The sequence below is a fragment of the Pogoniulus pusillus genome, chromosome Z (assembly GCF_015220805.1).
Source record: "Pogoniulus pusillus isolate bPogPus1 chromosome Z, bPogPus1.pri, whole genome shotgun sequence".
Taxonomy (NCBI): domain Eukaryota; kingdom Metazoa; phylum Chordata; class Aves; order Piciformes; family Lybiidae; genus Pogoniulus; species Pogoniulus pusillus.
The window spans coordinates 86,684,208-86,745,155 of NC_087309.1; the positions used below are offsets into that span (position 1 = coordinate 86,684,208).

At 42.6% G+C, this 60,948-nt stretch overlaps 1 protein-coding gene across 1 annotated transcript; it reads right to left on the reverse strand.

Moving 5' to 3' along the window:
• Nucleotides 1-12,747: 12,747 nt before the first annotated feature.
• On the reverse strand, nt 12,748-60,633 carry RAD23B (RAD23 homolog B, nucleotide excision repair protein). Its single transcript, XM_064176807.1, has 10 exons — nt 60,305-60,633; nt 36,808-36,889; nt 30,966-31,045; nt 28,195-28,451; nt 24,692-24,747; nt 20,875-21,002; nt 19,809-19,932; nt 17,880-18,007; nt 17,305-17,481; nt 12,748-15,548 (listed from the first exon to the last, which is right to left on the reverse strand). Exons 1-10 carry the CDS (start codon nt 60,368-60,370, stop codon nt 15,435-15,437), a joined length of 1,212 nt encoding a protein of 403 aa, XP_064032877.1. The 5' UTR covers nt 60,371-60,633; the 3' UTR covers nt 12,748-15,434.
• Nucleotides 60,634-60,948: the final 315 nt, after the last annotated feature.

The window sequence follows — 60,948 nt, forward strand, 5'->3', positions numbered from 1 at the left end:
GAACATGTGTTATTATGAACAAATCTAACATTATAAGGAGAGGATTCTTTGTTTGGAAAGGGAGCTATAAAGGTCAGAGGCGGACTACAAGGGGCTGACTGATTTAATCGTGTTGCAGATCAGGGAATCTAGTGTGAATGTTAGAAGCACAAAGCACACAATTGGGCAGTCTTCTGGCAGACAGTCATACGCTGCCTGGTGCTCAGTCCCCTAAGCCTTCTTTTATTGAGCTCCCAGAGCCGCAATCCCACGAGGGGGATTTTGTGGGTATAAATGGAAATTGGGCAGTTTTACCGTGGGCTGTAGATTTAGAGCTGTTAAGAATACAGGACGAGCTGACTCTGTCAATTGCTATGGGCTGGGGCTTTGCGCCCGCTTGCAGCCTGCCAGCCACGGGTTCTGCTGAGTTGAGCCGGCACGCTTCATGCAGCCACTCACCAGCCGCTTTACCGGGTTTTCTGTCTACTTGGACCCCGGCAGCTGCAGTTTTTGCCGAACAGAACACCTCCGTCACAGAACCGCACCCTGCGCTGCCTGGCTAGTGGCTGCAGCCACACCCTGAGTGCGCAGGGTGTGGCTTTTGTCACATTTTTAGCCAACACTCAGCTGCATGGCCACTCACATGCCGGGTCGTAACACCCGCCTGGACTGGCCAGCTAGCCCCTGGCCACAGCCAAGCTCCCCCATGCTTCCCAACTCCCCGGCATGGTAGGAGCCGCACCCTGTGGTGCAACCTATCACATTTTCAGCATCAATCTCCATTTTCAGTTTCAACCCTTCAGGGCCAGTCATGACGCATTTGGCTTTGCCACTCGCGCAGCCACCAGTAATGCTGCAAGCACAGGTTGTTCCACTGGCCCTACCCTAATAAGCCTATTCACGAAGTCCCTATGCGCAGCAGGACTTTGCTTCAACACTGAGTGCAGCCACGTGCATTTTGCTGCCAACTGCATATTCAGACTCAGCCACACAGACTGTGCAAGCCCCGGCTGATCCAGATATGGCACCACAAGATGCCAGCCTGACCAGACAGCACCACCGCAGGTAAGTTCCAAGCCTGAGATCAGCAAAGCCTCTTCCTCTGTTCAATACAGACAGCAGTGGTGATGAAGACTTCCTCCCACAGAGAACTGTCCATCCTGTGGAGCAACAGGAGACCACTACCAGTAGTTGTGGCCAAAGGACTAGAGTAACAAAGATTTGCCCTTACACAGAGAGGCTTCCAGGAAACCTTTTCCCTCAAATTGGGCAAATGCTTCATGGACTTTGTATTTAGAGTATCAGCCTGTGGGGTTGATCGTGTCTTCCTCAGTGCTGAGGAAGCTGGTGCATACTGAGGCCCCAATGTGTTCTTAGATTCCAGCTCTGATGGGAACTACTCCTTGACTGCAAGGATAGCTTACTGGTGTTAAAATTGAGCCACCAAGAACTTACAGATAAGTTTAAAGAGTTTTATTTTGGCAAGCAAGAAGCAGTGCTGGGCGCAGGGGAGTTTAGCTCCACAGCTGCGCAATATACACATGCAGCTGCTGGATTTTTATTTCCTGCTCACATATATATTCATAAAGCAGTTCAATGCATATTCTAACATTTCCTGAAGTGGTTGGAGTTTTTCCTGGAACTGTTGCGCATGCGTGCTAATCCTCCTGGGGGTCTCCCTGGTGGTTGTGAGGCTGAAGTAATGAGTCTTCCTCAGGTGTCATTGTGACTCAGCTATTTGCACCTTCAAAGTCAGGTGCTTCACGGTTTCTTATCTGCCACACTCATAGAACTTTCTATTATCGCCTGTCCCTAGCCTTGCTTAGTTATCTCTGGCACATCCCTGTTTTATTCAGGTCCCACACTGACAGGGGGCTATTTCTCACAGCGCTTCCTGTTATCACTCATAGGTTCCAACGTCTCCACCTAGTTAGCTTTGACGTACCCTGCTCTGCCATTCTCATATTGACATATTCTCATTTTCTCGTATTCTTATATTCTGCTCTGCCATTCTCTTATTGACACGGGTACCATTTTTCACACTGGGCTGGACAGAAAGAAACAGCTGAGAGAGGGGAACCCACCATAGTCTGGGTGAAGGACTCTGATGAACTCTCTACAGCAGTCAGACAGCTGGCTTGTGTCCAAGCCATCCATAAAAACAGATTTTTTGCTTGTCCTATGGATGTCCAAATTAAGCCAAAGAGGCTGAAACCCCTTGTTTGAGACCTTCAGTAGTCTTCAAGGAATGCATGCTTTCCTTAATGACTGAGATTCAACAGGGGATCAAGCAAAATCAGATCTTGGATAATTCCTATGAACATGTCATGACCTGGAAAGAACTGGGCAGGAACTTATCAAGCTATGGACAGCTGATTGGGTTTGGAAATGAATGACTTTCCAAGGGAAAGCAACATGCTGACACTTCCATGGTCAGCCACAACAAGAAATGGGAGTGCGCCAAGCACAGGCATTTCCACAAGCAAGCATGCACAGTAGTCCACAGAAGAGCCCACGCAGCAGTCCATGGAAGAGCCCATGTCAGACCAGACATCACACCAGGAGGACCCAGGAACACAACCCAAGACGGAAGCAAGCTTCACCACCTAAGAACTGGTTCCAGGAAACCCTATTATTTGGCATGCCAGAGCACCTATTAAAGTGTATGGGAAAATGGCAAATTAAATCCCTGGTGCTCAAGGCCCTGCATAACAGTGCAGAATGGAAAAGAAGCCATAGTGGCAGTAGGGAGGGGAGTAAAAGTCCTCCTGCCACAGCCCCACCTGCTGTTGCACATAATCCATTCACCCCTTATCATCAGGGATCTAAAGATCTTGCAAAAAACTAGACAAGGTGATGATAAACTCAGACCACTCTCATCTCTTTGTGTATGCTTTGCAATGGTCTGATAACCTAAAGCCTATTGTCTTTATTCCTACAGGACCAACCCAAGCTGCTGTCAAATTCCTCACTGATACTGGTGCTCAAATCAGCATGATAAATGTGCAGCAGGCAAAGGATTTGGAGATCAAGCCATCCCACAAGAGGATTAAAATTAGTGGTATCACAGGTATACCCAGTGTTTGCCATCTGGCTAAGGCAAAGCTATGGCTCCCAGGTGATAAGCGTAGCACCATTGTGGAGCTTGCCTTGAGCCCATACCCAGGAAACATCTTAGGATTTGATGTCCTGGCTGGCAAAAGATGGTACCTTCCCGATGGCACCCTATGGTCTTTGGGGTTCTACAGGGTGGGGGCAAAGGGAGCAAAAGGGCAAGCAATGTTTGTATTAATGCTTTGCATATTGCTCTAGCTCTACCCCAGTCTAGCCTCACCTGCATTAACCAGTATCCCCTGCTAACAGCAGCCAGACAATGCATTTCCAAAGTAATTGCAGATCTGGAGCAGAGGCAGATCATCAGCAGGATGCACTCACCATACAACCCTCTAGTTTGGCCAATGTGGAAATCAGATGGTCAGCGGTGCCTAACAGTCGATTACAGGTGGTTAAATAACAATACAGGTCCTCTTGCAGCAGCACTCCCAAGCCTAACATCCGTGGTGACAGCCATTCAAGCTGCATCACTCACATGGATGGCTGTGATGGTCCTTAAAGATATGTTCTTCATGGTCCCACTGCAAGAGGACAAAGCCCAGTTTGCCTTTACCTGGCAAAGTGTTCAGTTCACATTTAATGGCTTTCCACAGGGGTAGAAACATTCACCTACAATCACACACAATGCCCTTGTCCTGGAGTCCTGTACCCCTAAATTCCTCTCCTGCCCGGACTTCGGGGGGGGGGGAAGGGGAAAAGCCGCCTGGTTTCCCCCCCCCTCGCCTGCCCTGCAGCCGTAAAGGGGGCGGGGACTGCCCCGTGAGTTCCCGCGCTGGAGCCAGGCTGGGATTGGCCGTGCGCTTTCGCGCCTAAGGTGTGGTAACTCTGCCCTTTGTCTAGCCAAGGTTATAAATATTGGGGGTCTTCCCGCCTTTGGGGTTCCCGTTTTGGATTTTGCCTGTGCTTGGACGCATGTCTCTGCCTGAGTTCGTTCACTCCCTTGTGCCTGGACTGCAGAGAGACTAAGGACTTGCTTTGCTGTTAGGCACACCTTTGTCTGCCTAACGACCCTTAACGACCCTTAACGACTCCTGCAGCCGCTGGAGAGGAAGACAGACCGCAGGAGTCAGCCTGAGTGAGTTATTTGGCTTAGCTTAATTTAGTAAGAAACCGCTATTAATTAATAGCTGAGTCCTTTTCCAAAAACTGACTTCCAAATATATATAGTCAGATTATTAATGGTATCCTTGTAGAATTCTCATGCAACTCAACCTGTTTATCAAACGAAATTAATCTTTGTATATATAGTTGTGGGGGCGGGTTTCTGTAAAAATAAAAAATATCTATTTTTGATAAATTTTCGACTCGGCCACGAATTAATCCTGCTCTCCGCAACAGCCCTAGCAGCTTAGCTTGATACTGTTACACTCTCCCAGGGTGTTGTCATTTACCAACACATCAACAACATTCTGGTTGGAGGAAGTGACAAAGAACAGGTGGGATCAGTACCTGCAACCATCTGGGAGTTGCAAACCAACAAGAGGTTACAGATCCCACTAGGTAAGTGTCAAGGCCCAAGACAGGAGGTCAAATTTCTAGGATCCTGGTGGGTAGCAGGTGCAGTAGCAGTGCCAGAGGATACTCTGGAATCAATTGCAAAGGGCCACATTCCTAGTAACAAGAAGGAATTACAGACGCTACTTGGCATCTTGAGCTATTGGAGCAAGCACATTCCAGGCTTCTCTGTGGTAGTACGTCCCTTGTTTGACTTGCTGAAAAAGTATAAAGTCTGGGACTGGACACCAAGGCACACTGAAAACCTGACCATGCTAAAGGATGAGCTCAAAGCTTTCCAGAAGCTGGGCCCTATGCACCCACAAGATGCCTTTAGGGCTGAATGTTTTTTTTTCTCAACATGCCTCATATTGTGGATTATTCCAAAAGGGACTCAAAGGCTCGAACAGAGCCCTTCTGCTCTCCTCTGCGGCATTTAAGGAAGCTGAGCAGAGGTACTCAGAATGGGAGAAGGAATTACTACTGCCATCTTTCTTTTTTTCCTGTTTACACTAGTCCTAAGTCTTGGGACTGGCTGACAGGTCTCAACTGACTGCACACGAGTGTTGATCTAAATCCTTATTCATCTGGTCCTCTGTTACAGGGGCTTCATACCTGTTGCATGTGGGCAATTGAGAAGGTTGAGGGGACTGGGAAGGCACTCACCTACCTCTTCCGCCTGGTCAGAAAGGGACTTATTGTCATTCCCCCCTTTCTCTTATATCTCTTTCTCTGTCTGGATAACAAGAGGGTGTGGAATCACCTGCTTCTTGTGCCACTAACACCCTCTACCTCCTGCTCATGGACGGGTGCCCCTGACTCTTCATCAGGGCAGGCAGAGCCTGGCTCCCTCAGTCATAGAATCATAGTATCAATCAGGGTTGGAAGGGACCACAGGGCTCATCTAGTTCAAACCCCCTTGCCATGGGCAGGGACACCACCCTACCCTAAATTAGACTGGCCACAGCCTCATCCAGCCTGGCCCTAAACACCTCCATGGGTGTGGCCTCAACCACCTCCCCGGGCAAACCATTCCAGCCTCTCACCACTCTCACACTGAAGAACTTCCCCCTCATGTTCGGTCTGAATCTACCCATCTCCAGCTTTGCTCTATTCCCCCTAGTCCAGTCACTACCTGATAGCCTAAAAACTCCTTCCCCAGCTTCTTTGTAGGCCTCCTTCAGATACTGGAAGGCCACAATACGGTCACCTCGAAGCCTTCACTTCTCCAGACCAAACCACGCCAACTCTTTCAGTCTGTCCTCATAGGAAAGGTGCTCCTTAGCCAATCTCCTCTTCAGCCTCCCTGATATTCCTAAGTCTCTCAACCTCATCTTGCAGTTTTCCGGCCTCCCTTTTCCCTCCCCGCGGGCGCGGCTGGTGGGACGCAGTGGTGGGACGCAGTGGTGGGACGCAGTGGTGGGACGCAGTGGCGGGGCGCAGCGGCGGCACGCGGCGCCCGCAGCTGCTCTCCTCCCGGCACTGAGCCTCACGCAGCTCCGGCTCCGCCTGGAAACCGGCCGCGCGCCGGCACCGCCCCTGCTGCGTCACTGCCTCGAGCGTGCACGCACTGCACGTGCCCTGCGGCGCCTGCCGCTACCCTGCCCCCTGCCGGGGCGCTGCGGCCCGGAGGGCTCGCTCGAGGAAAGCGTTACGAAGAGCAGCCGCGGAAGGGCGCCGGTCCAGGAGCAGCCCTCGGTACTGCTCTCTTCCCTGAAGTGCCTTTCCACAACTCGGAAGCAAAGCAGATCCTGAACTGAATCCAGACCATTGCTGGCAGCGGGTGGCAAAGCCACCGTAAAATGCAATTTACATTTCTGCCCTACAGAGAGTTATGCTAAAGAGCTGTGCTCACAGCAGCAGTTCTCCATCCTGCTATCCTGCGTGTGAACAAAATCATCGCTTCTGTTCATGGCAAACCAAGGGTCAGTGTTTCAGAAATTTCAATTTTCCACTGATTTTGAGCAGCAACTTTGTGCATCTTTTTAAACCACATGCAGAAAATGGCCTGTTGTGTATTTTACCTCCTTAATGTTTATGTGCCAGTAAGAAAGTTACATCAAATTTCTGAGAAATGTGAAAAATTATATAGCTATGTACTCATTGGGCCACAATTTCTTACTGCAGTTGAAAAAACAAAGGCTCTGTTGTTTCATAATGGCCTGTACTCAGCACTGGTCAGGCCACACCTTGAGTACTGTGTCCAGTTCTGGGCCGCTCAATTCAAGAGAGATGTTGAGGTGCTGGAACGTGTCCAAAGAAGGATGACAAAGCTGGTGAAAGGCCTGGAACACAAACCCTGTGAGGAAAGGCTGACGGAGCTGGGGTTGTTTAGCCTGGAGAAGAGGAGGCTCAGGGTGGACCTCATTGCTGCCTACAGCTACCTGAAGGGAGGTTGTAGCCAGGTGGGGGTTGGTCTTTTCTGCCAGGCCACCAGCAACAGAACAAAGGGACACAGTCTCAAGTTGTGCCAGGGGAAGTATAGACTGGATGTTAAGAGAAAGTTCTTCCCAGAGAGAGTGATTGGCATTGGAATGGGCTGCCCAGGGAGGTGGTGGAGTCACCATCCCTAGAGGTGTGGAAGAAAAGCCTGGATGTGCCATGGTCTAGTTGACTGGATAGGGCTGGGTGCTAGGTTGGACTGAATGATCATGGAGGTCTCTTTCAACCTGGTTGATTCTATGATTCTATGATTTCTCATATTCTGATAATGTATCATCTCAGCAATGCTACTTCTCCAAAACTGAGCATTTCTACTATTTCATAGAACAGTAGAATGGTCTGGGCTGGAAGGGATCACCAAAGCTCACCCAAGTCCAACCTCCCTGCAGTCAGCAGAGACATCCTTAACTAGGTCAGTCCACCCGGAACCCTGTTCAGTCTCACCTTGAATATCTCCAGGGATGGAGTCCCAACCACCTCCCTGAGCAATCTGTTCCAGTGTTCCACCACCATTGCAGTAAAGAATCTGTTCCTAACATCCAATCTTAATCTGCTCTTCTCTAGTTTGCAGCCATTGCCCCTCATCTTGTCACTGCAGGCCTTTATAAGCAGTGTCTCCAGCCTTCTTGTAGGTTTCTTTCAGGTATTAGAAGGCTGCTATTAGGTCTCCCTGGAGCCTTCCCTTTTCCAGGCTGAGCTCCCTCAGCCTGTCTTTATAGCCAAGGTGCTCCAACCCCCTTACCATTTTTGTGGCCCTCCTCTGGAGCTGCTTGTGGCAGCTTACCACAAGTCACAATTTAAGGCATGTGCATATGGGTCATGAATTGCAGAGTCACGTTCTAGAGGCATAATCCTATCAAAAACAGTTATCCAAATGAAACAGCACTGGTCCACTGGTACGCTCCAGAACCCTGCCCTTTGCCAAAGGGCAATTTGACATTATACATTGAGGTAAATCTGTTTGCTTGGTTTGTATTACTATAAAACACAGAGTTTAGGTGGATCTCTCATTCTCTCACTTCAAACAACAAAGGCTCCTGAAAAGACTCAAAGAGCAGGAGCTCTATACCAAAGTACAAAGTGGTCTGTTTCATTTTATGCTCTGTTTCGTAACCTCTTTGTCAGCTCTTGGTTAGACCCTCTTTGTCACCTCTTGGTTAGACCTGAGTTTAGAAGCAAAGTGCTAAACAAAAAGCTACTGGCTGAAAAGGAAGTTGCCATTTCTTTGTTTTGGAAGTCTTGAATGTAAACGTTAATCCTGTTCCAGACTTCTTTATCAGTCTAACTTAAGCTTATCTATACATGCAGAGTTCCTCCAAAAAACTTGCTCACCAGCCCAGTTTCTGTTTGGTCCTGCCACACTACTATGTTCCTCTCAATCTACAACACTATGTAACTCTTTCAGGCATGCTCTTTAACAGACAATTCCAGGCGCAGAACTTCCACACCATCTCCCTGCAGAGGAAATCTCTATGCCAGGGACATTGTTTCGTTTCATATCCCCACCAGACAATTGGGCATTTCCTTATTCAACACCTCAGCTCCTGCCTCTGACATATTATTCCCACCCCCCACCCCCATTCTCTAATAGAAGCCAGTAGGATTCCTTTTACAGCTTGCATACTTCCATCAGTGAAGAGAAAAAAATGGAAAAAGAAAAAAAAAAAAAAGGAGATTTAGGGTAAAGATAAGGTAGTGGTAGAGGGAAGCACCACCCTTAATTCAAATGCATAATTGGAAAAAAAAAAGTACCAGAAGAATTCGTCAAATTCTACAGGTAGAGCTGCACTTGGGAGACATTGCCCTGTTTTATCATCTTTGGTTGCTGCACATTTAGCGTCAAATGCTTCACTTTACAAGCACAGCAATGAATCCTTCGCCTGGATGACAAACAGATCTCCCTCTTGGACTATCTGTTTACTCCTAGCCTATCATATCTAAAATCCCTGTCTCAGGCCACAAAAATTTAAAGGAAGCTTCTCCTTGTCTTCTACAGCACACAGTATCCACATTTTGTTGAGCCCTGTCAAAATAGAAAGAAGTCCATTTCAAAAGCAAAAGAAACGTTGTGTCCTGTATCTCTAAACACAGCTGCATAGGTGTACACAATACAAAACCTTTGCTGAAGTACTACTTTTAGATTCTCACCAAACAAAAATATATAGCAGATACTGTTTGGTGAGAGGAATATTAGAACTCATTTTGTCATGAAGTGGCAGTTAGTATCTTAAGTGTCTGTTACTGAAGAGTATGCATGTGTCTTTATCAGTATCATTGCAGTATGGACAGGAAGTGCCTCTGATGCTCATGTTTTCCTAAAATGGGCTTTGATTAGGACTGGAGTTAAATCACACAGCACATATAAGACAACCAGGCCATCAGGCCCAGTCAGCATGGGTTTATGAAAGGCAGGTCCTGTCTAATTAATCTCATCTCTTTCTACAGTAAGATGAACCTCCGACTGGATGAGAGAAGGACCACAGATGCTGTCTGCCTGGACTTTAGTAAAGCCTTCGACACTGTCTCCCACAGCATTCTCCTTCAGAAACTCATGGCACAAATCTGGATAAACACACTCTGCACTGGACCCAAAGCTGGATGACCAGGCCCAAAGCTTGGTGGTGAACGGAGTTAAATCTGGCTGTGCCCAGTCACAGTGGTGTCCCCCACAGATCAGTGCTGGAGCCTGTCCTCTTTTAATATCTCTATCAATGATCTGGATGAGGTGACTGAGTGCACCCTCAGTAAGTCTGTAGATGGCACCAAGCTGGGTGGCTGTGTCAATCTGTTAGAGGGTAGAGAAATTCTGCAATGGGATCTGGATAGGTCAGACCAATGGGCCAAGGCTAATTGTATGAAATTCAACAAGGCCAAGTGCCAAGTCCTGCTCTTGAGTCACAACAACCTCCTGGTAAGCTACAGACCCGGTGATGTATGGTTGGAAAGCTGCCACTAGAAGAGGGACCTGGGGGTTCTGCTTGACAGTGATTAAATGAGTCAGTAGCATACCCAGGTGTCCAAGAACAGCATCCTGACCTGTATTAGAAAGACTGTGGCTACATTCCTCTGTGCTCAGCACTGATTGAGGACACACATCAAGTAATGTGTTCACTTCTGGGTTCCTCACTACAGGAAATACAGTGAGGTGCTGGAGAGTGGCTAAAGGTAATGAGACCAGTCAAAGAAGTGGAGCACATGGCCTAGGGAGGAGCATTCAACGAGTTGGTTTTGTATTTCCTGTTGTCATTCACAGAATCAAAGAAGGTTAGGGAATGGAAGTGACCTGGAAAGATCACCCAGTCCAACCCCCTGCCAGAGCAGGATCACTATACCAGATCACATAGGAAAGCATCCAGGTGAGTCTCGATTATCTCCAGAGAGAGACTCCACAACTGCCTTGGGCAGCCTGTTCCAGTGTTTCATAATCCTGACAGCAAATAAATCTCTTCCTCCTGTTTCCATGGAGTTTTCTATGCCTCAATTTCCACTCATTGCCCCTTGTCCTGTCAGTGAGCATCACTGAGAAGAGCCTGGCTCCATCTTCTTGGTACTCACCCTTTATATATTTATAAACATTAACAAAGTAACCTCTCAATCTTCTCATCTCAAGATAACGAGCCCCAGCTCCCTCGTAAGATGTTCCACTCCCTTAATCATCCTTGTGGCTCTATGCTGGACTCTCTCAAGCAGTTCCCTGAGGTCCTTCTTGAACTGAGGGGCCCAGAACTGAACACAGTATTCCAAATGCAGCCTCTCCAGGGCAGAGTAGAGGGGTAGGAGACCCTCTCTCGACCTACTAACCACACCTCCTCCAATACCTCCCAGGATGGCACTGGTCCTCTTGGCCACAAGGGCACACTGCAGGCTTATGGTCAACCTTCCTTTCACTAGGACTCACAGGGCCTTTTCCCCTTCACTGATCTCCAACAGGTCAAACCCCAACCTGTACAGATACCTGGGGTTGTTCTTTCCCAGGTGCAAGACACTACACTTGTTCTTGCTGAATTCCATTAAATTTCACATGCCCAACTCTCCAGTCTGTCCAAGTTTCAGTGAACAGCAGCACAGACTTCTGGTGTGTCAGCCACTCCACCCAGTTTAGTGTCACCAGCAAACTTGCTGACAGTGCACCTGTGCCTTCACTCAGGTCATTGGTGAATATATTGAACAGAACTGGTCCCAGTATTGACCTCATTTGGCAAAGGGCCTACACTGCTTCCAGTGTTAACTTTTCCTGCAATGTATTTGAAGAAGCCTTTTCTGTTGTCCTTGACCTCCCTTGCAAGGTTTAACTCCAAGGAGACCTAAGCCTTCTTAGTTGCCTGCCTCCCTGCATCCTCTGACAAACAGTCTCAGACTCCTCCCAAGTGCCCAGCCCCTCCCTCCATGATCTGTAAACCGTCTTCCTTCATTTGACTTTGGTCAGCAGTTCCCTACATAACCATGTGGGTCTCCTCCTGTTCTTAATTTCCTACTTGCTGGAATGCTCCGATTTTGAGGATAGAAGAAGTGGTCCTTGAATATTAACTAATTGTCATGGGCCCCTTTGCAATCCAGTACCCCATCCCATGAGATTTCCCCTAGCAATTGCCTGAAATGGCCAAAGTTGGTCCAGGGTTCTGATGCTGCTTGGTATTCTGTTCTTACCACACAAGACCCTCAACTCCACCATCTCATGATCACTATGGCCTAGGCTGCCCTCAACCTTCACCACTCCACCCAGACCCTCCATGATAGTATCAGGTCCACCAGTGCTCCTCTCCTAATTGTCTCATCCACTATTTCCATGAAGAAGTTTTCACCAATGCACTGGAGGAACCTCCTGGACTGTGGTTGCCTGAGCAGGCCTTCCAGCAAATATCTGGGTAGTTAAAATCCCCCATGAAAACCAGGGCCTGTGATTGTGAGGCTGCTGTCCACTGCCTGTAGAAGGCCTCATCAACTTCCTCATCCTGATTAGGTGGTCTGTAATAAACACCCACAAAAGCATCACCTATGCTGGCCTGCCCCTTAATTCACACTCACAAGCTCTCAATGTGCCTCTCATCCACCCCTGGACAGAACTCAATACATTCTAGTTGCTCCCTCATGTCAAAAGCAGTTCCACCACCTCACCTTGTTGACCTATCTTTTCTAAAAAGAATACAGCTATCCACAGCTGTGAGCTGCCCCAACATGCCTCTGTAATTGCTAACCATTGCTCTTGACAACACTTGGGATTTCTGACTCCTCCTGTTTGCTCCTCATGCTGCATGCGTTGGTGTACAGCATTTCAGGAAGCGAGCTGAGCACGACAATTCTGCCCTGTCAGCGTGGGAGGCCTTCTGGTCTTTGTTAACATGAGAACACTGCCTTACCAGTGCAAACCCAGAAACAAGCCCATGACCCTTCATTCATGTCTATCCCCTCAAGGTTAATTCTGACAGATTAGTCAGTATCAGAGCCAGTTCAACTTCTGAGTGTTCATCACTCAGGAGGAGAGAAGTTCTCTTAGTATGGTAAGATTAAAGCACACTGTCAATCCATACTATTGTGTTTCAGTTACACTGGCAAGAGGATTCTGGACAAGGTTCATGAACATCATGATGCAGCTGAACAAATGACAATTATATAATGAATACAACTTGAGAGTAACTTTTTTAATTCCAATCAATAGCGCATCATATATAGCTTTTCTTATAAGTTTCACAACAAAGGTAAGGACTCCAGTACCAAAACTTAGGAAGAAATACTTTATTTTCTTAGCTACAGTTCACAAAGCCCTGAGGAGACGGCTCCCTAAATCCCCAAGATATCTGCAGCAAACATGGTGAAAAGCACTCTGTGCAGAAAATTCCTGGTAGTACTTGGCAGAAAACAAGATGCAGTATAGACAAGCGACTTAACTTACTCAGGTCACGCTTACCTTTGTAACACCATGAGTTCCATACACACTTCACTTTTGGCTATGAAGAAATACATGGTTCTCACTGGCAGGTATCCCCAGTTTTTGCTAGCGTATAAGCTCAAGACACCCTTTGTTCATCACAGGTCACATAAAGACTGCCCCACTGATGAAAACTGGGAGCAGAATTAATACTAAGGCTTCAGCCACAGCTGAAGCTTTAAACTCCTCAGTCACTAAGTATACAAAGTTACAAACAACCAAAGTTAACTTCTCTTTTTAAAAAGGTCAAACTCAATACTCTTTAATTATTAACATTTATAGTAAGTAAACACTTCATAATCAAAATTGGAGGGAGCAGACTGAAACACTAACAGACATTTTTGCTTTGCTCCTCCTAGCAAAGGAATGGTTATTTCTAATGGCAGTTTGATCAGTACAGAAGATCCCCACAAACTAAAAGCTTTTGCCTTAGTTATTAGCTAGGTAGTGAAGTACATTCAGGAAGTCCTTTTATCAATTTGGCATTTTTCAAGTACCTGTCAGCTGGTCCTTTGACAGATTGCAAATAGAGCTCTATTGAACATTCTGCCTGCAGAGTGTTAAATCAAAATTCATCTCTTCCAGTCCAGAAAAAATACTGAGGATCCTATTTTGCTTAACTCTAATGTCTAACTCAGGTATTAACTTCCTTAAAATGAAAACACTATGAAAGAATTATTTTCTAATCAAGCCATATCACACCTCCCACTGATACTGATAGATTTGGGTTGTGCTACTGATCGCTTAGTCATTAGAAACCTATGAAATGATGAAAGAATTTAACCTGGTTAAAACACGTGCTAACTGGAAAAAGCATCATGGATGCCAAAAGAAAGAAAGAAGAAAGTAAAAAGCATCAATATATTTCACTGATTTGTGCAGTTAATTGTTTAACAGACTACAGCTAACCAAAGGAGAAACAGAATACAAATGTTAACAGTCTCTCAATTTCTTCTCTCCAGACACTTCACTTGTATTTTGCTGCTAAGCAGTAGTTAAGGAGTTAATCCACCGATGCACAAACTAAGCAGAAAAAAAATCAGTTGTACCACTACACTGTTAACATCTCTAGCGACACAACAGCTCAGTGTTGTAGCCATGTTAGTATCTTCTTGGTTACTGCAGAGATAGATTTTTAATACAGGCAACTGGAATACAACTGTAAAAAAAAATAAATCAAAACATCCCCAAGCTGTATTCAGGAAATGTCACACATAGTATCTTTGTATTAAATTAGCATTTGTTTTCATTGCTAAGATTGCAATGAAGTGCAAATTTGTGTCCAAAACTCAATGCATACTAAAAGGAAGATGGTTACACTACGTAATGACTAACCAAAAGAAATGGCAGGTAGTTCTCAAGAAGTAGAATTCAAAACTCTAAGCATTGCTTACTTTCAACAAAAAGAAATTAATGGAGATTCTTTGAATTGAACTAACTTGTTTGCCTGATATCTCAAGTTATGAGCATCTCTTCCTCAAAAAGAAGTCCTTACTGCACAGCAAGAGTTTGGTCATTATAATCAGCTCAAGAGCAAAAGAATACCAGTATGTGCAGACATTTACACTTGTGTTACAAAAGCTGGTTCAACAAAGGTAGGAAGATGAATTTTGATTTAATAAAGTCTCATTGCTGTGAACAGAAATGAAGCTTGCATTTTGTTTGCTGGCAGAGAAAAAAAAAATATTCAATTCACAGGAGCGCGTGTAACAAAACCAAACATGCAATCTATTGCTTTCAAAACTTTTACTGCAATGTAACATTTAACATTTTCCCCAAAAGGATGTACACAGAGTGATAATTTTACCTCTATGTATATAGCTTCTCAGATCATTGCTGAGGGGGGGTAAAAGGAGGGGCCAGAATTTATCAATGATCAGGACACTTGGAAATCAAACTTTTGCTTGATGAAAAAAAGCCAACATTGTTTTAATCCAGCCTTAAACAAAATACTGTGCTTCTTGCCCTACCTTAACACTTCTGGAAAAGCAAAAATAACTGACCAGATTTTTGTATTCCTTTGTATATTTACTAATTTTTTTTTGGATTTCACAAAGATGCTACCCAGTTTTGCCATAAAATACAGACAGTAGAATCTAGATAGCACAGGCTACTACCCATACCAGTATTAAGCAGAAAGAACATAAAGCAGGGCATTACACTACATTTCTGAAATTAACATGGTAAGAGTGAAAACCTGCAAAAAGTTAACCTACAGTTTATAGGACTTAATTATCTGCAGAAGCTGATTTTTGGTTGTATATTATTTTACATTGTGTGACTTTCTCCATCTGCTACTTCAAAGCAGACCACTTTATGCTTTCTTTGCTTTGTTTCTTATGTTCTTTTCTCCTCCCTCCCCCATATACCATACACCAAGCATTATGAATATAAACCACAACATCCCAGACAATCCAGTGAACAAAAGTAGTGTAATGCACTGGTGTGAGGTGTGAAATTAAAAATAAAAAAAGGTCTCTCAGTCTTCATCAAAGTTCTGCTGTAGAAGAAAGTTGGCAGCCAAGTTTTCATTCTTCTCACAAGCAAAATATGCCTGTATCACAAGTCCTTCAGGAAATCCTAATGCCTTCAACTGAAGAAAAGAAACACATTTAGAAAGCACATTTTGTACATTAAGCATCTTTGTCTTGAGAAGCCACTTATGCAATTACTGCCTTCTCCAAATAAACATTGCCACTGAGCTCAGTGCAGCACTTATGAGAGCAAAGAATGAGAAGGTGTTGCTTCTGTCTTTACTAAACAGAAGCTTCACTTGAAAAAGTCACTTGAATTAATCTAATGAAGCACCATCAAACACTTTTCTTTCACTGCCACAGTAAGTCACTGCAAAAGGCCTGATTCACAATGATGTCAGGAAGTAATGGTACATTATTCTGCTGCAGGAAAACACTTTCAACAATACTCATTTTAAACTATTAATTATACAAAGCTCAGTGTTTTTAACAGAAGTGCCTGCAACAAAAGCTTCCAGGCTGTGATCACCAGTAGGCAGCCCAACCCACCACGATTTCAAATATTCCAATTGGACTTACATGTCTTGGAAAACTGACTACATGCTGTGGCTAAAAGATTCAAGTTATGCACAATCTGTTTTTCCTAAGTCAAGTAGCTAGTTAATGCCTGGGACACTTATGGCAAGCAGGAATAAGAATGCTACAGAAGAAGCTTATTACTGTGCCCAGGGGAGTGAGTTTAGCCTATACATAGAGACATTCAGCAAACCAATCCTCTTTTAACAAAAAACAAGTATATAAAACCATTTGCAATTTTTCTTAAAATGCCCACAGCATATGAATGGCATTTTACATACAAGGCAAATCAAATCTCTGCAGTCCTATTAATTCTTTATCAACTATTCTTAATTTCATGCTTTCAAACAGCATGAATGTGTCAGCTTATAATACTCAGATACCTAAATTTTGATGTGTGTCTTTCATGGAAACGCAGAAGCAGCATATAGGTCTCTGCTGTGCTTTGGAACAGGTTGTAGAGATAATGCTTTTCTGTGTAACATTATTTTTAAAAGGAGATGCAGCTGACTAGAGATGATTTTATTAATTTTCAATTTACTTGAGATCTATAGAATTGATAGCTATATTAAAACCTGTTCTTTTCTGATGATTCTTACGTGTTTGCTTTGCCAATTGAAAAAACATTATCTTTGATATACAAAACCACTACCACAGTATGACACCTTTGCAGTTTGTTCTAAGCAAAATCCCAGAGGCATTGCCAGCTATGTAAATCCATACTCAGTCAGTGTTACACAGTGTTTACTAATGCATAGTAACACCCCAAGTATATTTTAATAGAAATGTTTACCTGTATTTTTGGAAAGCTATAATTAACTAATTCTTACGGATAGACAAAATAATTGGGTTATGTAGCACCTTAAACTATTCCATTCAACTCTAAGCACTCTTACTGTTCAAGTACCCTGCCAACAGTGCTCACACAGTTACACCTTTGTACCTGGAAACCTATCACAGTAGAATCTAGAACAGCACTGTCTGAGTCTTTTGCAAGAGAAACTATTCCCTGAGTTCATGTTCCTGAGGGAAAATCATTCAGTCATCAATTATTACAGACAGCTTCTGATAAGTTAAAAAAGTTCAGCATCTTCTCAAGTAAGATAGATTCAAGAGATTTTAGAAGAGATGTGATTTGAAACAGGACTACAACAGCTTTGAAATAGCAGTGTAAAATATCAGAAATTATGCAGAATTAATGAGCTTAAACAGACAAAGCTCAAGTTAAGACATGTCTTAGGCATGCACAGGTCAATGCCCTGTAGCAACAGCCAAGCAGCGTTTCAAAGAATGGCTCACCCTTTCAATAGCTTCTTTTTCTTGAGGTGTTACTTGAATGTAGTTTGTGTGACCATTTCCAGCTTCCACTACACCTCCAGTGTTGGCACCATCATCACTGCCACTTAAACCTTGGCGGGACTCTAGAACTGGCTCATTCAACATATGAATAAAATGTTCCTGGTGTTGGCTTATTTGCTGTGAAGCATGGAGAAATAAATAAATATATTGAAATAAAGCATGTTTAAGCCTGACAATAGGCAATATGTGTTTATTTTTGGTGAATATATAGGCAAAAGAATGTGATGAAAGTATACAGAGAAAAAAATATTACATCTAGCTAAGAAATGTAATTTCATGTTTGAGTTCAACTGCAATAACCCTTCCTTCCTCCTGATGCCCTTTGCACCTCTTATAGGTTCACACTCATTTCCAATGTCATAGAAAATATGTTCTGTACATCAACAACTGCTGAAAAGACAAAATCAGAACGTTGCAACTCATATTAACACACCATCCCACTTAACATCCACATATCCTTTCCTGGTAAAGCTAAATCAAAATTAGCAGCATTATTTTGTTGTTTTAAGATTCACCTGCAGTAGTTGAGGGTTTTCTCGTCCAATCTGCTGTAGCAGTGCTGGTAACAGGGAAGGATTTTGCTGGATAATTTGTCTCATCTGCTGGAACTGAGGCTGATTTCGTAGAAACTCCAGTGGATGTCCTGAAAATCAATGAAGTAACATGTTTTTTTAAACTTAACAAGATTCTCAATAAAGCAGACAGAAACAGGACATGGAGGCAGAAAACACATTCTCCACTGAAAGTCAGAACACCTTGCTTCCACACACTAACTTCCTCTACCTTTAAGCAAGAATTACTTGTACTAAGGTTAAGTGATGCATTTTGTTTTCACCCAGCCTTAAGGTCCAGCGTCTCTGTAATTAATCTCCAGCACTTTTCTCTGTATGTCTCATCTCCAAGTCAATACTTCACAAAGACATTTGCTCAGCCTGCTGTCTTATCTCTATACCTGCATCAGTTCTCTGCCTCCTCTAAGTCAGTTTTGTCCTTCTTAAGTAAGCCTTGCCTTCTCATACTGTTAAATACTGCCTTGAATGCTGGAGAGCAGTCAAACAGAAATGGATCTGGGGGTGCTGATCGATACCCACCTGGACATGAGCCAGCAGTGTGCCCAGGTGGCCAAGAGAGCCAGTGGCATCCTGGCCTACATCAGGAATGGTGTGGTCAGCAGGAGCAGGGAGGTCATTCTGCCCCTGTACTCTGCACTGCTTAGACCACACCTTGAGTACTGCGTTCAGTTCTGGGCCCCCCAGGTTAGGAGGGATATTGAGATGCTTGAGCATGTCCAGAGAAGGGCAACAAGGCTGGTGAGAGGCCTTGAGCACAAGCCCTACGAGGAGAGGCTGAGGGAGCTGGGATTGTTTAGCCTGGAGAAGAGGAAGCTCAGGGGAGACCTTACTGCTGTCTACAACTACCTGATGGGAGGTTGTGGCCAGGAGGAGGTTGCTCTCTTCTCTCAGGTGGCCAGCACCAGAACAAGAGGACACAGCCTCAAGCTGCGCCAGGGGAAATTTAGGCTTGAGGTGAGGAAAAAGTTCTTCACTGAGAGAGTCATTGGACACTGGAATGGGCTGCCCGGGGAGGTGGTGGAGTTGCCGTCCCTGGGGCTGTTCAAGGCAGGATTGGGCGTGGCACTTGGTGCCATGGTCTAGCCTTGAGCTCTGTGGTAAAGGGTTGGACTTGATGATCTATGAGGTCTCTTCCAACCTTGGTGATATTGTGTGTGATACTGTGATAATCTGAAGGTGCTCTGAAATATCCCATTCCTCTTTATGGACATCATCTGTGCCCGTCACTTTTACCTGTATGTTTAACACTCCAGCCTCTCTCAAGGCTTACATCTTGAACATCATCACTGCAATGGCCTCAGGCAAACCTTTTCCCTACTCCTTGCTTATGTATTCCTACTTCTCTTTTCATATATTTATTTCTTTTTAAGACAGAGGTCTTTTTCAGCAGACACCAAGCACTCTGTCCCTGTGCTCCACTGCTGAGTGAAAAGTCCTCAGGTTACAGATAGGTCTCTCAGGTGCTACACCTTGTGGCCTCATTACAGATTTCTCCTTTGCTATTCTGATTTCCAAGCAGTAAATGTGTAAGTATAGTCAGAGATGGCAGTATACAGCTACCCACTGGAAGCCAGGTTTTAAGTGGGAGAAAACACAACCATCTCCTTATCTGTGGTTCCACATTCAAATCCAGAATACCGAATCAAAGGAATTGTGCAAGTTCACAGAAACTTCATGTTTTATTCCGGGTATATCCACAATGTAACAAGTCATTTGTTCCAAGCAAATACCACACCGGAATTTCCATGTTAAAGCTTTTAGCCATTTCACTTTTATCAGTTCACCAGCATGAGGAACTTAAAATTCACTAAGGCAGAGAATAGGTAAGTATCTGTTTTATAATCACACCCTTTCAAATATAACTTTTCTTACCTCCTAATGAACTAGTAGTTGTAGGTATAGTTGCTACTGATGCTGCCACTGCTGGAGACTGAGGGGCACCAGTGTTTGATGCTTGAGGGGGTTCAGCCACAGCTTGATTATCTCCTGGGATACCCTAAAGCCACAGGTCACATGATTACCCACAGAACGCTAAAAGATCTGTTTTATTGCATGCGTTAGCTCTCAGAACAAAGGAAGAAAACATAAATGCTTTCGCTGCAAATACAAAGCAAGCTGCTGTGACAGGTATGCCCTTACAGCTAAAAGAGAACACTGTGAAAAGAGAAATTTATTTTTGACAAGAAAAATTATGTGGTTTGTATAGCAGATGGGTAAAGCATGCACTGCATCACTTTAAAACACATTTTAATCCACAAACAAAGACATCCTTTGATATCAGTGAAAAAGCTAAACTAAATGTAGTGTTACAGTGCATTAGAATGTTATGCAAAAAAAGGAACACCGTTGTAGTGTCAACTGAAAGCAGACTACAGATGCCATACAGCCTGGCAAGAAATTAAGAAGAGATATACAAATATGGCTCTTTGGACCCCTTTCCTCAATGCAATAGCTTGACAGCTTATGTACTGCACCTGAAGTGTGAATTGGCCTGTAGGTTATCAAATTTCAGCAGTTCAAAAGTTAACTCGCATTTTTTTGTCTTTTCATGTGCAAATAACTGTATATAAGAACTAATTGCTCTGAAGGATCAAACTGATAAATCTAAAGAAGAAAAATTACACTGAAGTAGAATGTGGTTATACAACCAATAGAGACCTTTCTTCTATAAGGAATCCTTCAAATTTACCACCCTATATAATTTCTCTACTGTCACTGAAATCCTGCACCAAATGTGTCCTTCCCATCCTTCTCCCTCAGGCCTAGAAACTTAGGCAGCTTGACTTGGGACAGACACAAAGAAAGATTCCTGTATGATTACCAGCCCTGGTGGTACAGGCAAGGGAAGTTGGCTGACAGGAACCCCAAAGGGGCAAGTCTTTAGTGAGGACAAAACAAGAAGTACAAGAGTACAATGTAGGTAGAATAAACCGCTCACCATTAAAAGGTATTCCACTGCTCTGTCAGGATTGTTGAAGCTGGCCCTCAGCGCTGCGATTACTTGCTCTCGCTCATAGCCCATTGACATGATCTCAGTCACCATATTCTCATATGACTGACCTGTCACTAGAAGTGACATGACCACCATTGTAAGGGAATAGGAAAAAAAAAACAAAACACCACCAAAAAGTTTCATTAGACTGATTTAATTTGTATCCAAATTTGAGTTATTCATTGAAGAGTTAAAAATAGCTCATATTAAACTTGCCATGGCTCTGATGCATTAACTCCTAATGTGCTCTGGTAGTTTCATCACATATTTTAACATAGTAGTAGAGAGTAACAAACACAATGCAAACTTCTGCTGAAAGAAGCAGCATTTGTGGTATTCATTATACAATTCAATACACTCAATGCTTTCATCTAAGATCAAGAGCATCCTCACAGCTAGCATTCAATTCCTAACATAATCAAGCAGTCTCTTGCAGTGTATGTTTGGAAATTAAACTTTCTAGGTAGAAATCTGCCTGCCAAACTTAGCTACTGAGGTTTCTCCAAATAAAGACTTTATGCTGCTATGGTTAGAGAGATGACAAAATAATGATGACCAAGTTGCAACTGTATATTGCTATGTGCTCATGATGATGATTGAAGTCATTTAATTAACAAGGACTAACAGACAGAAGACTTATAATTCTATCTAGGTTCAGGAGAACAAGTTACCTCATCTAATACTTGTTTGACTAGACCTGCATCACATTAAGTCCCCCACCTGCAAGCATCAACAAAAACAGGTGCACATGCTACACACAAAGCAATTTAAGGACAACTGATTACTACAGTAACAATATCACAGGGAAAATTACTATCTCTTCATAATCCATTTAATTTCCCTTCCTTAAAGGCAGACAGCAGGTTTAAAAACTGGAAAAAAAACCAACTATTCTATTGTAGCTCAGCAACATTTTAATGGTTATCTTTGCATTCAAAAATGTCAGGGCATGAATGCAAAACAAACCCAGGCTTTAAACTGCTATCTTGTTCCTTGGATAAAGGTATTCCTGATCTCAGTGGAACCGTTACTGACTAGCAAGTTAGCTGCAAGAGAATTAAAGTCACCACAAAACTGAACAAATTAAAAAGTGGAGAATACAAATACTGCCAGAAGCTGCTGTTAAGACAAGTCACAATTAAAGGAATCAAGAAACCCCACTAAGTTTCATTCCCCTAGGGAAGAGGTGTTTAATGCAAGCCAAGATTAACATCACCACAGACTGATTTTTAAAGAATGCTTCTAAATAACCAGTAAATGTATGACTGAGGGCAATATACTCAAGAACAAATAACTCAGTGGACCTGGCCCAATGATAATTTTATATTACCCATAAAGATTTTTTTTAAAGGAAGCATTTACAGCTCTTGACTATTTGAGAAATTCTTGTTCAGACTTCAAAACAACAGTCCTGAGTTTCAGTAATGCTAAATTCATGTCTTCATACACAGCCACAATATCAACAGTCATACATGTATCTTCATTATTCCAAAGACACACAAAAAAACACTTTAAACCACCTAAATTTCACTCTAAAGATATGTACTTCTTCACAGATTTCAGAGAAGCAAAAAAGACAAGCCAACATTTGTCCCAGCACCGTGGTTCCTTCTCACACAGCACTAATTTACCCTCCATAGTGCTATTAAAGTGATTAAAATAAAGAGCAGGCAGAACACTTTTTGATCTAGTGAGTTATGACTTTAGCACTTCCACAGTGCCCTTTCAGTATGTGTTGGGTATAACAGTACAAAAGATTTGCTGCAGAAAATAAAAGATGCACAAAGGTCTGCTTGCTCTGGACTGACTGCTAAATAAAGTCACAATTAAAAGCTAAAGGAGGAAACAGAATTACTGTGAATGTAGGCATAAGTACTTCAGTTAAAAAATCTACTTACACAAGTTATGCAAAAGTAATTTAGGAACAGCACACAAGCAATAACAAGATACTGACTCAGGCTTACCTTCACACAGTGAAACTGGGTATGTTTGTAAGGTCAATGCTGAACTGGCTGTGCTCTTTGCTTCTGTCTTTCCAAAGCCATTCTAAAGCTGGACTAACTTTCAAATCTATCTCATCACACTCCCCACAGTAATTCTTGTCCCATGCCCTAAAGAAAGCTTAGGCTGCTCTAGTGAAAGGTAGGATTTCACAGGAACTGCAAGACATGCAGATCTTCATGCAGCACAAAGCTGCATCAATTTTCAGTGTAGCTAAGTGAAAAAACCCACTACCAAAGCAGCAGAAACCAACCCGTTTTTCAAGTGAAGTCAGATATCTTCAGACAATGTAACTGAGAAGTCATAACAAGAACATGCCTAGAATCCTACTTAGAATGTAAAAACACGCTACATATATTTGGGCAAATTCCTTTTTAGATAGTTTCTACAGTAAAAAAAAACCCCAGAGTTAATGCCTACTACCTTTGATTATTTTTTTTTGGCATATAACCCTTGAAGTATGCTAAGACAGGAAATGACACTCAGTGCATGTTATTTCCCAGCTATGAGGGATTGTGGGTTTACTGTATCAGATGCCAACCAAATTTATTTTAAATGGATAGTAAAGTCGTGCTCTCCTGCTGCATTGAAAGGAGGTAATTTTTCCTTGGTTCTAAAGATGACTAAGTCAAGATCACCAGCTTAATTAAACCTTTTGGTCACGGTTGTTAACATGAGGGTTTGTGATGACCACATCTCAGCCATGGTTAATAAAGCCTGCAGCAGCTTTGGTAGCAGTAGCCACTTAAAATATGTAACAGAACGCAACTGTTTGTCTCCTACAGTATTTATCTGCTATTTCAGCTTATACATTTCTTCAGCCTATAACAGTATATTGTAACAAAAGACCTAAGCTGCAGTTACGACTACACCTGGTGGCTACCAAGAACACACTTAAAACGTAGCTGCTGCTCCTGAATCAACCTGGGCTGCTTAATCAAAACATCTGCTTCTAATGTATCCCACATACCTTTACAAAAAATATTAGTGAAACTCTTTTGTTTAAACAGTTTAACATTTTTGTACTAAGATTAATGCTTACAGAGATAAGACAATATACAAATTGGAAACTATGTTGTCCTTATTTTTGTGCCTTAATCTACTTCACTCTAAAAAAATCCAATCCTCTCCAAATAAACGTAAGGAAGAATAAACAGTTGTGGCTTTGCATAGTAATTTCCTACCTACCAGAACCAACACAAATGAGGGGCAGAATTTCCTATTACTTTTATTCTTTTTATTCCATTGAGAAACAGACATTTAAGCTGTCAAAACAAAAGTGAACTGACTAGTAAGTATAAGGAGGCTTTCATTACTCAAATAAAAAAGCAGCAGATTTGATGAATTTAATCTAAATGTGTCAAAGGACAGTCCTGTCAAAGCTGGAACAAGTGAATGATAAAGGCAGTTGTTTTATCAGACCTGCACATTAGGAAGAGAAGGTTAACAACTGCATACACACATTTACTTCCAGTCTACCATTTCAAACTGAATATTTAGAAGAGAAAATATGGCAAATGGGGAAAAAGGCAATTATAAGGATTTTCTTTTTACAGAATAAAAATATATGAAGTGAAATATTTTTCAGTAAAGAAGTTCACCATACTGGTTCTAAAATACCAGCTTCAGCACTTAGAGAAAAGTACCTTTGATTATAACTTTTAACAATGACAGATAGTGAGGTGAACATCAACATTTGCTAATCCATCATTTCTCTCCTGCACCAAATTAAGGTCTACATGAGAAAAAACACTCCACTTACCAAGTGCACTAATAGCATCCTCAAAAAGATTTGATCGAGATGCATCACCTGTTGTACTGTAAGATGAAGACAAGTGCAGTGGTAATTATAAAACTTTTGAATACTTCCTGTTTTTCAAAAATAGCAGCAGCACCTGTAACTCTAACAGCCCCTTTTGTTTCTGAAAGCCAACAAAGCTTTCCACAGAGCTCTCCTGATCTCGCAGTGAAACCAGAGTTTACAAATTTAAAATATAACCATTTTTAACACAAGGCAAACCTTCCCCTTTACATCCTAGCAGCATGGCTCTTGTCCATTTGCTCCAGGATTAGCCATCTGCTTGCTTGAATGCTTTAAAGGGTGGGAGAACAAGGTGAATTTTCCAAAACACACAACAATCTCACTACCTGCTTCCCCACCGTCCTCTGTTTGATCTTAATGAGGACACAAGGTCAGTAGAAAGCCCATATTAAGATCTCAGCATCCTACTTTCCCAGGAATATAAATTGCTAACATTTGTAATTGCTCCAACTCAAATTACCATGGCTGTTAAATGACACAATTAAAGGTTCACCTCTTAATAAAAACAAACACACCACTATGCAGAGGAACCCCAGATAACTGAGCCACAAAGCTGCCTCTTTTCTGCCTCCTCCCAGTACAGCAACTTAAAGCATCAGCACCTTGGTTTTGGGGTGACCCTTTGATGGGTCAATGGGAGAGGCTATCCAGGTCTCCTTACAGAGCAAGGGCATTACTGCCTACAGTGTGGTGCAACTGACTCACCATGAAGTGTCAGGAAAAAGCATTTGGGGATTGTGCAGTACTTCTTATAGGATCTACATATATATATAGAGAGAGAGACGAAAAACCAAAGGCAGGGAAAGGGAAGCATGAAGGCACCTTGGAGATGAAAAGCATGCATGAAAAAAGTGAAGAAAAATTCAAGTGACATGTAAACACCACTTGCCTGGACATGCCTTGCACCTGATGACCAGTTTGCCCTCGCTTCTAATTAAGTTCAATTTCTAACTATTTTTCATGCTGGGTGGTCAATTTATTCTACATATATGTGTGTGTACATTAGCCTAAGTGCCCACAACTGGACAGGGAAACACAGGGGCCTACATGTTTAGGGTGCTTGCAACTGAGGAGACTAGAGTGCATGCATATGCTACATGGATGTATACGCTGGCATGTATGTAGTCATCAGCAAATTGTGCTTCTAGACATTAAGTTCTTGATGCTCCAATGAAATTATATTAATTTATCTATTGTTGCCATTTATGTGGCCTATCCCTGGAATGTTCATCTCTCCCCTATGTCTGAGCTAGAGGATCAGCTCAAACGGCCACAACCATGCTTGATTACACTGAGTAGGGTAAGATACTTGAGAGATGGGTATTGAACAGCTGTAAGTCAGTCATCTGCTGAGGAAGGAGCTGCTGGAAATACTCTACTATCTGAGGGTTGGTTACTGGTAACATTATAGTGGAAAAAGTTGTTTGTACATCTATGAATGAGGCAATTGTGTGACCACATGAATAAGTGACTGGACACCAGGATCAGTGTATGTGTACAGCCTGTTCCTGGATAGAGTCTCTGCGTGTTGCATGTGCATGCAAAGGGAATCTGAACACCTCCAACTGGAGCAGTGTTGCAGAGTTCAGACACTCACAGTGTATAAAAAACTTGGTAGACAGATCTCGGGGCCAGCTATCAGAACAGGTTGTCTTATGGTCAGCTACTAAATCCATTCATAGTGCTGTTTTGTGTGCTTGTACATAACCTATTTTGGACTACTGAGCTTTGCCCTAGGTTATTAAGACCTAGGGCAGGGAAAAGGACATAACTATTAGTGCTCTACAGTTGATGGGATGCTGGTTTTATACTCGCCTGTGCTGACCTGTGCAGACAGCCATATAGAGAGGTATACACATATTGTGCACATGTACTGAGAATACTTGTTCAATCTTGATACTAGATAGAGAACTGCTGCAGCAGCCTTCCACCTATCAGGCTGCTACAGTCAGCAACTCCTAACAGCAAGTGAAACGTCATCAGAAGATGCCATTAAAAATCTAACAAGGTATGCACAGAGATGCTTTTTTTTTTTAAAGAAAGTTTGTTCTAATAAGAATGCTTGACTACTTATCTATCACTAGTAAGATTTACAACTGAAAAAGATCAAGGGCAGAACAGGACACCAGCTTGCCTGGTCACATCTCAATAGACATTCAACAGCTTCAGTAATTTAACTCCCAAAGCAATTCAGAAACCCATTGAAATCGAGGCAGGTGGTAACAATGTATGTGTTAAATTAAATCTTTTGCTTTCCATGATGTACGCTCAGATTCTCTTACTACAGTTTTACCACACTGCAACCTGTGCATGGAAAACTGGAAAGCAATGTTTCAATATCAAAGATTTAATCTAATCTTTGAACCTGGCTGAGCAAACCAAACAGCAAAAAATATCCCCAACCATTAGCACTAAAAAATTCTAAGTTATTCAACTGATATATGAAGCCTCATTTACATTCTAGTTTTACAGTAAGTCCAATTCTTGGAATTGCAAAATTACATCAAACTAGGGTATTCAGTATAAGAATTCTGTGATGACCAGGCAATTGTCAATTTTGCTCCCTTACCATTATTTGATGCTTTTTAAATACAGTCACTCAAAAAAAAAAATCAATGTCTTGTGCATCAGTATTTAGTAACATAAATAATTGAAAAACAGTGTACAAAACAACCTTGATGCTATGTATCAAAAGGGCCATTAAATTACAGTTAACAACATTTTTATCTTTTGCAATACTTCAGCATCTTAAAGTGACCAAAAAAAAGAGTCACATTATACAACAGGAATGAAATTTCTAAGTTCCATTTGATTCTCTTAAATACAGAGAACTGAGATTAAAATTCATCCCAGCTCACACAACCATTTGAAGACAAAGGAACATTCAGAACAAACTAAATTGTAGAACTTTAAAATACTATATGATTAAGAGAATACCAAATCCTACATTTTGGAAGGAAAAGATCTTTGGGGAAATTAAGAGACAGCAATGAAGAAGTTCAGGTTCAAATCTAACCAACATGATTCAAAACATGATCAGAGGTCTATGAAGACAACAGAATACATCCCTCAAAAGCCTTGAAGAGCTTTATGGACAGCAGAAGAGTATATACAAATAATGTCAGCCTGAGAATAAATCTGTGTCACAGTAACTCTGAATTGCCTATAGTGAGCACATGTCCTTTGTTATTTAACTCTCCACTTCATACATTTTGGTCCTAAGACCACACTTCCCACAGGAGGTGTAAGTAAAGAGGGACACTTTTTACTATCAGTAAAGTTATGCTTAAACCAAAGACTCAAGTTACAATTAAGAAAGAATGAAATTAAGTAGAACAGACAGCATTATCTGACTTCCACTGTAATGGAAAATTCACCATAAAAATCAAAGCTGCAAGCAACAGAAATGGACAGGGAAGCCATTCGTGAGGGCTCATTCATACCTGTCAGTTGATAACGAGGTGAGAGCAGCTGATGCCTCAGAAGGTGGCTGTTCTACTGGCTTGTCTTCTTTAGGAGCACTCACAGGTTCAGATTCACAAGCAGCTGCATCTAGTGCTGATGGTGGAGGGACAGGAGACAGCACTGGGGCAGCAGCTGGGACTGGTATAGTTACTGGTGCTGGAGCTGCAGTTGTCGAGCTAATGGCAGTAGTAGCACTTGACTGCTGAGCAGCTCCAGCTGCTGCCGCCGCTTTGGGCTATAAGAAGAGAGCAAAATTCAGACACAACACAAAGCTCCAAAACCAATGCTTTTTAAGTTCTGTTAAAACTATATGTGTTTGAATTTCTGCTTCAACATCCAGCATTGAAACATTGCAAGACATTAAATCTGTAATGCCTTTTATTGTGTGCAAACATGCAACTGAGTGTCAGTGCTCTACTTATTTAGACATCTATGCAATTCCAGTATCTCAGTATGACATGAAATGTAAATATAACATCTAAGTATTTACAGACTGCAATACTGTAAATGTGGAAACAGCCTAGTGTTTTACAAAAGTGCATTTTTCAGAAGTAAGACAGTTGTCAAAGGACATTCAGTACGTGGAACAAGCATAAGGTTTTCACACCAAGCAAATGTGTAGAAGTAATAAAAACAGAAATCACATTTCATTTTGGATGCTATTTGCTAGAAAATGCGACACTAAAAAAATCTAAAAACTGAACGTGCAACAAGTTCTACTTCGGCATTCTTTATATTCAAAGCACTATGTAAATAACATTCCGCATCCTTGAGTTCTGTAGTGAGCAACACAACTCCAGCAGAATCAAGGACTACCAAATCCATAAATCTGCAACAAATTTAGAGTTGATAATACTTGCATAACGACTGTGATTTGATCTTCACATCTCTACTGGAAACATGAACATTGCCTAGATGCAATATTAGTATCATCATATAAAAATTACACTTTTCAGAAAGCATGTAGCTTTCAACTAAGGTACATTTTTAAGAGCTGTACTGTAGTCCCTCACCTACAAATATTCTTAAGAACTGACAAGGCAGACACAGCTTTCTCTGCCATAACAAGAGAAATAACTGAACTTAAAATATAAAATACAAAAAAACACTACTTCAAGGTGAAGCACTTTCAGGTAATGTTTGCTTAAACTAGGAAAAATACATTTCCTCCTTTTGTCTGAAAGAAAAAGGGAAGCTGAGAATAAATGGCTAATGTGACAGGCTCAATAAAGAACATTTTAAGAAGCACTCAAAAAAAAACACGTGAAACACGCCTGACCATCAATGTTAGCAGTTGTGCTTATATAGCACAGCATGTCTTACTCAGAAAAGTTGCAAGGAAAGGGAAGTTGAGCTTAAAGACTTAATTAAAAAGCCCTGTAACACTAAAGTAATGTCCAACTCCAGAACACAGGCCCTTTAATACAACAAGGCATTGCATTTAACAAAAGGTCTGTCTTCTGTTATAAACAAAATTCAGCCTGTACTGTGAAATCCCATCTGCACCTGTTTTGTTGCACTACTAAATGGCTCTTCTCCAGGCAAACCACAGATAAAAACAGTGTTCAGAAGACAGCAGTAACAGTTACATTCTAACAGAGAATCTAATATGCCAGTATCAGAATAGAACTGAATGGCAGTTCACTTTGTCAAAAGGAGGACCTCTAACTCCAAGATTAACTTCACATTTCAAGACACAATTGAAGCCAGTTTTATTCAGATCTCAAGGGTCTGGAATGCCTAGAAAATCAGGCTTGATCTTCTTCCGGCTTGATTCCCGGAAGCAATTTGGTGAATGGTTAAGAGGACAGATAAGATATTTCCAATACATGTCACAGTCATAACTTTAAATTGTAGTTGCAGTCACAGGTTATGTATCCTTTCTTTACTGCTTTGAGCTGTTCAGCTTGACAAAGAAACATGAGTTTGAAAAGCAACATGGCATGACTAGAAGAGACCTGTACAGAGGATTTCATAACAAACTAAATAGGTTCCCTTCTTTCTTTTAATAATATCACTGGAAAAGTAACAGAGACAGAAGAAAGAACAAATAGTAAAGTCAGCCACTGGATTTTTTTTTTCTTTGAGGTACACATTCAGCACTGAACAGCAACAACACTCAGCGCAGACATACTAGGACTGCTAAGCAGTGTTTTTCTACCTATTCATACAGGGATTTACTTTTACCATTGGCCAAAAATTTGGGAAGACTACATTCAACTGGTTTTAAGAACAGGCATGTACAATTACTTTGTGGTTTAAGCCCAGTCAACAGCCAAGCCCCACGTTTTCACTCAAATGCTACCCACTGATTCTTACCATACTGGTGGGATGGGAAGGAAGACAGAGAGCAAAATGCAAAAATCCCAGGGTGTAAGAAAATAAGAGTTTAATGTAAACAATGAAGAGAACTAAGAAATGAGAGGAATAATAAAAATACTAATGAAAACAATATATAAAGCTAGTGATATAAAACTCAACCTGCTCACTCAATACTACAGCTGTTGTACCAAAACCAGCTTAGCCTGCCCAGTCCAGTTCCACACTTACACAGCAGGCATAACACCAGTATGGTATCTATCCAGCAGCTTACTGTCTGGTTTGGCTACCTATCCTGGGTGTGGTCCCTCCCAACTTCATATGAAGAAAGTTTACCTTATCCTAGCCCAACAAAGGACAATCACTCATCATCATGAAAAAAAAAAAATCAATGAATGCAACTCCCTTTTAAGAAATAAGAACTACTCACTTTTGTCACCATAACCACCACAAAGTTCTTCTCATCAATTTTGTATTCTTTGAGAGCAGTATCATCATTAAGGATTTTGCCTGGCAAATTAAACAGATATAAATTATGAACTTGTTATTTTAACATACCATCAGATAACCTTGAGACTCCTTCACGCGCACACAATTTAAAAGAGAAACACATTTCATAGAGATTTATAAACATTAGCAGCCCTAGCAAAAGTGTTCTAGCTATTAAGCTCTGGCAGTAGGGCTTCTCTTATGATCACACCCACAGTACCAGTTAGCTTGTTGCTCTAAGTATAAGAAGTTTCAGATCACTTAAAACAGAGGCATTAAATCTAGGCAAAGATTTATTGGACCTTTATCGCCAATACAAGTGATGTAAAGAACAGGTTTTAACATACAGTAAACTTAACTGAGTAACTTATAGACACACTAAGAAAATTTCTTCCTGCTTATCTTGTTTGCCCTTCATATTTATTAAAGTGTATATAGCTCCCTGTCACAAATTAACTTTATTTGCATTAGACAAGTTTGCAGCTTTGTAACTGTAACAATTTGTTCTCAGAAAAACCCTCAAGTATTAGAAAAAGACAGAACCATTCCACATCCTGTTACCTTGACAGAAAGACGACATTAAAAAATAGCAAGACTAAATAATAAATAATACACTTCCACTGCTTCATAAGGAGAGAAGACACTGTGGGCAAAGCAGATTTACCTCACATCTACAAGAACTCAGAAACACATTAAACCTGTAATTGATTTTTGTCTGAAAGGGTCTAGGTAGCTGGGGAAGGGACTACTGGCATGGCTTCAAGAAGCTCCTCTAGCTCTAAGTTAGATCAACCTCACCAAAGCTGAGTTAATCAGTGCTTCTGAGATAACATATTTAAGAGGACTAAACCTTCTGGGCAGGTTCTTTTGTTTTGGGACTTCTTTTGTCTTAAAGGAGTGGGAAGTGAGAGAAAACCATGCAGACGCCAAGGTCAGCAAGGCTGGGAAGCACACTGGAGCAGACATTTCCCTCCTTCTTGTAGCAAGCTGGAAGGCAGCCCTTAGAGCAATGGTGGGGCAGAATCCTGTCTGTAGTCCATGAAGGACCCTATGACACACCAGGGGGCTTTGTCTGAAGAAGTCCACACGACTGAAGGAAGCCTGCACTGGAGCAATTCATCACTGGAAGAACACAGCCCACAGAAGGAACACATACTTGTAGAAGTTACCTTTAGACTGACTCAAGTGTATCCACACTAAAATACACAGCATGTGAAACAGAGGGCACCAGAAGCCATTGTGTATCAAGAAAACTGACTGACCATCACAGAAATTTGGTGGGACATCTCACACAACTGGCTTGCCACTATCAATGGCTGAAAACTCTTCAAAAGGGATCATTGAGAAAAGAGGGGCTTTGGGCTGGCTCTGTACATTAAAGTATGTTTTCACTGTCCTGAGTTCAATGATGGTGAGGATAACATTGAGTGGTTTTGGGTAAGAACGAGAGGGAAACCCAACAAGGCAGATACCCTGGTGGGAGTCTTATAGATCACACAGTCAGAATGAAGATACAGATGAAATTTCTTTATGCATCTGGGAGAAGTCTCGCTATCACTAGCCCTTGTTCTTGTAGGGTACTTTCTTCCCTAACATCTGCTGGAAATTTAACACAGCTGAGAGGGAGCAATCCCAGAAGTAACTACTGTGTGGAGAGCCTCCTGACACACCCAATGAGAGAGCCAGCTAGGGAAGGAGCCTTGCTGACTTGATGTTTGTGAACAGAGAACTAGTAGGTGATATAACGATGGGGGCTGTCCTGGACATGGCAATCACTGATTTTAAGAGTTCTCAGTTGCTGGAGAAATAAAGACATTAGTCAACAGAACTGACACTTCGCAATTCTGGTGGGCAGACTTTGGCCTGTTTCAGAAACTGGTTGACAGAGTCCCCTGGGAGATAGTTCTGAAGGGTCAAGGAGTACAGTGAGGCTGGACACTACTCAAGATGGAAGTCTTGGAGGTGCAGGAACAGGCCATTCCCATGTGCTACAAGATGAGTAAGTGAGGAAGAAGACCAGCCCAGCTGATTAGAGAGATCTGGGGAGAAGTGGAGCATTTGTAGTTACTGGAAAAAGGAGAGGGCCTCTCAGAAGGACTACAGATTTGTTGTGAGGCCACACAGGGAGAAAATTAGAAGTGCCAAAGCCCTCAGAAATTAATTTGGCTTCAGCTGTTAAATAGAACAGCAACAAAAGGACAAACAAGAAACTCTAGCCTTTGTTGGATCCAGGGGGGGAATATAGTGGTCAAGGATGAGGAAATGGCTGAGGGACTCAGTAACTTCTTTGTCTCAGTCTTTAGTAGTAAAACCAGTTGTTTGCAGGATACTCAGCCTGCTGAGCTGGAAAGCAAGGATGAAGAGCAGAACAAGCTCCCATAATCTGCAATGAGTTGACTAGTAACTTGTTGTGGCATTTAGATATATATGTCTATGGAGCTGGATGGCATACACCCAAATGTACTGGGAAAACATGGGGAAGTAGCCACCAAGCCATTTTTCATCACTTAGCAGCACTCCTGGCTAACTAGGGAGGTTCCAGCTGACTGGAGAATGACAAACATGACACCCATCTACAAAAAGTGCTAGAAGGAAGATTGTGGAAACTACAGACCTGTTAGTCTGACTGTGGCAGGAAAGGTCATGGAGCAGATCATCATAACAGCCATTACGCAGCATGTGCAGAGCAATGATCTGATCAGGGCCAGTTAGCATGGGTTCATGAAAGCAAATCCTGCTTGACAAACCTGATCTTCTACAAAGTGACCTGCACAGTAGATGAGGAAAAGGCTATATATCTTGTTTATCCAGACTTCAGTAAAGCCTTTGACACAACATCCTTCTGGAGAAACTGGCTGCACATAGTGTGAAAGGGGGGATGCTTTGCTGGCTGAATGGCCAAGCCCAAAAGAGTAGAGGTGAATGGAGTTTTGGTTCTTGACCAGTGGCCACTAGTGTCCCAGGGCTCAGTGCTGAAGCTAGTTCTCTTCAGTATCTTTAACAATGATCTGGATAAGGGAATTGAGTGCACCCTCACTAAATTTGTAGAAGCCAAATGTGTGAGGTGTAACAAAGCCAAGTGCCTGCACCTGAGTCACAACAAACCCATGCAACACTAAAAGCCTGAGGCAGTGTGGCTAAAAAGTTGTCTGGCAAAGAAAGGATTTGCAGGTGCTGGCTGGCAGCTAGCTGAATATGAGCAAGAAGTGTGCTCAGGTGGCCAAGAAGCATCCTGGCCTGTATCTGAAATAGTGTCACCTGTGGGATCAGGAAAGTGATTGTGCTCAGCAATGAATGGCAACAAGACTGGGCTGGAGAATAAGTCTTACGAGAAGCAGTTGACAGAACTGGGATTGTTTAGTCTAGAGAAGTGGAGGCTATGAGGAGACTTCATTGCTCTCGACAGCTACTGAATGAAGGAAGCTGTAGCGAGTTGTTCTCTTTCTCTAGTATCAAGTGAAAAGAATGAGAATAAATGGCCTGAAACTGTGTCAGGGGAGGTTAAGACTGAATACTAGAAAAAAATATTTCCATAAAGAGTGCTCAGGCATTTTAATAAGTTGCCCTGGGAGAGTTATCATTCCTGGAGGTGTTAAAAAACGTGTAGAGACGGCTCTCTGGAACGTGGTTTAATGGGTACAGCAGTGTTAGGTTGATGGTTGGACCAAATGATCTTAGACGCCTTTTCCAACCAAAACAATTGTATGATTCTATGAGAGTTCACAGAGACCTGTCACCTGTAGGAGGAATGCCACACTCTAGCCAGGGATAACTGTGAGGAGTCTTCCCCCTGGGAAGCAAGGAGCAGAAGAAACATGGGATGGACTTGGCCAAAGAAGAAGGGAGGGGTGGGGAAGTTTATTTAAGATCTGTCTTTACCACTGTCCTACTTTGAGTGAATTTGTGCTAGTTTTTTATTTTTTTCCTGAGTCAAGTCTTTGTTTCATTCACAATGGTTAAGAGTGAGGGTGCCCTCCCTGCCCTTGTCTCAATCCTAGAGCCTTTTGTTGTATTTTCTCCTCCGCAGGTAGGAACAAGCGAGTGACTGTGTGGCTGCTTTGCTGCCAGGTGGGTAGGCTTAAACTATGACTAAACCACACAGACTTGTGGGCATTTTTTTAAGCTGAACTGATTTAGAAGCAGTACCACGAATCACAACAGAAAGTCTGCATTTCAGTGAGTTTTATACTTCTACTACAGAATTTTTAAGAAATATTTTACTATTTTAGTTGATTCTTATTCTGGAGACATGCCAAGGACCACTTCCCTCTGCGATGAAGAAAATACACATTTTTATAAGCATTCTTAGAGCTACTGGAATGCACCACTTCATTTAATTAGCAGGCCACATCCTTATTCTGAAGGCTGCAGGGAGATCAACCAATATGCATGCATAATGGTACGTGGAACACAAATGAGGTAATAATAACCTGTAGCACATGATGCAGCACCCAACTTAAATACACACACTTTTACTCTTTCTTTTTGCTCAGTCACTTTGGGAAAGCAATCTCCACAACAGTACATATTCAGACATCTTATCTTCCCAGGACACACGACTCACAAGGTTCCTACACTTTGCCCTAACACAGACGTCAACAGACCTACCTCATCACTGATTAGCATAAACGTTTTTAGAAACAAAACTGCCTGCATTTTAAAAACAAATGGTATACTTCTAATCAGGTTCAGCTGGGAGACCGCTCTGCTTTACCGTACTGTGAAAATTCTACAGCTCATTTTAATCAGTACACCCTTCTTGTATCTCTTGACCAAGAGAAAAATAGAATCTACCCTCAGATGGTCTGCCATTCTAAATCTTATTCCCTACTGCTTGTGAGGATTATACAATGCAGCAAACAAATTCTGGCTTTTGAAAATACTCAAGTCATATTATGTGACCTTATGTGATCCTTGTTCTCTTTCAATCAAGCAAACATAGTATTAGGAGTGTTATGCAGTTACACATGTGGCACAAAGTCTTCTGCCTTGTTTGTCCTTTATCACATGCATAACTCTTGCCTTCTCTCCACATTTATCCTGACTTGGGGGTTAAACTACAGCAGTCACTATCACTCCTCCCTGGCAGAGAAGGGGATCAGGAAAAGGTGAGAAGGCCCGTAGGCTGAAATTAAAATGGATTTAAGGAAACAGCCAAACCAATACCATCGCCAACATAAAGTATACAAAATTATACTCAGCCCAGTGAATGAATGGCTGATGGTCATAACAAATGGGAAAACAGTCCTGACTCAGAAGTAGGAGAAAAGAGGAGCAGCAGGGTCAGCAGGAGCTCAAGCAGGAAGACTCTCATGCTCAGCAAAACTCACACTTTATAATGAACCTGTTTCTGGTGTGGAAAAACCAGTCAGCAGCCCAGATAACTCCAAACGGCTAATGGCCTTCAGACCACAGCTGGCCTATGATTCTGTCCCAGAGAAACTAGAACACTTTTCATGTTCCTGATGTGCATTCCCTTCACTGAAGTACAGGGCACATGGCAGCTGCTAAAGAATCTAATCCTGAGTCTACACAAACATGGAGACACTTGACTTCTCTTCCATTAGTGTCTTTCTGTTGTCATCAGTGGCTTTAACTTATTAGAAGTGGAAACCCAATACTGTGCATAAATCAGGTTTTAGTTTTATTGTTTTTTCAACTGGGTTTGAGATTTTTCAATCTGCATTTCAATGAAACTAAAGAAGACTTAACACTCACAAAGTCAAATAAGAATGTAAAAAATAAGGCAGATACAGACACAGTATTTTTAGAATATCCATTACCTGCATAAATCAGTTTTTGGCCAGCTACTGGAAAAGCATCTTGCCCCCTTTCTGATTCAATCTTCTCTTTCAGTGCCTTCACCTAAAGCATAGAAATAGTCTTAATAAAAATGTTTCACAATACAAATCTACTTTATTCAACATTATAAATACTAAAAAGTCATTTTCAGTCTTATGTCAAGCACAACAGTCTCACAAAGATGCCATCATAACCACTTGCAGAGCTATGTGTTCCCTTCCTGAATAATCTCTTGCCCTTAATCAAATTAGATAGAGACTACTCATAGAGAAATTAAGTACACAACACAACAAAAAATACAGACATTTACAGCAGTCTTATTGCTTTCATCAATTGATCCATTACCTCTCCCTGTTCTTTCTCTGAATGTAGGAGGTACAGCTCTTATGCACATCTGATAGCTCTAAGCTTTCTTCTTCCTAGAGATTCCTCAGGGAAGGTCTCATTTTCATGTAAAGTCATAGTGAGACTCAATTTAACCCACTGGAATTACTTGAAGCCTTGGTATGGAAGGACTTGTGCAAACATGGGTTTGTGAATTTTATGTAAATACTTTTCAACTCTTTCCCCTCGCCCATGATTTTTGCATAACAATTTTAAGGCAAATGTTACACTTAATGTGTGGTCTTATGCACTTGCTTAGGCAGACTACTCAAGTACAGGCCACACTTTCAGAGTACCACATACTCAACTGACACTGTATTAATGTCTTCTATTAGAATACTCATATTCATCAGGAAAACTGTATTACATTATCATAAGGAGAGAGGATGAACACAGAATAACAAAAGATAAGTTTTGGAAGGCACATCTAGAGACCACCTATCTAGTCCAACTCTCCTGTCACAGGAAGGTAGCCTAGAGCAGGCTGCCTAGGACTGCATCCCAGGTAAGCTTTTGTATCCCCAGAAGAGAATCTACAGCCTCTCTGGGTAGCATGTTCCAGTAGTCTTGTCACCCTCAAAGCAAAGACGTTTTAGCTCATGCTCACATGGAACCTCCTGGGTGACAGTTTGCCCCTGTTGCCCTGCTGCTGAAAAGCCACTGGCCTCATCCTCTCAACACCTGGCCTTAAGGTATTTATAAGCATTGGCAAGATCCCCTGCCAGTCTTCTCCAGGATAAACAGCCCTAAAGCTCTCAGCCTCTCTCGTAAAAGAGATGTTCCTCTAATAATTTCTGTAGACCTCATCTAGATTCTCCTATTGTTCCCTCTCTTTCTTGAACTGGGGAGCCCAGAACTGGACACAATACTTTAAGTGTGGCCTCACCAGGGCAGAGTAGAGGGAAAGGATAATCTCCCTTGACATGGCGGCCATACTCTTCTTAATGCACCACAAGATATGCTGGCTTTCTTTGCCACACGAACACACTGCTGGGTCATACTGACCTGTCCACCACACCACCTGGGTCCTTCTCCACAGAGCTGCTTTGCAGCAGACTATCCCTGTGGGAGGTATAACCAGCCCTGCTAACACAAAAAGCCTGACAATTTTCTGGACAAAAGGCCAAGCCTGGCTAAGAGTTGACAATGATCAGCTTGACACCTCCAGATACTAACTGGCACCTCTGGGCCCAGAAGTTTCTGACCCTGCTTTTGCATGCCTGGAAGACTTAGCTCTCCAACTGAGAAATTTACCACAGTTGACCCTAGACAGGATGTAAATGGAGTTCTGTTATGGGGAAGGGGTGTGTGGGTGTGCTCCTTCACACAGCAAGCAGCCTGGCAGTCAGATCTTCTCCCTTTAGACTGAGATGTCATCTAGGGAGTCCTCACCCCTCTCCACTTTGGTGAGTGTATATATATATAGAGGATACTTCTAAAGTGATCTTCCCTTTCTGAATGAGTGCACATTTTGGTTCATCTCTCTCTAGATAGCTAATGGGTTGTGCAGCCATTACCATCGGAACCCATAATTTTACTGTGGTGGAAGGAGTACAGAGTAATTGCAATTAATTCAGTTTTCAGATGGCTTTTGCTGTCTCTTGTGGGTGCTGGCAACAAACCACGAACGTCTACTGGTGCATGTTGTTTTACTTCCCTAGATGCAAGTCTCTACACTTAGCTTTACTGAACTTCATGAGGTTTCTCTCTGCTCAACCTGTCCAGGTCTCGCTGAATGGCAGCACAACCTGACAGGATGTCAGTCACTACTGTTTCATATCATCAGCAAACTGCTCTTGCTGCATTTGGTTACTTCATCCAGGTCACTGATGAATATACTGAACAAGACTGAACACAATACTGATGCTTGGGGAACACCACTAGCTACAGACCTCCAACTAGACCCTGCATCATTGGTGACAACCCCCTGTTCTCTGTTATTCAGCCAGCCAGATCTCAGTCCACCTCTCCATCCATTCATCTAATCCACACTTCCTAAGCTTACCTATGTTACTGGAGATAGTGTCAAAAGTCTTGCTGAAGTTGAGACAGACAACCTTTTACTGCTCTCCTCTCATTTACCGAGCCAGTCACAGCACCATAGAAGGCTATCAGATTGGGCAAGCATGATTTTCCTTTTGTGAATCCATGCTGACTATTCCCAATAACCTTCTTTTCCTCCACATACTTAGGAATGACCTCCAGAATAAGCTATTCCAACACCTTTCCTGAGACAGAGGTGAGCCTGCCTGGTCTGCAGTTTCCTGGGTCCTCCTCCTTTCTGTTTTTTGAAGAATGGAGTTACATTGGATTTCTTCTAGTCCTCAGAAAACTCTTTATGATTTTCAAAGATGAGAGAGCATAACTTAGCAATAACATCAGCCAGCTCCCTCAGCACTCATGCATGCACCTGACTGGGGCCTATGGATTTATGGGTGTCCAATTTGCCTAAATGACCTCTAGTCCTATCTTCCTAGTCCAGACTATTTCTTACCTTCAGGAAAGGGTATCTGTACTGATAAATTGGAAAAAAATGTTTTGAGAGAAACTATCTGTACACAAACACTCACTCTTCTTGCTTCCTGAAGATACTCCAAATATATGCAAAATAAAGACAAACAATCTTTTATTAACTTATTACTACAACTTAACTCATCTTTTTTTTTCCTGAATATTCATGCACTTTTTTCACAACACATCACAAGGGCAGACCTCCATTGTGATACCTCTTCCACTTGCCTTCCATTTAATCCTCCTTTTTCCCCTCAAATTTTATTTCTGTGTTTATCTCTTTAGCAGGATAATCCCTTCAGTTTGTTAGGTCCAAAAAAGATGAACCAAACAGTCCTCCCGTAGAGTTGCATCCTTTCAGTAGTCTACATAAAAAGTAGTATTGTGTTACCAGGCTTCATAACCAAGCAAACAAGACCTGCAGAATCAAGTCTTACCTAACCTTACATCTGATGCAGGGTATTCAATCACTTGCTATACAATGATACAGAACAAGACATGCCTTCCCTCTACAGGACTACACCAAAGCAGGAAAACAATTGTTTTCTTCCTCAGCAGGTGTAGGAAGGATGCTGTAGGTATTCTTACTACACATGCCATCCCAGCACCTGTCAAAAGCTTTACAATCCATCTCCAGCCATTCAGTTACTTTTCTGTAGCAAAACTAACAACAGCTCACTGTTATCCTTAATTATCCAGGTGGGGTCAAACCATTATTGTGGTGGTTTAGGAGTTTCCCCCTTCCCCATGATTCACCAGACTAACTCAGATGGATGGAAGTTAAGGAATGAAGCTATTATTTACAGCAAGGCAAAACTTACAAGCGTATATACACAATATACACAGCTATTTACAACTATATACAAGTTAAAAGTCATATAGAACTACAAAACCCCTCCCAAATAGCAGAACTGCACAAGAGGGCTTTCAAACTAACTCCCCTCCTTCTTTCCACCACCACCCTTATATCAGAAGCCTTATGTGCAGGGGTGAGACTGCCAGATAAGGAGCTAGAAGCACGATGATTAGCTTGGGTTACACCAGTTCAGGTAGAGATAGTTAATACAGCAGCAGCCGCCAGAGAAAACTGACTTTACGTTTCTACCATTCAGCAGAACCTATAAGTGACACAGACATTACTGTTGTTTTCTTCTTTTCACAGCCAATAATCTAATTTCTCTCATTAAAATATTCCAGTTAGCCTCAAACCACCACAATTATTCAATTTAGTAATAATCTGATGATACCATCATCATTCTCATGCACTTCTGCTTGTTTCTGGATTTACATTTATTTCAAAACAGTACTTCCTTGAAAAACAAAAAACTTATTTTTATTTCCTCTCCAATTATTTAAGATTAGAGGTCACTCAACTTCCATCTAACAATCTCCATAGGCCATAGATAAACCACCAAGCAGTTTTCCCTGAACATTAAAGTATTCAGTACTTCCAATGGATGCTTAACCAGAGTTCTTCAAGCAAATTAACATGCTGGATCATGTTAAAAATCTGATAAACATTCAAATACATACTTCTAACACACTGCTCACCTATCCATGTATTTTGGTGCTTGTATAAATCACTCAAAGATGACAACTCAATACTGCTTCTTTCATTCACAGTTAGCATACTTGTCACAGATTTGCAACCAAAGCGGTGATCAGCCAGTACATTTTCAGGGAGCAAATCAAGGCTTCTTTAATGTCCTCTGCATTCAATCAAGCTACTGGTTCCAGATGTCCACTCTTGTCTTGTTTTATTGCAGATTACAGCCTTTCTTCTACAAGGAATAAACCTCAAATCTATTTTCTCAAATAAAAAAAGTCTGAACAGCTCACTATGATAATTTAGATTAAGACACGCTGAATAGACATTAATTACTACACAGTAACTGGATCCATGACTCCACATGAAGGAGTTAAGATGTTCATTGTACTAAAACAGTGACAGTAAAATTCCAACAATCCACTTGCCTTTTCTGTCCACCTTGTCTGCAGTGTTTCCCAAGACTATAAGGTGATTGATGTACTGCAAGTGACCTGCAGTACTGCCTTCTTCCAAAACTTTCTGTATCACGAGTTAGTGGAGTTTTCAATATACAGGGAGGTAGGGAGGCACTTCAACAAAACCTACACCTTGGACTTTAGGAGGGCAAACTTCAATTTGCTCAAGGAACTTATTTCCAATGTCCCCTGGGCAGCAGTCCTTGAGAACAAAGGGGTCCAGGATGGTTGGACATACTTTAAACAGGAGCTCTTGAAGGCACAGGAACTGGCAGTTCCCACGTGCCGAAAGATGAGCTGCAGGGGGAGGCGACCAGCCTGGATGAGCAAAGAGCTCCTGAAGGAAGTGGGGGAGAAAAAGAGGGTGTATCGCCTCTGGAAGGAGGGGAAGGCTTCTCCTGATGTGCTTAAGGAGGTAGCCAGATTATGTAGGAGAAAAATTAGAGAGGCTAAGGCTCAGCTAGAACTTAGGCTGCCACTTCCGTGAAAGTTAACAAAAAGCACTTTTATAAATTTATCAACGCTAAAAGGAAGGGCAAGAAGAGCCTCCACTCCTTACTGGACCAGGAGGGGAACACTATAACTGATGATGAAGCAAAGGCAGAGGTCCTGAATGCCTTCTTTGCCTCAGTTTTCAACAGTAAGGAGGGAGGAGGAGGAGGCAAGTGGCCTCTTGAACTGGGGGATGGGGTCGGGGAGCGGTGTGTTCCCCTGGAAATTCATGAAGAATTAGTTCAGGACCTGCTGAGTCATCTGGACACCCACAAGTCCATGGGACCAGATGGGATCCATCCCAGGGTGCTGAGAGAGCTGGCAGCTGAGCTGGCCAAGCCACTCTCCATCATTTTCCAGCAGTCCTGGCTCACCGGAGAGGTCCCAGGAGACTGGAAAATGGCCAACGTGGTCCCCATCCACAAGAAGGGTCGGATGGAGGAACCTGGGAACTACAGACCTGTCAGCCTGACCTCAGTGCCAGGGAAACTGATGGAGCAGGTTCTCTTGGGGCCAATAACTGCGCACCTGAGGGATGGCAAAGAGCTCAGGTCCAGCCAGCATGGGTTTAGGAAGGGTAGATCCTGCCTCTCCAACCTCATCTCCTTCTATGATCAGGTGACCCGCTTGGTGGATGTGGGGAGGCCTGTGGATGTGGTCTATCTGGACTTCAGCAAGGCCTTTGGCACTGTCCCCCACAGCAAACTGCTGGCTAAGCTGTCAGCCCATGGCTTGGATGGCAACACTCTGTGCTGGGTTAGGAACTGGCTGGAGGGCCGGACCCAGAGAGTGGTGGTGAATGGTGCCACATCCAGCTGGCGGCCAGTCACTAGTGGTGTCCCTCAGGGATCTGTGCTGGGCCCCATCCTCTTTAACATCTTCATAGATGATCTGGATGAGGGCATGGAGTCAGTCATCAGCAAGTTTGCAGATGACACTAAGCTGGGGGCAGATGTGACTGAGTTGGAGGGCAGAAGGGCTCTGCAGCGGGACCTTGACCGCCTGGACAGATGGGCAGAGTCCAATGGGATGGCATTCAATAGCTCGAAGTGCAGGGTGCTGCACTTTGGCCACAACAACCCCATGCAGAGATACAGGCTGGGGTCGGAGTGGCTGGAGAGCAGCCAGACAGAGAGGGATCTGGGGGTAATGATTGACACCCGCCTGAACATGAGCCAGCAGTGTGCCCATGTGGCCAAGAGAGCCAGTGGCATCCTGGCCTGCATCAGGAATGGTGTGGTCAGCAGGAGCAGGGAGGTCATTCTGCCCCTGTACTCTGCACTGGTCAGACCACACCTCGAGTACTGTGTTCAGTTCTGGGCCCCCCAGTTTAGGAAGGACACTGAGATGCTCGAGCGTGTCCAGAGAAGGGCGACGAGGCTGGTGAGAGGCCTCGAGCACAAGCCCTACAAGGAGAGGCTGAGGGAGCTGGGGTTGTTTAGCCTGGAGAAGAGGAGGCTCAGGGGTGACCTTATTGCTGTCTACAACTACCTGAAGGGTGGTTGTGGCCAGGGGGAGGTTGCTCTCTTCTCTCAGGTGGCCAGCGCCAGAACGAGAGGACACAGCCTCAGGCTGCGCCAGGGGAAATTTCGGCTCGAGGTGAGGAGAAAGTTCTTCACTGAGAGAGTCATTGGACACTGGAATGGGCTGCCTGGGGAGGTGGTGGAGTCGTCGTCCCTGGGGCAGTTCAAGGCAAGGTTGGATGTGGCACTTGGTGCCATGGTCTAGCCTTGGGCACTGTGGTAAAGGGTTGGACTTGATGATCTGTGAGGTCTCTTCCAACCTTGGTGATACTGTGATACTGTAATCTGCTGCAAATTACAAGGCTATCACTCTGCTCAAGAAGATATCTTCCATGTGCACCAGGTGCCTCCTGGATTGCCTATAGCTTGCCAACCTACATTTCCAGCAGGTGTCAGGGTGGTTAGCCAGCAGGATGAGAGCCTCAGAGCACAGAACCTCTTGCAGCTGGAGTAATGCTTGATCAATTGGCTCCACACAATCAGGTGGCCTGTAGTAGACACCAACCAAAAGACCCCCTTTTGTCTCTCATTCCCCCAGACTCTAATTCTTACCCATGAGCTTTCAGCCTGGCTAATCCTCAGAGACAGCTCTTCATACTCTACCCATTTTTTGACATAAAGGGCAATGCCTCTCCCCTGCAGAACCTGTAGCCCAATGACAGCCACACATCTGTCACAGTATTTGCCCCACTAAATTTGAGTAATGACAGCTAGGTTATTGCTTTATAGCAGCATGGTGGCTTCCAGCTCTTTCTGTTTGCTGCCCATGCTGTGTGTGCTGGTGTAGAGGCACTTCATTGGGCTGTCAGCTGTATCATCCTCTTAAGGAAACACATAATGATTACTTTTGAGGTATTTCACCAACATTCCTATGTTGCTCCCTATCACCTTAGGACCTCCAGACTCAATTCTGTAAGATTTCAAGCAGTACTGTAAGATGTGCAGCAGTACTCCCAGCACATCTCAGAGCAACAGGATGGGCACTCTGTTCTTTTAACCTTGGTCTCTTGCCCCACAGACTATCACCCTCTCACTTCAAGACTGGTTTAAAGCCTTGTTAGTGAGCTCCACTAGGTCATGAGCAAAGACTATCTTTACCCTTTGAGGAAAGTGAATCCCATTTGATGTCAGCAGGCCTGCTGCCATGCAGACCATTCCATTAGCAAAACCCTCAAAATTGTGGTGGCAACACACGCCACAGAGCTACGTATTAATAGACAGGATCCTTTTGTGGCTTCCAGTTTCACTGCCTGCAACCATGAGAGGTAAAAAGTAACACATGTCCCAGATTCTCTCATCAACTATCCCACAGTCCTTGAAGTCTCTTTCGATTGCCCTTGAACTATGTGTTGTGGTTTCACTGCTGTCCACATGCAAGATGAAAAATGAACACTCTGAAGGCTGTATCCTGTACCAAGCTAGGAAGTTTCCTAGTGATGTCCTTAAGCCAGGCTCCAGGGCAAGAGCAGACTTCCATATGAGAAGGTTCTGGCCATCATACTGGATCCTCAGTTATCTTAAGAAGGAAATCATCTACCACTATAACCCATGTCTTCTTACTTCTGGCGGTGGTCACAGTACAGGGGGTAGGCCTTTCTGACCTTGGAGACACCTTTGGCATAGGTCAACCACCATACATATCTTTTTATTGACTTGCTTTCCATATCCAAAGCCTCATACCTATTGCACAGAGGGACCTTGGAAGGAGAGGCAGCGAAGCATACAGTTTGCCTACCACTTACCTTCATTCACAGAATTACAGAATGTTGCAAGTTGAAAGGGACCTCGAAAGATCGCTGAGTGCAACCCCCTTGCCAGAGTCAGATCACCTAGAGTAGGTCACAAAGGAATGCACCCAGGCAGGTTTTGAATGTCTCCACAGGAGACTCCACAAACCCTCTGGGAAGCCTGTTCCAGTGCTCTGTCACCTTCACAGTGAAAATATTTTTTCTTATATTTACACAGATCATCACAGTATCACAGTATCACCAAGGTTGGAAGAGACCTCACAGATCATCAAGTCCAACCCTTTACCACAGAGCTCAATGTTAGATCATGGCACCAAGTGCCACGTCCAATGATGCCTTGAACAGCTCCAGGGACGGCGACTCCACCACCTCCCTGGGCAGCCTATTCCAGTATCCAGTGACTCTCTCAGTGAAGAACTTTCTCCTCACCTCAAGCCTAAATTTCCCCTGGCACAGCTTGAGGCTGTGTCCTCTCGTTCTGGTGCTGGCCACCTGAGAGAAGAGAGCAACCTCCTCCTGGCTAGAACCTCCCCTCAGGTAGTTGTAGACAGCAATGGGGTCACCCCTGAGCCTCCTCTTTTCCAGGCTAAACAATCCCAGCTCCCTCAGCCTCTCCTCGTAGGGCTTGTGCTCGAGGCTTCTCACCAGCCTCATTGCCCTTCCTATGCTCCGGCTTGCACCCATTGCCCCTTGTTCTGTATCACTGGACATCACTGAGAAGAGCCTAGCTCTGTCCTGCTGATACACATCTGCTGTCCTGCTGATACACACCCTTCACATATTTACAGACATTAATGAGGTCATTCCTCAGTCTCCTCCAAGCTAAAGAGATCCATCTTCCTAGCCTTTCCTCATAGGGGAAATGTTTCACTCCCTTAATCATTCTTGTGGCTCTGTGCTGGACTCTTTCAAGCAATTTCCTGAGGTCCTTTTTGAAGTGGAGGGTCCAGAACCACACAATATTCCAGATGTGGCCTCACCATAGTAAAGTAGATGGGGAGAAGTAGCTCACTCAATCTACTAACCACACCCCTTCTAATGCTCTTGGCCACAAGGGCACATTGTTGGCTGATAATAACCCTTCTGTACACTGGGACACTCAAGTCCCTTTCTTCTGCTCTGCTATCCAAAAGATCAGCCCCCAACCTATAATGGTACATGGGGTAGTTCTTTCCAAGATGCAAGACTCTACACTCGCCCTTGTTGTATTTCATTAAATTTCTCCTCATTCAACTCTCCAGCCTGTCCAGGCCTCTTGCCAGCAGAGCCTTCAGGTGTCAACCACTCCTCTCAGTTTTGTGCCATCAGCAAACTTGCCGACAGTGCACTCTATTCCCTCACCCAGGTCATTTATGAATGTAATGTGACTACTACTGGTTCCTACACCAACTCCTGAGAGACTCCAGTGGATACAGGCCTCTACCTAGATTGTCCCAATGACCACAAATGACTTCTTTCCTCCAGCCAGTTCCCATTCACCTCTCTACCCAATCATCTAGACCACACTTCTTCAATTTAGCTGCAATGATGCTCCTCACACCTCCTCTTTCACTGCCTTCTGCAGGTACGACATAGGATTCCCATTCTTAATTTTTTTCTGATGGCTGTTTCTGCTTCTGTCTCACAAAGGGCAGAGCATGGTTCCACCAGTCTCTTTCTCAGCCTCCCTAATGCTCTTTAATCTTTCTCCTTCCTCTCTCAGTTCTACCATCACACTGAGCAGATTGTTCTCAGTTCTTGGTCACAACTTACATAGTTGTTCTCAGCACTGCCATCTATTATTAGTGAAAGGCTCTGGTGTGCCCCGAATTCAGCTCAAGATATGGGCAGACAGTTGTATGGAGCCTTGTGTGGCCTGCCTCATCTGTTCTGGCAAATGCAAGTGACAGTGTTCTGACAGGTGGATGCTATTGTGAGGCTTCTTCCAGGAGGCTGACAACTATTAATTGAACTCATACCTTGAGGGTGACAGTGCCTTTATGCATACTCTCCTGTGTGAACTGTCACAGAAGCTGATGTACAACACACTGTTTTCTGTGTTTCTTAGGCCAGTTTTTGCAGGTGTGAGGGTGGTAGTAACTGCTCTGGCAACACCTGGGAGAGCAGCCTGCTCCTGTTGGGTTTGTCCATTGCCTGGTTGCTTCCCTACCAGGAAAAAAACCCAACGAACCAAAACACACACATCAAAAACCCACAAACTTGTGCATGATAGTCTGCTGCTCCACTGCAGGTTGCACCAGCTCCAGGGCAGCTGTCCTCACCAGATTTATACTTGTAGTTCTAGCATATCTGGTACAGCAGCACTGGAGGGTATTCAAACCTCCACAGTATACATGTAGTTTCCAATCTCCACTGGGTTTGCACACCAGTTAGAAAACATTGTTGAAGGGTGAATGAATTCACTGAACTATCCCCTGACTTTCCAGTTCTTAGATATGATCACACATAGGACAAAGAAAATGTCTGTTAGTTCAGTATTGTAATCAGTGCTCCATCTGAGTTGCAGCCAGCAGTAATCAAAGCAATACCTGTAGTTTTAACAGGTCAGTCAGCTGAGGTTTCCACAGCAGTAATACTAAATACATCAGCTAAATACATACAAAGACATGTACCATTAAATCACCATGCTTTCAGCATCCTTTCAGAGAAATCAGCTTTCACTACATTCTAACTCTGTTTAGGCCAACAGGAGCAGCATGAATGATTCACTGTTATCCTACATATGCTATTAATACAAAAGCTGCAGTAGGAATATTGCATATGCTGCCTGCTAGGCTTCTACCCTACGCATCAAACCACAAGACTGCATCCAGAACAGCTAACTCAGCAGTCACAGACAGACCTCATGTACCTTTGTAGAGCTACTTGTATTAATAGTAGCTACTTCACTGAGGCTATAAATACTGAACTCCTCCAGATATATCCAATTATTGCATGGTAATTTGTGTGATAGGTCTGTCCTGACCTAAACCACATTATTAAAAGTAATGCAATGAGTGGTATCCAATGAGGGCGTTTGAACTGTGGAAAGATATTTTACAGATTAAGTAGTCTGTTCAATATCATGAGACTGAGAATGTGGAAAGCAGAGATGCTTTCCCTTTGCTTCCCAAGAGTAGGAGTGCTGAGAGCAGTCAGGAGGAGCAGTGCATGAGTTGGTGGTGCTACTACAAGACAGTTGTAGAGAGCAATGAGGTCTCCCATCAGCCTCTTCTCCAGATTGAACATTCCCAGCTCTCTCAGATGCTTCTCATAAATCATGTGTTCCAGACCAGTCAACTATCAAACAACACCCCCAGATCCTCTCCTAGTGGCAGCTTTCCAGCTACACACCACCAGGTCAGTAGCTTAGCATGACGTTGTGACCCAAGTGCAGGACCTGACACTTTGCCTTGCTGAACTTCATACAATTAGCCTTGGCCCATTGTCTAGATCCTGTCCTGTCACCTCTGGAGACTTTCAGGACCTGTCTGGATACATTCCTGTGTGACCTGTGCTAGTAGTCCTGCTCTGGCAGGGCGGCTGGACTCGCTCTCCAGAGGTCCCTTCCAACTCCTAAGATCCTGTGATCCATTCACCACTGCTCTGAGCCTGACCATTCACAGTTATTTTTTCACCCAACATAGTGTGTGCCTGTCCAAGCCATGAGCAGTCGGTTTCTCCAGGAGGATGCTGTGAGAAACTGTGTCAAAGGCCTTACTAAAGTCAGGATAAATAACACTGACAGCATTTACCACATCTACAACTTGAAAATGAAGACACAAGAGAAGTCCACTGCAGTTTCCAGCACTGGTCTTCTTTATTCTCTGTACATGGCAAGTGTTAGAAGCAACAACAGTAGACAAGCACAAAACCAGTATTATTTATAAACACACAGCAACTGATGTAGAAGCAGGGACTCGACAGATGTCAGGTGGTCTGTGCTGCCATGACTGGAATGCAGAATGAGGTAGAGGCCTTATCCTTCCACGGAGCAGGCCTCTGGGCTAATCCCTCCACTGATCACTCTCAAAATAGTGTAACTGCTTTTGATACTGACAGAGGAACATCTTGACCACAGTCCAGCCTCAACATTCTACAGGACAGTAGATAAAGGTGTAAGTACTGCCTGGGTTAAGAATCTACTTACTCCCTCCCAGAGGGAGGCCTTTCGTCTAAGATCCGTGATCATGACTTAGCTCCCAAGTTATTGCCCAGCAGATTTTATGCATGTCCTTACAATCGTATTTTAGAGCTACACAGCTGTTCTGCAGTTCAGTGCATTTACTACCAGCAATTGTGAAGAATTCGTGAATGTTGTATGCAAATAAACTGCACTATTCATGCACCTGACTGCTTCTTTTGAAGGGAGCCAGACCTACAGCAGACAGGCAGAAAGTTCCCACATCTGCGACATTCTACAGTATTAAATTGGCATATCTATTAAAAGATAAGTCCAGCTGCCTGTAGCCCCTCTCATCTTTGAGGACTGGCTAGAATGCAGGGAGATACATCTCTTACTAAATTTACCCTTCACTAAATGCAACATGGCCATACATGCCATTCTGTTTAAGAACAGAGCATATATCAAATTCAAATTTCTCAGAAATTAATTGCTCCAACTAAGTTTATCCAAAATCTACACCAAATTTAAACTCAACATAGTTCAGATAATTTGCAGAACTTCCCAAGGGTAAAGTTAATTGAACATAGGCTTCTTTCATTTAAATGGATTTTCACTCTTTAGATATCCTTGAATGGCAGAAGTTTAATCTGTTATGGTGATTTACAACATTTTGACAGATGAGCTCTAAATTATTAAAAATTCTGTAATGCACTTCAAGTTTTTCCTATAAACTAAAAATATACATTACTCAGGTAACTTCTCAAAAATATATTAACTATTTTCTACTAAATATAAATTTACATAAGAGAATCTGTCATATGTCAAATTAATTCACTTAAGTAACCACAGATATTTATTGGAGCAAACAAAAAGTACTTCTACTTAAGCCAACTATTAAATACTACACCTTGAAACTGCTAGAGAATGCAGTCAGCTGCAGATGTCAGCATTATCCTATTAGAGGCAGAAGTTCAAGAAACATGCTAAAGTAAGTTCTTCTAAACAGTGCTTGCTTGTTCATTTGGTTTTCCTCACTGCCTTCCCTAAGAGGCCAGGAACACTTAATTTCCAGAGTATCCAAAACTAATCCTCAGAATGAAAAAGAAATAGGTAGCATCAGATACATGTAATTTAACAGTGCCAGGCTAGTGGCATAGAATTTCCTCTTGTTGTTGTAACTGGAGTGACTGATGACCACCCACTAACAAGAAGATATCCACACACTTAATCTGGCAAATAAAGAGCTCTCCCTGAAACAACCCATGTGTCAATCTGAACCACGTTCTTTTAGATTTAAACTGTAAACTCTACTTTTTCAAAGGGGAAAAAAAAGGAAGCCCTCTAGCTGCTCTTCAGAAAATCAGCTGCAACTTTCAGTTCATCTTACACAGAGTTGCTGAAACATCACCTACAGAGAATTAGGACTTAGAGAATATAGATTTCACATCACCACCATCAGTTCAGAATTTATTGTAAATTAATTTCAGGGAAGCATACTGATCTGTCAAACTTAGAAAGTAGGTTTAAGATACACAGTCAGCCTCTGCATCCATAATATTTTTCTCCTTTTTTTTAAAAACTTTTTTTTAAGATGCACATCCACAAATCAAAGTTGCAGGCTACCTAGTTTTATTCCCCATGATCAGAGTATGAAACATTTATTTGCCCTCAGAGAATACCATTCTTCTACCCTATAACTTCAGAGTGGAAAAAAGGGAATCCATACTTTACGACATCTTTAAGAATGAACATCATTAATCTGCCAACACTTACCCTAAATACTCAGTACACTTACTATGGTGGCCAGCTTGCAATACAATTCTCTCTGCCTGCCACTCAGAGACTCTACTGAACACCATATCCTCAACAACAGATGTTATGATTAAGAATCAGAGTTGATTGACTTCTATAAAAAAATGAGGTCCTCCAAAATAAATATCAGTCCCTAACTGCATCCCAGCTAGGCATCCTGAAAATGTGTTATATGAAATTGCTGTATTGCCCAGTTGTTCCCTACAGTTATTTCAGCCACCAAGCAAGCAGCACATGGCTGGGTTCCATCTAGGCAAGTAGTTCTCATTGCTTAGTTCACCAAACAAACTCTCCCTTCCATCTTACACCCATTTCCATTTCTCCTACCTTATTCACTATGTCCAAACAGGAGAGAAAAAAAAATTAAGTTTTCTGAGACATATTTCATCACTACCAATAAAAAAATGGACACCATAATTCCACCAATTTTAATAAGGGAAACTTCTGAATGAGTTCTATAGAGAAACTACGTATAAAACTGAATCCAATCCTTTCACACATTTACATACTTGCCTTCCACACAACAAAGGAATCTGATCCATATTCACCTACTCAAGGCTGCAACAAAGTTTATTCTGATGTTAGAAACCCTTTCCCAATTCCCAGAACAAATTAACTCACAGACTATGACTATTCATTTGTTCTTATGCTATAATTAATTCAAGCATGAATAGCCTTCCCAACTTCCATGGTTGTTACCACTGTGAGGTATTTATATAGCATTATCATTTTTTTGTTCCAGCTTGAGCCAAGCCAGACAGGGCCCTTCAGTTTCAGTTCCTAAACTGATACTTAAATGTCCAGACAGTAAGAAACTACTTCACTCAAAGAAATTATTTATAGGAGCTTTACTGACAGGAACACATTTGGTTTTAGCTACTTTCTTCTAAATTTATAAAAGCAGGTTTTGCTGACAAACCTACATTTAAAATTAATCTCTCACATTGCCTACTTAGACAACTTCAGCAACTGTAAGAACAGATCACTGCCCTATTGGCAGTCTCAATGGCCTAACAGATACAGTCATTAAGAACCACCATGCGAGAGGAAATGTCTTGTGAATACAGCTAAGTTTGAGGTGAGTGGCCAGGAAAAACAAAAACATTTGTATTCAAATGATATGGTTTAAATTAATTCAGTATTTTAAAAGCAGCCTCATATGTAGGAGAAAGCTTACAATCTGAGTCTTGCACGACCATGTTGATTACCACAACCAACCCTGAAGTACCTTTACAGCAGAAAAAAAATTTATAACCACAAAATTATTTACAACTGCAAAAGCAAGGCAGTGGTTTGAGTAGAAAAAAATAGACAAGATATTTTAAGTTATTACAAAAAGATACTTAAAACTTCTCCACTTTCACAATACTGCACACCAACAAACCAATTGGAGAAGTAAAACAGGATGGATTAATGGCCTTCAACTAGATAAGTAAAAAAAAAAAAAAAAGTTAGAAATACAAAGTGTGAAGCCCAGATATTCAAGTTGTGAGAACAGCAACAGGGATTTCAACATTCATTCATTTCCTTGAGGTTATTTCCTGAGTTTTTGTATCAGAGCCATGATAACAGATACAACTACAGTAGTTGTTCCACCACAGCGACTCAGCATGCTTGTGACAGTCACAAGCAATTTCCTCTGCACATTCATTTAAGTCTCTTTGCAGAGCAGCATGCCAAGGCTTCTTGTCTGGCCCTCAGAGGGCCTAGGTAAGATGCACTACCCTTCGCCATAGCCTTTAAATTAAAAAAGTGGTTTATTTTAGTGAGTACATTCTATCCAGTTGTCCTGTCTGGAACAGTAATAAAAGATACCAGCCTTCATGGAAAAAGATATTGGAAGCCACATCCCTCAATGCTCTAAGTTTACATAGCCCTATAAATTTCCTTTCAGAAAATTATTTTCCTATGTTTCAGAAATACAATTACTTCCAGAAGTTTTGCCAGCAAACATGTTCTTCTAAGCACAAGAACAGCAATGAGACTGTATCCAGTAGCATGTTCATCTGTTCAATTTATTAACATCTACGCACTCTCCAATCTCCTTAAGTTCTGAAGGGAACAGCTTCCAAGCCTGTCGTTACCTATATCAAGGACACACAGATTTCGTTACCAGTTTTATCTCTAAAACAGGATTTAAATACAAGACAATTATATGTACATCTGTCAGTGCATACAACCTGTATAACTTCTGAGTTTACAAGCCACCTTGGGAATGGTTTCTCAATGAAGTTGAGAAATACAGCCTATAGTATTGACAAATTATTAGATGTATGAAAGTAACTTTCTATTGCCAACTTAGCTAAACTAGCTAAGAACATTCCAAATAAAATGGATGTAGAATTATGGTCATAGAGCCATAATGCATTTGAAAAACAGCAAACACATAAAAGCATGCTCTAATATGAATTGGATCAGTTGTACTCATGATTTATGCTACCTTAACCTTTCTTTCATCAAAAAGTATGCATCATCCTCCCCAAATTATTTGATAATTACATTACTAGATTTTAAGGAAAAACACAGAATTGGTTTGATTTTAAAGACCTGTAAGATCAAGTCCAACCACCATGGCCATTAAATCATGTACCAGAGTGACATACCTATGTGTTTTTTTAACACTGCCAGGCAAAGTGACTCCACAAACTCCTAGGCACACCTGAACACCCTTGCGGTAAAGAAACTTTTCCTAATATCCACTCTAAACCTCCCTTAGCACAACTTGAGGCCATTTCAGCCTTCTCCTTTCCAGACTAAGAAATCAGAGTTCCCTGCATTGCTCCTCCTAAGACTTATTCTCAAGACCCTCCACCAGCTTGGTTACCCTTCTGCAGATCCACTCCAGCAACTCAAATGTCCTTCTTGTAGTAAGAACCCAAAACCAAACTCAAGATATGGTCTCACTGCTCCACAGCACAGGAGCACATTCACTTCCTTACTCCGGCAGGCCAGGCCACCCAATTTCTGATACAGGCCAGGATGCTGCTGGACCTTGGCCACCTGAGCACACCACTGACTCATTCAGTTCATTGTTGACCAGTATCCCCAAGTCCCACTCTGACAAGCAACTTAAGCCACTCCGCCCCAAACCTATAGTGAGTTGGTGTGCTTTTCATGATACACATGCAGAATCTGGCACTTGGCCTTGTTGAATATCATACAATTGGTCAGGCTCACTGATCTGGCTTGATCAGATCCCTAGAGAGCCTTTCTACCTTATGTAGATCGACATTCTCACCCAATTTAGTGTTATCTGTAAACCTATTGAGGGAACATTCAAACTCTTCATCCAGATGATTGATAAAAGATATTAAAACTGGCCTTAAAACTGAGCCTTGGGAACACCACTAGCAGCCAGACACCAACAGTGACTGTGAACAGAGTTAAATGCTACATGGGCCCATCCAGACAATTTTTCAACCTAGCAAAGCATCAGCCTATCCAAGACATGTGCAGCCACTTTCTTCAGGAGGACACTATGGAAAACAGTGTCAAAGGCAGTTCATCTTGTCATAGAAGTTCAGGTTTGAGAAGCAGGACCTGCCTTTCATAAACCCATGCTGACTGGGCCTAACCAGCTCATTGCCCTGCACATGCTACATAATGACCTTCAAGACTGTCTGCTCCATGACCTTCCCTAGCACCAAGGTCAGACTGACATGTTTGCAGTTTCCCAGATCCTCCTTCCAGGCCTTCTTATAGATAGATGTCATGTTTGCCAATCTCCAGTCAGCTGGGACCTCCTCAGCTAGCCAGGAACTATTCCTGAATATGGGAAAGCCTAGCCTTCTTCATTCCAACACCAAAAGAACTTCCTTCCTTGAAAATTCTAACTCTTGCCAGGAAACAGGGAAAAAAAAAAAAAAACACCAACAGCCACATAAGAAAAATACTAGAAAAAAACAAAACAGACTGATAATAAAATAAATAGGAGTTATCAGAGAACATAACTTGAAAATTGTCAGTCTGCAAAGAGAGTAAAATGCTCCCTGACACATTTATTCTGGTATTCTCCAAAGACATGATTTTTTGCAGAGTCATCTCTTAAACTCAAGTAGCAAGTATGAGCCCTTCCTATTTACACCTCTAATTGTGCAGGTACATACACTCACCAGTAAAATCCTAGATGGTGTGAGAGCAACGTAACGCTCCTCTAGAAGATGAGAAACGTACTTGCTGCAAAATCAAAGAACAACTGGATAAAAAGATCAGAACTAGAGACAGAAAGACACCTGTACCCTAGATGGGTATTTCTGGATTTTTAACAGAATCAGAGCACTTTTCCTCTAACCACTCAGATAAAAAGCTGTCAGGGAAATGTAAAAACAATTCTTTTATCAGCAACTGCCAGAAGATTAACCTACACTTAAACACATTCAGGAAGGAGACGGTGAGAATAAGTTTGTACCTTCTAACATGTTACAACCATCAAAGTCTGATTTCATCATTTCACCCAGCATTATTCTCTGACTCTTGCAAAACTGTTTCAAATGTTAATTCTTCTGATAAAATATAATAAACTACAAATTCAGCAAAACTAATAAGATCAAACCAATAGGTTTAGGTCTTTATCTTCTTGTATCACAGAAGAACCAAAAAAAACAAACTACTATTTTCTCTTGAGATAAACATACTACTGCTGCTAGCAATTTGTTCAGTTAACCTATTCTTCACCAGTGCTGCTAGATCAGGAAGTATTTTCCCAACAGACACATGCAGTTTATCAGCAGAGCTCTAAGGTACACAATTCATACCTTTTACAACACACAATTTGTTTCCATACCTCTTTCCTAGCATCAGACAGAACAAGAATTGATGTAAACATGCTTCGAAACTACATAGGTTTTCAATACTGATCTCCTTTTTTAGTAGATGTTTTAGTACAGCCCTCAACATACCCAACAGATACAAACAGACATATATCATTTATGGGTTTGCAATTAATATTTGCTTTTGTCTGGGTTCACAAATCATGCTTTATCCATTCAGACAATAGTCTGCACTAACTCATTTACTATTGCACTCTGAAGAGAATTACAGCAGCTTGTCATTTTATCATAGACATCCCACATGTACATATTAAAAAGTATTGCACTTTAACATACCACCTTGCTGTTATAAAGCCAAAATGTTTTATATACTCCTTACAAATCAGAAAAATACAAATTCTTTCCTACAACGTCTTCTGAAAAATCAAAGTATCCCTTTTCCCCTCCAATGTACCTTTTATCTGGAGAAGTGAAATACATGTCAAACATCACTTCTTTATTACATACCCTATGGATACTACTTCATTCTTTTCTGGTGTACACTCACCACACACTTACTAGAACTTTAGTTAGTATCTAGCCAAAATTTAAGATCAAAAGCTTCCAGCACTAAAGGGACATAACATTAATATCCAAAAATCCCAATATGCTTGTTTAACAATAAAACATAACCATAGTAAGGATGCACCAAAGCACACAGAGGCTCAAAATTCCACAACTAGGTGGTCCTGTTGACACAGCACTAAACAAGAAAGGACTTCCTATGTGTTCAAACATCATGGACAGTGAAATGTGAAAGCCCACATTATACAACACAAACTGGTCAAAAAGCTACTGACATCCTGAATATTCCTTATAGTTCTCTCTGTTTGGTGAATCAGATTTTTCATGTTAACAGCACAGGGAAGCTGAAAAGGAAAAAATATATTTACTTTCAATTGCTAACTCACTTTTAAAGGCAGTTAAGAATGCTTGCTGACATTTTTTTAAAGCCTATTTTATGCCTGCATAGTGGTGCCTACAACAGAAGCACCAGATTTAGAAACCTACGTCGTCACTGTCACCTCAGACAAGAGATGTATTTACAAACTTCTGCATTACTTTTGCAGCAGAAGCTTATTATTTGCTCACAGCACAACTATTCATGTATTTACTATCTCACAGTCAACAAACACAAGTAGTTGGTGTAGATAAACACACACTTTCATTTATCCTGGGTAAGTCAGAATGCTTCAAGTACTGAACTGCCCTGGTCAGAACACTAGTATGACTGCAACAGCTAAATTCACCCCACTACAGAGCACAGAGAGTACAACATTGATTCCCATGCACTCCAGTTTGTCTCCCAAAACTTAAAAGGTCATGCCTGCAAAAAAGGTCTCAATTTTATAACAAGCTTTCTCAAATAATAGGTCCTGATGAAAAATCTTTTCAATTTTTAGTCAAAATATTTAATTCTTCATCCAGCACTTTCATAACAAAGAATACTCCATGCTTCAAATGCCTAATTTTTATTCAGTCAAAAGACTCAATTGGTCAATACTCTAAAACACAACTAAATCAAAATTAAAGTCACATTACTAAGAGCATGATTTAAACTTTAAAATTTAATTGTCTGATTAAGCGAGGGAAAAAAAGTCAACTACTTGTGTAAAATCTGTAACAAGACTAATCAATTATGAAGTGTATTACTTCAAATTCTCACTGGAAAGTTACTTTATTCCTTACTAACAGCTTTCAGTATCACAGGCATAAAGTCCTGCTAAAATACTACTTTACTAAGTCTCTTCAGATTTAACTTTGTATTAAGAGAAGAACATCCTAGAATCAGAATCCAGTTTTAGAACAAGTTCCATGAGCCTATCACTACATGATTTTTGGCCTTGTCACAGTAGAGGGCACAGTTCCAAGTAAACAAGCTTACCTCTAGCTGAGAGACACACATGTAGTTTAAAGACTAGAAGTACTGTTTCATAAACTCGGCAGAACACATTTGTTTCACGATACTAGAAAACTGATCTAATAAACCAAAGCACTTAGCTAAAATTAATATTTTTCTAAATCAGACTGAGAATTTTAAAAGGTGTATTTGTGAAACGCTTAACAGATTGTATTTCAAAGCATTTTCCAAATTTAACTGATCTGGTTTCTGACTTAATAATGAACACTTTTGAGCCTTAAGTTCTATTATATACAACACTTTGAAAAAGAATTCCTTCATAATTTTCTAAAGAAGTAGACCAAGAAAATGTAAATGTTTTTCACCTCTACAGCTAATAAAGCTTTAACCCACATAAAACAAAGTCCTCCTCAAATCCTACACATATTTCATCTCTGATTCCTATCCAAAACCTGAAGCATTCATGTTCATGAGAAGGATTCTTGTTACAGTTACTGATCTACTGAACTAACTATTTATGAACAGGGAGCAGAGTCTCATTTCCCATAATCCAACTGCTAGCTAATGCATTTTGCTGTCTCATAATGCTGGTGGGCCTTCTGACTGGCAACACCCACTCAACCCTCTTCGTGATTTTATTTCCCAGGACTTCACTGCATACGGAGAACACAAGCTTTTCAACAGCTTTTCTGAGTAACAAGACTAATGTTTTAAATCCTTAAAGGTTTCTAACACATGCCTCAGCTAGATATTTAACACCTATATCGACCACACTGTTCAACCAAATTAATTCTTAGTCTTTTAGCTGTTGCCTTTTATTTTTCTTAAGGCACAAGGAGAGGAGGGTAAAGCAACAAACTTTATGAAAGCAGACACATTATTCCAGAGTTTTCATTCCCGGATGTTAAAGGCTGCAGCAGACACACTTTCGTATGTCCAACTCCCTATTCTTTCAAATGAAGGCCACAAGGGTACCTCAACTTTGTTATCAAAGGAAAGCATTTCGGCTCAGGCAAGAGACAAGGCAACTTCCAATCCCAGGAATTCACTCAAGGTCCTTCATCTCATTTCAGAATGCTGCATTTCCCTAAGGGTTTTTCAACAGACTCACATGTGCCAACAGAAAATATTCACCCGCAACCAAAACACATCTCGCCTCGCTCCCTGTCTTGTACATAGAGTCATTACTACCTGCCAGAAAGGGAAACTAACTATAACAAACCTTACTACACATCAGGACACCCTAGCAAAAATCTCACATGCACTACATCACCTTGTAAGTGCAGGTTAATCCTTGCAGCTCACACTGTAGGCAAACCAATAATGCCTAGCTGCATGCACCCCTGTATGTTTAGGCAAGTGTATCTAAGAGCAGAAGCTCACAATTTCTTCTCAAGTACACACGACTGCAAAGAAGAGCTCTAAAACTCTTTTGACCTTTCCTTTCTGTGCAGGAATCTGCAAAGATCAAGTACTACATTCTACTGCCTGCACTATCCCCCCGCCAAGATGTCATTATCCACTCCCAGTACACCTGATGAAAGAGATGATTACTACTTTGCCCCATTAACAACTAATGCATAGTCGTGGGCACATATTCCTGAAAGCAAAGAAACTTTAGCTTCCAATAGTCCTCTCGCTCCTCTTGTCCACAGTACAACCTTCTGGGCACTCTTCCCTAAAATAACGAGGAAAGTCCACGCGCTGAGAGATTGGCCACAACTGCCCCTTTTCTCCAGCCAGGAGAAGCCACTCTCACCCAAATGATCTCTCTGAACCACGAGGTAAACAGGTCAGCCCACGGTGGCCTGAGCACCTCGAAGAGTACTCCGCCTCACCGCCGTCTCCCCACCTCCAGCACGCTGAAGTGCCCCGCTCCTCGCTCCCACGACGGTGTTCACCACCCCCAACCCCCGCTGATCCCACATATACACCCCCCCCCCTCCCCCCTACACCTCAATCTCCAAACTTCTCTCACCCCTACACAACCCTGTCTCTAGGCCCTCATAGAAGCTTTGACAACCTCTCCTCGCCGGACAAGCTGTCCGCTCCTCCTCCAGCAGAGGGATCTATCCTCATCTTTCCCCAGACTCGCCTCGCGGGAGGGGAAAAGCCCTTCGCAGCACTCCCCTCGGCTGAGCCCTGCCCTTCGCCGAGGGGCGCGAGGCCTGAGGCCGGGAGGAAACGGCGCGCGGCCCTCCCACTGCCTCCCGCGCGGGCCCGCCCGCACCGTCTCCTCAGGGTCGATGTCGATCCGGAAGGTCTGCTGCTGCAGTGTTTTCAGTGTGATCTGCATGGCGGCCGTGGCTGCACGCAAACCGTCGCGGCTCAGCTTCAGTCCCCGCGTTCCCCCGCAGCGCGGCGGGACAAGCGGGGAAGAGGAAAGGGAGGAAGCGCAGGAAGAGGCGGTGGAGGAGGTGGAGCCCCGGGGCGCCTGTCACACTCACCGCGCGCCGGCAGGCGGAGAGGAGGCGGCACGCAACCACCGCGGCCCAGGAAAAAGCAAGGGCAGCGGCAAGTGGCGGGGCATGACGGCTCCACGCCCTCGCCTTGAGAGATTGGGCGGGTCAGACGGAGTTTAACCGCGCCTGCTCACCGCCCTTTTTGGGAGGGAGGGGGTGGAATGCGAAGGTGCGCATGCGTAGGCACCCTGACTGGCTGGTACGCAGCCCTCCACCCACCGCCGGCGCCTCGTTGTTCTGACTGCCGCGCATCCGGAGCTGAGGGTACCAACTGTGCGCAAGCGCGGAGAAGGTGGCCGGAGCCGCAGCTGTGCTGGCGCACGGAGGCGCTGTGCCTCAAGGTGGTGGGGCGGGGGGGTGCCTGAGGGGGCGGGGCGGTTGGGTACGTGTGCAGGTACACGCTACTTACAAG

Bases quoted from the DNA above. Each gene is read 5' to 3' on its own strand.
- RAD23B (XM_064176807.1), bottom strand. From the start codon at position 60,370: ATGCAGATCACACTGAAAACACTGCAGCAGCAGACCTTCCGGATCGAC. The intron at 21,003-24,691 runs GTAAGTGGAGTG...TGTCACTTCTAG, and splicing joins GGATGCTATTAGTGCACTTG to TGACAGGTCAGTCATATGAG. The intron at 17,482-17,879 runs GTGAATCTTAAA...CATGCTTCACAG, and splicing joins AAAACCCTCAACTACTGCAG to CAAATAAGCCAACACCAGGA.